At 41.4% G+C, this 72089-nt stretch overlaps 1 protein-coding gene across 1 annotated transcript; it reads left to right on the forward strand.

Moving 5' to 3' along the window:
• Nucleotides 1–17658: 17658 nt before the first annotated feature.
• Nucleotides 17659–28838, forward strand: LOC127096831 (uncharacterized). The gene is made up of 3 exons (XM_051035368.1): nt 17659–18084; nt 20350–20402; nt 25353–28838. Exon 3 carries the CDS (start codon nt 25412–25414, stop codon nt 28757–28759), a length of 3348 nt encoding a protein of 1115 aa, XP_050891325.1. The 5' UTR covers nt 17659–18084; nt 20350–20402; nt 25353–25411; the 3' UTR covers nt 28760–28838.
• The last annotated feature ends 43251 nt before the right edge of the window (nt 28839–72089 follow it).

Here is a 72089-nt window from a genome sequence, read left to right on the forward strand (position 1 = left end):
GGTTCTTTCGAGGATGAATCCTCGGTCAAACTTTTAATTATCCTCGATTTCCATGGCCACTTATCAATCCATCTCTCATATCCGTCACTTTATCTTCTTTTTCTTCTACGAGGTAGTTTATCCTTCTGAACTTGTGATGGTGGTTCTGGCTCTATCCTGAGAGCTAGCTTTTCAGGTTTGGGTTCAATTTTTGCATCCACCACCTCAAAGTCTGGTTTTACCCTTTTAATACTAATGAGTTCCCTAGTTTCATGGTCTTCTAATTTTCTCTTCTTGTTCAGGGTCTCAAATAAAGGTGCATTGGTGTGGATATTTTTCGATAACTCTTCATATATTTCGGATTTGGGGTCTACCTTAACTTCCACAGACCTTCGCGGGAAAGGAACTGGTGATTTATAGGGAGGAGGAACAACACATAGTTCTTCCTTCTCTAGCTCTTTGACAACCTCCCTCTCGGGTGATGTCGGTGGTTCTTTTTCAATCACTACTCTTTTCTCACCTGAACCCTCCTCATTATCATTCTCCTTAGGATTTTTGGTAGATTTTTCACTGGTGATTATTACGACATCCACATGTTTCTCAGGGAATGACCCTAGAGGTGTCTGCACAAGCAGGGAGATTTGAGTCTCCAATGCCTCGTTGTGAGTGACGAGGGACTCGACCACAGTGTTCAGTTGCCTAAGGGTTTCATTGGTATAGAGACTTTGTTTTCTAAATTCTTCATTATGAAGAGTTTGTGTAGCCACAAAGCGTTCCATCATAGATTCTATCCTAGAGTGAGTTTGCGTCGCAATGAAATCCTCCATTAATATTTCCAGGTTGGATTTATAGTAATATTTCCAGGTCGCAATGATAATCGTAGAGAAAATTTGGGTGATACATAGTAATAGATAAAAGAATGCCTTAGTCTATACTGGGCAACACTGGAGTTACGATATCGACTAAATTAGTCCCCGGGAACTGCGCCAAAAACTTGATCGCGACTTAGTAAGTCTATGTGAATCGTGACTGCAAGTGCACAGTCCTATCGCGCAGTTTTAAAGATTATCGAACCCACAAGGACTAATAATCGAACGTATCGTGGTCTAATGTTGCTATGTAAAGCTAAGGCTGATGGTCATTCTAAGATTGGAGGGATGAAGAGAAATAACTATAACATAAGTAGAATATTAATAAAGATACGAGATATAGAGGATATCGGTATGTAACGTATCAAACTTCGGGGATTCGATAGATAGTTGGTGTAATCTTATTGGTTAAAATATTCTTCAGTAGAAATTATTTATAGAAAGGACTTAGTTTCACACTCTCGTTTTTATTGACTCTAACCATACTCCTAAACCAGAATGCTTGGCTCTTGCGGTCTCATTTTGAATTTAAAAGTAATTTTTGAATATAAATAAAGTCTAATTAATCCTAAAGCGCTCTCGTTGTGTTTAGGATTAATGCCTAGTTTCAGCTATCTGGTTACAATCTCAAACTCTCGTTCTTGTTGACCATAACCTTAATTTGTTTTGTACTCTCGTACAAAAAACAGTTTGATTAAATTCAGAAACTAAAACCGGAAAAATAAGTTTTATAAAACCTAACACCAATTATTTATGAATCTCGTCGTTTCGACGGTCTTTACATACCGATACCTAAGGGTTTAGCCGGACATGGATCCGGTAACAGACATGGTATTTGGGAAATCAAACATGCAATAAGGAATAAATAAATAAAACAACAATCAAAATAAAGCCTGGGTTACGAATTGAGAACTGGAACTGAATCTTGATTCTTCGATTAAAATAATGTCGGCAGACTTTGTCAATGAGTAACCGTTACAATTGAATCCCAAAAGCGTAAATAATAAAGTGCAATATTCCCCGATGTGGAGAACTATTACTTTTACAACGTAAGAAAACTGCCTAGAAAACTAAAGGAAAATAATAATTCTGACTAAAAATTAATCGTAGCTTGAAAACTGGAAGAAGAGAGAGTTTCGGCGAGTCTGAGAGAGAGTTCTTATATTATTTCCACATCCCTCATTTGTAGCGAAGGTGGGTGGATTCGTGGCTAGAAACGTGGAGAAAAAGAGGGAAGACTAGGTTGTGGCGGTTGCCACAACCCTAGCCCTTTACTCCGTGGCGAGCGCCACAATTGTAGGGATGGGTGCCACCTTTCTTCATGCTTGGTGGCGGGCGCCACCTCCTTCTTGGGTTCATGTGGAGGGTGCCACACACTCTAGATGATGGGCTCCACAAGCCCATTTGCTTTGGTGGCCCATTATCTCTATTTTTATCCATTTTCTTCTCTTTTTCTTTCCCTTTTCTTTCCTTTTTGCTATTTTCCATTTTGCTTGTTGTAAACCTTTTAATCGATAAATACCTGCAATAAACATAGAATACTGCGTAATAATAAGTGTTAATCAAGTAAAAAGCAATGCATATGGAGCCAAAAATACGATACGTTTTCTCGTTATCAGTGTATTAATCTTCTTACCCAGTAACCGGTAGTAGATAATACATCTTTTTTACTCCTGTGTTGAAGTTTTTCTTCCCTAACTGAGTTTGAGTGCGTATTTCCCTAGTGAAGTCGCTAGTCCCTTTTTGCGTTTGAGTATTTCAGCTTTGCTCTGATTCACGCATTTCCCCAAAATGTGTTTCTTGTTGTATTAGTGTTATCCCAATACATGCAACTTTCCTTTCTCCCCAACCGATTCTTTCCATTGATTTATTTTCATGGAAAATCCCTCGTGTCTCTAGCAGTTTTCAAGTCGTAGCCTGGCCTACGCATAACTTTTAGCCATAAAGTCTCTATTTCTCTAGTGAGTTTTCCTTATGGAATGCATTGTGCTCCTGTGAACTTTCGGTCTCTCCGGGTTCTTTTCCTTTGTGGCAATATATTCCTCACAAATATTATTTTTGCATACATATCATATGCATCATGAGGTCTCTTAGGGACCAAAATATGTTTCTAGATGTTTTTATTTAAGTCCATTATGTTGAGTTGATACAAAGATTTTAACCTTCACATCCTTAGCTAGAATGTCCTTAAATAGGGGCAGCTGTAAGACCCCAATTTTGACCATAAGATCCCTCATGATATCTCATCATTTGTATTGACTTTGAGATCACACCTCGGTATCCTCCTTACCCCTTATTCATTGGGTTTATATTGGGAGAGATCACCAAGCACACTTGATTGTATCATATTTTATCTTCTTTTGTTTACTAACCAAAATACCAAAAATATGTGTATATATGTCTTTGTTTCTTTTGTAGGTAGTGTATCCATCCATTTGTGCCGTATCAAGCTCACAAATAGGGTTTGAGACCCTAAATGCAAAGAGATCAATCCAACAATGATCCACATTGGTGCTAAACATCATATATGGATCCTCATGTCCTTAATTTGTTAATTTGATCAAGAATTCATCAAGAGTTTGAAGTTTGTTGGCCTGGGAAGCCCTAATTCATCTGGGTATCTTGTGTGACTTCCTCAACAAGTTTCTTTAACAATTGGTCATAGATATTTGTAGCGGGAAATTCATGATCATCAAGCTATTAACAAGCTAGAGATCAATTAACAAGAGTCGCCACCGCGCTTTTATTGTTTCCAAGGGAAAAGGGAAAAGTACGAACAAAACCCAATAAGTAAGAAGTTTTCAAATAAAAACTAATAAAAGTCAGAGATCACAAGTAAGGGGGTTGGTTACACAGAGAGAAGGTGTTAGCATCCAAAGTGGCCTAGGTACTCCTAGGGAGTCCTTTTTGTGTGCATATGTATTTTTTACAAAGTGATGTTTACAAACAAATAGAATGGGGGGATGAGAAAAGAATTCATTAATTATATTTTTGTGTTTGACAAGATCTTTGGTCTTGTGCCTACGTACCAACATAAAAATGAGGGATCAAAACCTCGTAGTTCGTGCTTTAAACTTCAAAATGAGTGCATTGATTTTAACAAAATGTAAATTTGAAAGGCACCAAGGCCTAAAATGATTTGAATGGGTTAGTTCTTTTTGGCTTTTTGAAATTTTACGTCAAGTATTGTTAAGGTCATTTACAAGTTTAATTTAAGAAAATAAGTTTGAAAAGGCAATGACAGAAGGCCAAAGTTTCTATCTTTTTTTTAACAGTGGTCAAAGTTTAGAACAAAATTAGTTCACACAAAGAAGGTTTTGAAAATGGAGGCAGAGATTTTGAAATTAAAGAAATGGGGAGAAGATGAAGAGGCTATCCTATGCACAAAATTTAAAAGTTTAAAGCTGAAAAGATCTGACCAAATGGGTAACAATCCAATAGACAAGTATGTCAATAGAAACCCAGAATTCCCTTGGACCTTTAGAATCAAGTAACACACTGTCGCATCCGCGAAAAACAACCGGCGGGCTAAAACAAAAACAACACAGAGCCGCCACCGTGCGTTATTTATCCCAAAGAGGGAAAGGAAACGCTCAGAGTAAACCTGGAAAGAACATGGTCTCGCGACCAAAGAGAAAGGGTACGGGAGTCGGTTACGCAAGGGGAAGGTATTAGCACCCCTCACGTCCGTCGTACTCGACGGGATCCACGCTCTAGAAAATAGAAAAGATTGCTATAAACATCACACACACACTACCGGACACAGGTGGGGTTAAGAAGAAGAGGGCTCGATAGGACATCGCATCCTATGCCTACGTATCTCATCTGGAATGAGAATCAGAGCTACCGTAGTTCGGCTCACGCACGCCAAACAACACAAAACACCTACACACAACAAGGTGGCAAACATGGAGCCCGACTGCCAATCACTGGACTTACATCAGCATCCGAACCAAAACACCCACACTGGAACCCGAACGCCACTCGATGGACTTACATCAGCTTCCAAGCACACAACAAGCACAAACAAGCAACAAGTTACTGAGGAGTCGGGAACTCGAGCTTAGCAACTGTCAAACAACACACACAAAAAAGAAAAAGGGTGCCCAGAGAAGTCTCGCACGACCTCCTGCCTACATACCTCGTCTGGAACAAGGATCAGGGCGATGTAGTTCCCCCTCAAGGGACTGAAATTCTAGCCAGAAACAAAGGGGAGACACACTACCAGGGAGCTATACTCGAGCCTAGTGTTATCATGCATCATTGCCCTATGTTCAGGTTTCTACCTACTTGCACAACAGCAAGCTAATCCAATCCAGGAAAGAAGCAAGCATGCAAGCATCGACAAAACAAAACAAGCATTTCAAACAAATATTCACAAAGCACACACTATATCCAATCAAGTGGGCTCAGACAATGGGTTTGACTGCCGAGGCAAGTCATCTGTACAAGGCAGTGTTTGCTCTTAACCTTGCCATTGAGGGGCTAAGGTGAAGCAGATGAAAGGTGAAGTGAGGATAAGACCTCACAGCTCTTATCCCTGGCCAGGGAGAGCTTCAGACAAAGGAGTGTGGGTCCAGAAAGTGGGAACCCTTCTACACTCATGACTCTGACACAACTGTACACTGTACAAGATCTTGGGTTAGTGTCCCAATGCATCAACACAGTGGTGTGAGCAGGGGGACGACTCAACAAGATTAGCAGGAGGTGGATTGCACACCTCTTGTGTTCTGCCAATTGCCTTAATCAAGGTCTTTTCCTGCTTGGCACAAAAGTAAACAAGCACAAACATTGCCTCTTAAGGAGGACTTCAGACAGGTGCCTGGCCAAATAACAGACCAGGTCTTCCAGACTACATGGAGTCAAGAGATTCTACCTCAATTGGTTTAAAAACCAAGCAACAGCAAGCAAGTTCTCAAGGAACTGTAAGCAACTAAATGTACCTTGGAGATGGCAGTGATGATTCTTGATGTGTTTGCGAGCCAAAACCAAAAACAGATGAAGGAGAAGGTTGAGGAAGTTGATTGGAAGAGCTAGCTCGATCCAAGGTTGCTCCAATTGCAAGAATTCTCAAATCACCATTGTTGAGCTTCCTTTGAACAGTCGCGATTCAGATGTTGTTGGCAATGGATTTGTCCAAACAGTTGGAGATAAAGGTTCAAGGAAGATGAATCAACAAGAATTTTCCAATTTGGTTGAGAATTGATGAAGATTTTGTGAAAAATGCTTGGTGAAGTTCTTGATGAATTTGGAGAAAATGGAGGGAAAAGTAGTTACAAACCTTGAGAATTGTGATTATGATTAGCATTCTGTTACAATTATGATTAAATACCAATGCCTTAATCACTTCTTAATCTCAATTAGCAAAAATGAAATGGATTAGCATAATGTGAAATTTAAGTGCAAGTCCAAAATTGCCCTTGCCAAATATTGAACCATGACAGCTCATGACAGCTCAAACAACTTCTATTTGGCATTTGTGATGTGTTACAAAAACTCCCATTCCAAAATTCCAAGTATTTCTCAAGTTGGACCATTTTGCCCTTGGATTTTAATTAGTGCACTTGAAACTTGACCTTTTGCATTGACCATTTTTGATGAATTTTGATTATGCACCATGAAAGTACATGTGAAATGGAGTTTGCTCATAAAAAGATCACCCATTTTGGACACTCCATGTGGAAGTTATGCCACTTTGATTATGGGTCTTTTTTGAAATTGAATGGACCATAACTTGCCAACCATACATGGGAATTTCAAGTTCTTGGACTTTTTGGAAAGGTGAGAGCAAGATCTACAACTTTCATGTTGAACAAATTTTCATTTGAAGCTTTTTTGGACATGTAATTTTGTGGTCAAAAACTTTCCATTTTTGGAAACTTCCATTACAAGTCACTTTCTATTTTTGGCAATTTCTTGTCTGACTTGATTTTCTTCATTCTTGAGCTTTGAAATGTCAAATAACACTTGTTTCAACATGAATGAAGTGTATCCAACTCACTTCCACCTCCAAATCCACAAAATCAAGCACAGTTGACCACAGTTGACTTTTTCAACTGATAGATGAATTTGGCAATGCATTGATCCAATTGAGCTCCAATTCTCTGATGAAATAGCTCAAGGATGAAACCCTATCCTCAATAAGCTCCATAAAACCATGGAATGATCCTCATATCCATTGTAGACCCCATCTCCTTGCCATGCCCTGATTGGCCCAATGCACCTGATTAGGGTTGACCAGTGGTAAAAACCCTAATCTCAAGGAATATGCTTCAACACTTGATGATGTCAAGACCATGATAATGATGATGTATCATTTCAATCAAGATGAAGACCAACCTCCTTTGAGAATCATGAAACCCTAATTTGGACCTCCACATCCTCAGATGATTGATGACCAGTCCAATGAAACCCTAGCTTGCACCATGACCTCTTCATCTTCTGATCAAGACTTAGGAGGATGACTTGCACAATGTAACCACATGATATGCAATATGCAATGCCTAATGACCTAAAATGATATGCAATAGGTTATGCTAGTCCCAAGAGAGGAGGGCAAATTTTGAGGTGTTACAGCTGCCCCTATTCAATCCACTATGAACCTGTCAATATGAACAGCCTCGGCTTTCAGATGACCAGGATGAAGAGTGATTGAATACCAAGAACAGAAGAACAATTTGCACTCTGATGGGATAATAATTAACAACGCCTGTCAGAATCGGCGAAGAAACAATCTTGAAACCAAAATCTGTCTGGTACGGCGAAAGTCGGCCTGAATACCGAAAAACGTCGACCTGGATACCAAAATAAATGGTATGAATAGGGATAACCCATGGTATGAACACCACATCCGCTCGGGATTATTATTCCTTTCCCTTTTTTATGCTTTTCTTGAACCCCGAAATTTTCTCTGATAATTGCTCTTTTTTTCATTTTCTTGAACCCCGAGATTTTTCTTTGCGCAAACGATCCTCGGATCTCTGCATTTGAACCCCGTCACCTCGTTTGCCAAATAATAAACCCCATTCTCCAGTTTGAACCCCAGTCGCCTGACGATAACTCACGATCGCCATTGTGAACCCCATTCTCTAAAAAATGCCGCAACACTTCCCTTTCTCCATTTGAACCCCATCTCCAGAAAATGTCTCAACATTTCCTTTTCTCCGTTTGAACCCCGTTCTCCAATTTCTCGTGATAATTCCGCTGGCAACGCCGGAAATAACACCAAACCACTCTGAGGGCGACATGTCAGAGGGTATACCTTCACAAAGGAAGGTAACATGTGCATCTCTTCCTCAGAAGACACCTGTAACGACCTCCATTGGCCTCGGCCAGAGTCTAAGGTGACACATGAACAGAAGATAATCCTGAGGACCTCATCCCAGATACATTCTTCAACTCTATATCCATTTGAACCCCAGAAAATGCCTCAGCACTTCTTTTCTCCGATTGAACCCCGCTCTCCAGAAAATGTCTCAACATCTCCTTTTCTCCATTTGAACCCCGTAATCGCGCTGATCGCGTAACGTCCTTTGATTTCATTTCCATCTCCGTCCGAAGGAAACATTTCCTCCAGTATCGCACTACTGGGGAACATTGCTGATCTGACGTCATGATGCTAGACTCCTCAGAGTAACATCTTCAACTTCTGTCTCGCACGACAGAAACCTCCTCCAGTATCGCACTACTGGGGAAATACCTTCGATCAAATCATGAAACTAAACTCCTCGGAGTAACACCTTCACGGTCTGGCAGAAACCACCTCTCAAACGGTAACCACGGTCTGAGACTAGCTTATGCTTGCAATGATGCATGATTGATTTTTCTGCGTAATGCTCCATAATTATGGAAATGCTACGCGATTTATTATGCACTATGCTATGCTTATTTTTCATGATGAATGTATAAAAAAGCATCCCCCTCAAGGGACTCTTATGGGGAATTCGAAACACTCCGCTGAGGAACTCGACATTGCTCCAACTCCACCCTGCTGGGGAATAACACTATTGCTGGGAAAGGTAACCCTTGCCGGGGAAAGACTCCTTTGCACCCAATCCTCTCAAGGAAATGCTAGGGATAGGAACCACCAACACTCTGTGGGGATACCACAAACTCTGACTTGATGGGGATATACATCCACCTCTGCTTCGGGAACTCTCACAGATACCTGTTGACTTCACTGGGGAAATGCTCACAGATAGCTCCGCTGGGAAACAGCAATCTCCAGGACTGGCGACTGGGGAAGCATCGATCGATAACCTGCTGGGAACAACCATCCAGACCCTGCTAGGGAAACGAATGCTACTCCGCTGGGGACAACCCATCCAATCCACATATAGGATACTCAACTGGGGATGCAGATATCAGTCTACTACGGAAACTCATCCAATCCACTGGTAGGATGCACTGCTGGAGATATATTTCATTGAAACCCGCTCCACTCGGGGAATGGCAACCTTCAGACCTAGCTGCTGAGGAAACACCGTTTTAAACCTGCCGGAGATAACCACCCTGACTCGGCTAGGGAAATCCATAGACCTTGGATCTGCTGGGACGTTGGTCCTCCGATTCTGCTTGGGGACTTATCTGGGGAAATGAGAAAAGTTGGTACAGAACACCCGTCGACTCGTCGAACCATGGTATCCACCTCCCAATCTCGTATCAGCTTTCCACTTTTGAGAATTCCCAGACGTGTCTGGACCTTTTCTGCTCCATCATCTTGTATTCCCAATCGCCCCGCGCTCGACGAGAAACGTACTCTTGGGATTTATACAGAAATTTCAATTTTCCGACTTTGAAGAGTCTTCTTGATTAATTTCAAAGGTCGTCGGACGTCCTCCGTCGTCTCTCTACCGTTCCTTCATACATTCGTCCCTGATCGGACTCTGCGGGGAATTTCTACAGACTTTCCAGTCTTCCGACTTTGAAGAGTCTTCTTGATTATCATCAAGGATCGTCGTACGTCGCAATGTCTCTCCGTCATTTCTTCATATATTCGTCCCTGATTGGACTCCCATGGGGATTTCCTTTGTCAACAGCTTCCACATCACCACCTGCAAGTGAGTGAAAATATCCAACAGTACCTGCAAAACAGATCATTGGGTAAAACCGTGCCCCAGGCGTGTCAAGATTTCAACACTTGGGTCACTCAACCTTCCGAATAAGATTTCAAGCTTTCAATCTTATAAACATGCATTGGAAGGGACATGTATGTCTTAAAATGCAAAGATTCTTTATCAAAAATAATTGGATGTTTTTGCAATCAAAGCGGTAATGAAAGACAAAAACAAAATTATTTGACTGAATAAGCATTTTATTGATTGAAAAAGTGTGGCTCAAATGAGCAATACAAAAGGAAGCAATTCCTGAAAAGAGGTAATTGCGCACAAAAGGAAAAATCTATCTTAATGGCAATGTGAAACTCGTGATCTCATCGAGTTCCAACTTGGTTACACCCCATATGTCCTCAGACTCTCCATGCTTTCTGCCTTCTGAACAAGACGATTCTGATCGATCCCTACCGGGCATTATCCATGATGCTTTAACCAAAGCGCAAACGATCATGCCGGACGCAGTTGTTCGTTTCAATCCCTCTTTTGCCTGAACCGCCCTTTCGGGTTTTCAGTCCACCGGGATACCCATTTTTGCCCAAGTCGCCTTTTCAGGTTTTCGACTTGCCGGGTGTACATTTTTTCATTTTTATCCCTAATTTTTGCCCGAACCTTTCTTTCTGTTTTTGGTTCGCCGGGATGCCCATTTTTGCCTGGACTATTTTATTCTTTTCGTCCAGCGGGTCTCTTTACACGAAGTATTTTTTAACTGCGTCCGCATTCACAGGGGATGGAAAATCCTCGCCATCCATGGTCGTTAACAACAAGGCTCCACCAGAGAAAACCTTTTTGACCACGAATGGACCTTCATAATTCGGTGTCCATTTGCCCCTACGATCGTTTTGAGGAGGAAGGATCCTTTTCAGCACCATATCACCCACGTGATATACTCGAGGTCGCACCTTCTTGTCAAAAGCACGCTTCATCCTTTGCTGGTATAACTGCCCATGACAGATGGCTGCCAACCTTTTTTCCTCAATCAGGCTCAACTCTTCATACCGGGTTCTTACCCATTCAGCCTCTTGCAACTTCACGTCCATCAGGACTCTTAAAGAGGGAATCTGAACCTCAACCGGTAATACCGCCTCCATTCCATATACCAATGAAAAAGGAGTTGCCCCAGTAGATGTGCGCACCGACGTTCGATACCCATGTAATGCAAACGACAACATCTCATGCCAGTCTTTGTAGGTTACCACCATTTTCTGCACAATCTTCTTTATATTCTTGTTGGTTGCCTCAACCGCCCCATTCATCTTCGGACGATAGGGAGAAGAATTGTGATGCTCAATCTTGAATTCCCGGCACAACTCTGCCATCATCTTATTGTTCAAATTAGAACCATTATCAGTAATGATTCTCTCGGGAACCCCATACCGGCAAATGATGTCTCTCTTGAGAAATCGGGCCATGACCTGCTTCGTCACGTTCGTATAAGAGGCTGCTTCTACCCACTTGGTGAAGTAATCAATAGCCACTAATATGAACTGATGCCCATTCGAAGCCGTAGGCTCTATCTTTCCGATCATATCGATGCCCCACATAGCAAACGGCCATGGAGACGACATCAAGCTCAATGGATTTGGAGGCACGTGCACCTTGTCAGCATAAATCTGGCATTTATGACACTTCCACACGAAATTAAAACATTGGGCCTCCATTGTCATCCAGTAATATCCTGCTCTTAGCAGCTTCTTTACCATTGCATTCCCACTGGCATGGGTACCGAACGATCCCTCGTGAACCTCTTTCATCAATTGGCTTGCTTCCTTATCATCAACACATCGGAGCAAGACCCAATCAAAATTCCTTTTATATAAAACCCCATCCTTATTCAGGTAGAACACCATGGCCAACCTCCGCAGAGTCTTTCGGTCCTTCTTAGATGCTCCCTCAGGATACTCTTGTAAGAACAAAAATTGTTCTACAACAGATTCCTTGATTTTGATGATAACAAAGGATGAAACCAAAAATGGCACCCTAACGAAAAGTTTCTAAGTGTTCAGGATTCTAAAGAAAGAAGGAAGGAATCTAATGATGTCATCAGATACAAAACAAGATCAGATACAAAATATCAAATGATCAGAAGCATCTGAAGTGGAGACACGTTCAAGAAAGTCTAACTCTGAGCAAAACAGCAATACATTAGAAGCATCTGAACAAGAATACGCTATAGAAGTTCTGACTCTGAACAACGGTTGTCTAACTCCAGAAACTCTCAGCGCTATCTGAACTCACAAGAGATCAACATCAGATACAAAACTCCAAGTTTCTCCAGAAACACAAATACTCTGAGCATGGAATTGCTAATCATGAAAGAGTAACGTTGAAGTCAAGAAAAGATTTGCAAATGGATTTCCTAATTGAGAAAGAGACGTTAATCTCCAATTTCAATAAAAAAGATACTACTTGTGGTAAGTAGTCATTTCAAGGAGAAAAAGTTATCCTGCAGAAGCTGTTTATGTTATGGCGTAAATTCATCTCAATGTCCACCAGTTTCAACTACTACCTCACTGATCTATATAAAGGATTGCAAAATCAACATTCAGTAATACTACACATACAAGAAAAAATATACTGAAACATCAACACAAGAAAACCTTCTTGCTCTCTAAATCTTCACGAAGCTTTTGCTTATAACGTGAATCACTTTGTTCATACTATTGTAATATTTGCTTTCTTAGAAGCACTCTAGATTACATAAATCTTTCATTTATTGTTTGTTGATTTCCTCAAGTGACTCTGTGTAGTCTGTATACTTGAGAGGGCTAAGAGATTTTTATCTTAGACGTTGTTTGTAATCTTTCAAGATTAGTGGATTAAGTCCTTGTTGAAGGCGAAATCACCTTGGCCGGGTGGACTGGAGTAGCTTTGTGTTATAAGCGAACCAGTATAAAATCCTTGTGTGATTTTCATTTTGAAAAGCGCTTATTTTTCCAAACAATTCAAACCCCCCCTTTCTTGTTTTTCTCACCTTCAACTCTTGCGTCTCAAGATAGCGCTTGATATCGTAATACCACGACTTCTCATCATCAGGTGCCGTATCAACAGCAAACACATAAGCCGGTCTATCCAGACGTCCAATCTCCACACTGGGGAACTGATTCCACCTCTGCACCTTAATCAAGGCAGCTAGAGTAGCCAAAGCATCTGCCAAAGGATTCTCCTCTCTAGGCACATGATGCATCTTCACCTTGGTGAAAAACGTCAACAATCTCCTCGTATAATCTCGATACGGAACCAAATGAGATTGATGCGTATACCATTTCCCGTTAACCTGATTCACAACCAGAGCTGAATCTCCATATATCACAAGGTTCTTGATCCTCAAATCAATCGCCTCTTCAATCCCCAAGATACAAGCTTCATATTCAGCTACATTGTTGGTGCACTCAAATGTTAGCCGGGCAGCAAAAGGAATGTGGGATCCTTTCGGCGTAACCAAAACAGCACCAATACCGCTTCCATTCACGTTAACGGCCCCATCAAACATCAGAATCCATTCGGATTCAGGGTCAGGCCCCTCCTCCGGGATTGGTTCCTCGCAATCTTTCGATTTGAGAAACATGATGTCCTCATCAGGGAATTCAAACTTCATCGGTTGATAATCATCAAGGGGTTGCTGGGCGAGGTAATCAGACAATACACTCCCCTTAATTGCTTTCTGAGAAGTGTACTGAATATCATATTCAGTCAAAATCATTTGCCACCTCGCAACCCGTCCGGTCAATGCTGGCTTCTCAAAAATGTACTTGATTGGATCCATCTTGGACATCAATAAAGTGGTATGAACCAGCATATACTGTCTCAGTCGGCGAGCAGCCCAGGCCAAAGCACAACAAGTTTTCTCGAGCAGTGAATATCTTGTTTCACAGTCGGTAAACTTTTTGCTAAGGTAGTATATGGCATGCTCTTTTCGACCAGACTCGTCATGCTGCCCCAATACACACCCCATAGACCCCTCGAGGACTGTCAGGTACAGAATTAACGGTCTTCCCTCCACAGGAGGCATCAGAATCGGAGGCTCCTGCAAACACTCTTTTATTCTTTCAAATGCCGCTTGGCAATCATCATTCCACCTGACCGTTTGATCTTTTCTCAACAATTTGAATATCGGTTCACACGTGGCTGTTAGATGAGATATGAACCGTGAAATGTAGTTCAATCTACCCAAGAAACCACAAACCTCTTTCTCCGTTCTCGGTTCAGGCATTTCTCTTATCGCTTTTATTTTTGCAGGATCAACCTCGATTCCTTTCTCACTTACAATGAACCCCAGCAATTTACCGGACCGCACTCCGAACGTACACTTGTTCGGATTCAACCTCAGTCTGAACTGTCTCAACCGGTCGAACAACTTAGCCAGATCTACCAAATGTCCCTCCTCTGTCTGGGACTTTGCTATCATGTCATCAACATAGCATTCGATTTCATGATGAATCATATCATGAAACAAAGTCACCATGGCTCTCTGATAAGTAACACCGGCGTTCTTGAGACCGAATGGCATCACCTTATAACAAAAAGTGCCCCACGGTGTGATGAACGTTGTTTTCTCCATATCCTCTGGCGACATTTTGATTTGATTATAGCCAGAAAAGCCATCCATGAAGGAAAACACCGAGAATTGAGCTGTATTATCTACCAACACGTCAATGTGAGGTAGCGGAAAATCATCCTTCGGACTAGCTCTGTTCAGATCTCGGTAGTCCACACACATTCTCACCTTCCCATCTTTCTTCGGGACTGGCACAATGTTCGCAACCCATGGCGGATAATTAGTGACAGCAAGGAAACCAGCATCCCACTGCTTCTGCACCTCCTCTTTGATTTTCATCGCCATATCAGGTCTAGTTCTGCGCAACTTCTGCTTCACTGGAGGACAATCTGCTCTCAACGGTAGCTTGTGCACAACGATATCGGTATCCAACCCTGGCATATCTTGATAAGACCAGGCAAAGATGTCGACATACTCTTTCAACAATGCCACCAATCTGCTCTTGACACTTTCCTCCAAAGCAGCCCCTATTTTCACTTCTCTCTTCAACTCGTACGTACCCAGATTCACGACCTCAATCGGCTCTTCGTGCGGCTGAATCACCTTCTCCTCTTGTTTCAACAACCTGGCTAATTCCTCTGGCAGTTCACAATCTTCTTCGTCTTCTTCCTCAGCAAGATAGATCGGATTGTCGAAGTCATACAAGGGTGTAACAGGATTGTTATCAATGAGATCCGGAGAAGAAACGCATCTGCATGAATGTTGATTCATGCATCGCTTTAGAACCGGTGTGACAAATTGAAAAGAAAAATGAAAACATTGCCATTTTTATTTGTTTTTATTTTTAAACTGCAAAAATAAATGAAAAACAGGGAACACCGCTTTTAACTGAAAAAACATCCTTTATTGATGATGCAAAATCTTGCAAATTAAAACATGAGGTGGCCCTTACAATGAACCATTACGTGTCGGGCAACACGTATGGTTTGCATGCATATAAAATCAAAACAGGAAAAATATTACTCTTCCAGCAGAGTGACCCGGATGATCTTTTCAGTCTTCCAGTTCTGGATTCCCATCCCTGGTGCGCACGGCTTTATCCACCGGTCAATGTCGCAGTCGCTATCAGCGTCTTCACTCATCATGCAAATGTGATCCGGATCCAGCATTCCGGCACTAGTGAAAGTGACTGACGTACTGCGTCCTCTGCCTTGTCCTGAGCCTCGGCCCGGCTGATATCCAACTCCAAATTGGTCTTTCTTCGCAGAGACATCCATCATCCTGCCCCAACCAGGAGCCTCTCCTCTCTTCACCACCTCAGCGGCCTGTTTGTATGAAGCAATGGACGGTTTCTCTTCCTCCTTGGCAAACAGAGCATTCTCCACCTTAATGGTTTCGAAAGCCTGACTCGACGTCTCCCATATCTCACCGTCCATTTCCACATATTTAAATGAGGACAAGTGGCTGACAAAGATGTCCTCTTCTCCGCACACAGTGACGACTTGGCCTTCCCAGATGTACTTCAACTTCTGGTGCAAAGTCGATGTTACTGCCCCAGCAGCATGGATCCACGGCCTACCCAACAAGCAACTGTACGCTGGCTGAATATCCATGACATAAAAAGTCGACTTGAACACCTCCGGGCCTATCTTCACTGGCAACTCAACTTCCCCAAACACGGCCCGCTTCGACCCGTCGAAAGCCCTCACTATCAGATCAGTCGGGGTCAGAATCAGCCCATCACAGTTCAGCTTCGCCAGAGCCTTCTTTGGCAACACATTTAAAGAGGAGCCGGTATCAACCAGCACATGCGAAAGCACGGCTCCTTTACACTCCATAGCAATGTGTAGCGCCCTGTTGTGATTCCTCCCGTCCACAGTTAGGTCCATGTCCGTAAAGCCCAGTGTAGCACCTCAAATTTGCACCTATCATTGTACATACCATTTCATATTAGGTCATAGCATATCATGTTCCATTGCATAACATTTGCATTGTCTTCAGTTGCCTCAAGTGCAAGCAATCAGGAATTTGGTCAAACTGATCAGGAGATCAGTCAACCAATCAAGCAAGGGTGTTTCTCAAGGAATCAAAGCCCTAGGGTTTGTCCAACAAGTTCACATGACTTGGAGGTCCATCTGAAGTGTTCAAGTCAAGGGTTGGATGTTCAGAAGCCATCAGTGCATGCACAGCCAGGCAAAAACCCTAGACAGTCAACAATCAGTCAAAGTAGTGGATGGTGGCCATTCTTGTGGAATTTGGGCACCATGGTCAATAATCAAGAGTTCATATGTCTTGGGGCATCATTTGAAGTCAAGGTCTCAAGGAATTAGGGTTTGGAATTCATCAGAAGTGCACAGTCAGTCCAAAACCCTAGAAAAGTCAAAGTTGGTCAACTGTGGTTGATTCTATGGTTTTGATGGATGGAAATGGTTTGAGAGAGCTTATTCATGTCCTAATAGGCCTCATATGTCATGGCAATCAACATCATGGAATAATTTGAAGCCAATCAGAAAATTTCCCAAAATAGAAACTGGACCTGTAATTTCAACTGCCAAAAATGGAAACTTCTTGATCCTCAACTTGCATCATGATACAAGCTTCAAATGAATTTTTGCCCAACATGAAAGTTGAAGATCTTGTTCTCCCATTTTCAAAAAGTTCAAGAACTCTCAAATCCCATGTGTGGTTGTCAAGATATGATCAATTCAATTTCAAAAATTTGTGAACTTCAAAGGGGCATATCTCTCAAACCATAAGGCCAATTTGGTGGGATTTTTTCCTACAAACCACATTTTTCCTCCTCTTTCCAAAAATATAAATTTCATTCATCAAAACCCTACCATTCAAAATGGCATTTTTGGACCTATTTCATTTAAAAATAAAGTTTGACCAAACTTTGACTTTTTGATTCAAGCACTTTTGACACAATTGGCCAATTGGGACTTGTTCTAAATGATGTTTGCAACATGTTCCAAGCTCAAAGTTGTGCTCATGCTACCATTATACTACTTCCATATGTATATTTTGGAAATTGGCAAATGATGCATTTTTGGTCTTTTTAAGTGAAACAAACTTACCATTCATTGAACCAACTTAAAACAGCAAATGTGAGGTCCATTTACAGCATGTTTCAGGGCCCAATTCGTGTACAACACCACACCTCCATATCCACTTATGCAAGATTAGCAAATGTGCAATTGGATTAAAATGAGCAAAACAAGTTTACCATTCCATTAACTGATGTTAAACAGGTGGTATATAAATGTTTTTCTGTCCAAACAAACCCTAGGGGCAGCCTTTGCACATCAGAAAACTCATACTCTCTCATTCTTGCATTTTTGCACTTTGCAATTTTCTGCTCAAAACCCTCAAAAGACCATGAGTTCTCTTGTTTGTTCCATGATCTAGACAGCATTTGGAAGCTTGTTCAAGCATCATTCTTCACCTGTATTGCAGTTCCAAGCTCTGTTTTCTTCAAGGACCTTTAATGGCAAATCGAGTTTTGGAAGTTCTCAAGAGTTGCTAAGCTAACATACCTCAAGGATTCATCATTTCAAAGCATTATCCTCATCTGTTTCGAGCTGTAGCATTCAAACAACCACTGTCCAACAAATTTCTTCAAAATCAAGTAAAGTTTCGAATCTCTCATTTCTCTAAATTATGCTATGTTTATGAAAGATCTTTTGATGCTGATTCTAATGAACTATGCCTTGATTAAAATGGTTGAGAAATGCATGAGAAATCTGAAATTTAAGATTGATGTTCATTTATATTTTTGGCATGATTTGTCCATGATAGTTTGATTTGGGATTAATGGAGGTTGGTTTAGGTTTGAGCTTGCTTAGATGAGCATTTTGATATGTTGGTTGTCGTTTTTGGTGCAAAAATTGTGTTGCTGGAAATTTCGTGATGAACAGTATGAATGCCGTGTGTGCTTGCTGCATATGATTCTGGGTATATTTGTTTTAGGCATGCTGGGTTTCTTTTTCTTCTTCTGCAGCGTTGCCACTTAGATCCGTAGGGTTTTGTTTGGTATGCAATATGTTTGTATTTGGATGGGCAAAGTGGGCCATGGGCGGTTTCTTTCTGCTGTAGCGGTACCGTGAGTATACTGCATGATGAACGGTGCATTAATTGGCTGATGCACAGTGGGCTAGGCACTTGTACAGGTGGCCGCGGGCCCCACCAGATGGGATACTGAAATCCCATATATTTGGAATGATAATAATCCCTGCTAAGCATGTGCTTTCGTTTCTTAAAATTTTTCTTATAATATTTAGTCAAGTGGCTTTTTAGCTATGCATGTTGGTTTAGAAAGGAATATTTTAATTGGTCATGGTGTTGTCCACTGTTGGGTCCGGAACGCTGTGCCACGTAAAATCATTGGCTGTTTCTCTTATTTATTCCCATTTGCTACAGTAGCCAGGTGCTAGCTACATGTACAGTATCGCATGTACCGGTATTTCTTTTTAATGTGTCTGCTTTACTACCACCATACACTGCCTTGCATTACCATTTGCTTCAATTATTATCATTCGTTTTCTTTTTCTTTTTTTTTATACTAATTATTAAATAATTATTTTTCAGTTGCTTCAATTCTTTTCGTTCCAATTTCTTTACAATTTTCAAAAATTCATAAATAATTAAGGAATGATCCAATTGGGATGGGACTTTTGGCATTATTCTCTATTTTTCATCTAGTTTTTAATAAGCATTTTTATTCAAATTATGCACATGTGAAAAATTTATTTGGCTAGGGCTTTGTTCATGTGACCAAATATTGTACATTTTACCAAATCATTTATGAAATGGCCATGCTTTATCCTTTGACGTTGAAACTTTTTGTGTACAAACTAGACACACTCACCTTCATTTTGATATAAAGTTTGTGGATTTCTCATTTGTGGTTTGCTGGATACAAATTTTTGAAGTTATGTGTTGCATTTGGTGCTACATGAATGATATGCATTTTCCCAATTTTTGTTCACATGCTTCCTTACATCCAAATGGTCCAATTTTTTGCATGAGACATCCTTTACATGTCTAGTTTGTGTATGAATTTTATGGGAATTAATGATGCTGTTTTCCATTTATGTGAGAATTTTCTTCCCTGCCTAGTCCATGGTTGACTTTTTGTGCTACACATTGCCATATCATTTGGGAAATTCTCATACCATATTGTATGATCATGAAATTTCATATGTGATAACTAGACATCTCAAGCTTTGCATTGGTGTTAATCTCATTCATTTCTCATCTGTTTTCAATTTGATATGATTTTTTGAAGTTGACCCATGCTTGTTGACTTTCATTGTGCATGCTTGAACTTGGTTTGACTTCATGATTTTAATTGACTGCCTTCCTCTCATCCAAATGCCATGAAATTTACATGTCTACCATGTTAGATGTTAGGATTGAGTGTGATTTATTTGATGATTTTTGAGATTGTTTGGGTTGACTTTTGATGCAAGTCATTATGTTGACTTCTTTGTGCTTTCATTTGCCTTACTTTGACTTCAAATGTTCATGAAATGATCATAATGCATGATTTGAATGTGGGCCCAATTGTGATAGCTTCTCAAATGTTTGACTTTGGTTTTGGTTGACTTTTCCTTGCTGTGTTGACTTTTTCTTTCATCCTTGACCCTAGGCTAGTCCTAGTGGTCTTTTGTGCTTACTATTGAGTTCCTGTTTCAGGTTAAGCACCATTGCCATTGAGATCATACAAATGTGATTGGATTTGTTCACATATGAACTAACTTTTGTTTTGTAGATGGTTTGACTCATGTGTTTGAGTCTTGCTTTGCACAATTGACCTCCTGTGGTTGACTGTTTATTCATTCCTTTTGCTTTGAACTGTTGACTTGTTTACTAATAAGTTTGACTTTTTCAGGTACACTTTAGTTGCTTTAGTTGCTTGCTTTGCTTTTTAGCAATTGCTTTGAGGTATAATTACTCTCTCTTCATGTAGTCTGGAGACCCGGTCTGTTATTTGACCGGGCAAACTGTCTGAAGTCCTCCTTAAGAGGCAATGCCTGTGTTTGTTTAAAATTGTCCCAAGCAGGAAAAGTCCTTCAAGTAAGGCAATTGGTGGAAGGTAGGGATATGCAATCTATCCCCCACTACTCTTGTTGTGTCATCCCTCTGCTCACACTGCTGTGTGTTGATGCATTGGGATACAAACCCAAGATCTTGTACAAAGTGTACAGTGTCAGAGTCTTCGAGTATAGAAGGGTTCCCACTTTCTGGACCCATGCTCATTTGTCTATTAGCTCTCCCTGGCCAGGGATAAGAGCTGCGAGGTCTCATCCTCACTTCATCCTTTCATCCGCTTCACCTTAGCCTCTCAATGGCAAGGTTAAGAGCACACTTACCCTATTCCAGTTGGCCCTAGTGCCTAACCCTTGTGTGAGCCTCTTGTATGCATATAGAGTGTGCTTCTTGTGATTGTGATTGCCTGTTTGCTTTGCCTCTTTAGGTTTAGCTTAGACTTGCCCTTGTGCAAGGTAGGTTGTGCTTGACTTGCTTCCTGTGCAAGTCAAGTCTGTGTGGCTTACTCCCTGTGTGAGCCATGCTTAGAGTTTTTTTCGGCCGAACTACGGCAACTCTGATTCTCATGTCCAGATGAGATACGTAGGCACGAGACGCGATGTCTTGCCGAGTTTGACTAACACTAACTCTTTTCTCTCACCCCTGTGTGATTGAGATCTCTCTTTTCTCTCGCCCTCGTTGCGATTGAGACCTCCCCTTTCTCTTGCCCTAGTTGCAATCGAGACCCTTGCTTCCTGTGCAAGCCGTGTCTAAGATAGGTTGGCCCTTGTGCCATTTAGCTAGAAACCTTAACTTAGGGTTGACTTTGCATGACAACATCTAGGCTCGAGTCGTAGTCTCCCTAGTGTTGTGTCTCCCTCTGTTATCTGGTTAGGCTAGATCCTTTTGTCCCTGCGTAGGGGAACTACATTGCCCTGATCTTCACACCAGATGAAGTATGTAGGCAGGAGATTGAGCTGATCTCTCCGGGCGCCCTTTTTCTTTTTCAACCCTTTGTGTCTTAACCACCCTTGTGTGTGTTCTGGTTGGAGTCCGACATAAGTCCAGCGATTGGCAGTTGGTTTCCTGTGTTTGTTTTGGTTCGGATGCTGATGTAAGTCCAGTGATTGGCATTCAGGCTCCACGTTTGCCTGTGTCTTGTTTGTTTGTGTGCGTGTTAGCCGAGATACGAAGTGTGTTCTGGTTCGGATGCTGATGTGAGTCCAGCGATTGGCATTCAGGCTCCACGTTTGCCTTTGTCTTGTTTTGTTTGTGCGCGTGTCAGCCGAGCTACGAATGCTCTGATTCTTCTCTCGTCCGAGAAGATACGTATGCATAGGATGCGACATCCTAGCGAGCATGTTTCGTTTCCCTAGTCCGAACTACTTCGACTCTGATGTCTATGCCCGATAGACTAAGTAGGCCCAGGATGCGATATCCTGCCGAGTCAGTTTCAGTCAGTTTCTCTTGTCTCTTTTCAGCCAGTGTGTGTGTGTTTGAGCAGTGTTTTAGCAACCATATTCCTTCCTTTTGTGCGTGGATCCCGTAGAGTACTACGGATGCGTAGGGTGCCTAACACCTTCCCTTCGCATAACCGACTCCCGAACCCATCCTCTTTGGTCGCGAGACCATGTTCTTTCCTAGGTTTACTTCGAGCGTTTCCTTTCCCTCTTTTGGGATAAATAACGCACGGTGGCGGCTCTGTTGTTTCTTTCTTTTCCCGCCGGTTTTTTTCGCGTGATGCGACAGCTGGCGACTCTGCTGGGGATCATAGAGAAGTTGACCTATGCTGGTCCATCTTCCCTGAGCGAGTCTCTCCTAGCGCTCTCTAGGGTTAGGGTTTTGGTTGCTTTTTGCTGTGTTTATTTATTGCATTCATTATTTACTGTTTGCATTCATTGTCTATTGTTTGCATTTATGTTTGTAATTATGTTTGCATTCATTCATATTCATCTGCTGGTTGCCTGTTTGTTGGGATGGGATATTTTGTGAGAAATAAGCCCACTACCCAGGCTTGAGTGCACACATAGGTGTTAGAGTGGATAGTCATGAGGCTTGCGTGGCATGTTGCTACGTTAAGTCGTTCATGAGACCCACATTCCAGACGAGGTTTCTGTTGGATATATTTTGTCCTATGGATGTTCCATAACGACAAATATTCCTTTAGAAATCGTCGACTCTGGTGACCATTTCCCGAGAACCCAGTCGAGGCCTCTCCTCCGAGATGTGATTATGTTAGCTCTGGTGGGCGCATTCTCGCTGCTCAATCCGAGGACCCCGAGACTGGGAACTTGCTATAGGATATCCTGTTGAGGGGAGTCAGCAGAGGTCTTTCATCCCGTAATAATACCAAACCTTCAGTGGTAAACGTATTATTCTCGACTGAAGGGCTGAAACTGACAAACTTCTGTTCTTAGAACCTACAAGTGAGGGGCGGGCTAAATTCAGGAAACCTTAACTTCCAACCAACCCGGTTTTCTGGAGCATAGTTGTGGTCTTGTATTTTATTCCTCAGTGGGTTTTTCTTCAGACAGTGCAACCCGGCAGATGTTTAAGCAGATCCAGCGGTCCTGGTTTCCATATCATTGCATTGCATCACATCATTTTGCATCCATATCATCTAACACATGTTTATCCATTTCTAGGGGTTTACATCTTCTTCTTGATTCCGGTCGGGGTTTTCTGGTTCTCCTGAGATGGATGTTGGCAGAAAGAGACATGTCGCTTACAAGTTTCCAGTGGTTTGTTTGGAGCCTATTCAACAGCTGATGAAGTCAATGGATCACGATTCTTTAGAAGGATTCCGGAAGGATTATGGTTTGATTCTAAGCTTCGTCACAGTCCTCTCCAAAGATCAACACGATGCTCTCTTTACACTGCTGCAGTTCTATGATCCTCCATTGAGGTGTTTCACATTCCCGGGTTATATTTTGGTCCCTACTTTGGAGGAGATTTCCAGTTTCCTCAGAGTTCCTATCAAGTCACAATTGTTGTTCTACAGTTCTGAGCTTCTGCCCGATCTCAGCTTGGTTGCTTCGGCCACATATTTGGGGAAGTCGGTCTTGAAGGCAAATATATGTCAGAAGGGAGGAGTCAATGGTTTTCATTTGAGTTTCTTGCTGGGAGAGGCAAGGAAGAAACTTGAAGATGGTGATCAGAGGGGTTTCAATGCTGTGTTGGCTCTTTGCGTGTATGGGACTGTCCTATTCCCTAATGTTGCTAAATTTGTGGACACGGACGCAGTACGCCTTTTTGTGTTGGGAAATCCGGTGCCAACCTTACTAGGAGATTTCTTTCATTCGGTGCATCATAGGAATGAGAATAGAAAAGGAGGATTGGTGAATTGTTGTGCGCCTTTGTTCTACAAGTGGTTCAGTTCACACCTACCCAAATCAGGAGCGTTCATTGATGTCGAGGACTCGTTGAGTTGGTCGAAGAGATTGATGGGGTTGAGAGCTGAAGATATTTCTTGGTGGTCTGACCGGAGCTTGCTTCGGGCGGATATTATTCACAGTTGTGGGAGCTTCCCAAATGTACCATTGGTAGGAAGAAGAGGAGGAATCAACTATAACCCTTCTCTAGCAGTCAGACAGTTTGGGTACGCTTTAAGAACTCCGCCTTTCGAAAGGGACGTGGAAGAATCTTTGTTTTTCCATTCTTCGCCTGATCTGACTGTATCCCGTAAGGCAGCTGAGGCCTGGCTCAAGGTGATCAAGCAAGGAGGAGTTGTACTTGGAAAAGGAGATTGTAGGACTTATCCTCTGTATGAAGAGTGGCTTCAAGGAAGAGTTGAAGAGTTTGGTCTACCGTTTCCCATAGAAGAATCTTTGTATCCACCGACCCCTGCACAGTCAACAGTAGTGAGCCGAGAGGAGTATGACAAATTGAAGAAAGCCATGGAGAAGCTTCAAATCGAAAACTCGGAGTTAAACGTGAAATTGCAAGACTATATGCATCAATTTCATGAGGCAGAATATCAGAAGGCGGAAGCTGTCAGACTGCGAGAGGAAGCGGAAGGAAAATTAGCTGTGGAAGTGGACTTCTTCAGGAAGACAGACAAGGCCTTGGGATCATCCAGCTCCGAGTTGAGGCGAGTCAAACAACAATTAATGGATGCTCAGGGTAAATTAGCCGGGTGGCAAGAGCGATGGGATGCATTTTCAACTTCTCGGAAGGCAAAGGAGGAGGAGATGGTGACCGAACTGACTGGTCAGATGGAGAAATTGAGGACTTCGTTGAAAGAGAAGGACCATGAGCTTCTGCGCACCCGTTCTACCAATGGGTACATCACCGATCAACTCAATGAGGCTCGGGGACAGATTGAAGAACTTAAAGAATTGGCAGGTTTGAAGAAATCCAGACTTGTAGAGGTATTCGGAGAGGATGATGAGAGTTACTACAGAGAGCACATCAACAAGATGGATGAGGTTATTCACCAGAGAAATCTGCTTATCCGGCGTTTGACAGAATCTCCAGGACATCCCGACACGATAGCATTACTGGAAGAAGTGAGGAGCAGTCCTCATGGTTTGTACACGGGAGGCTGAGTCCTGTTTGTTGCTTTTTACTTAATTGCTTTGTTGTTATGCAGTGACGATCCACAGGCTTGTTGTGGAGGTCATCTTTTGATGTACTATTGGCTAAGACCTTTCTTTTTAAATTTATCTGTATGAAGACCTTTTCTCTATTGTATCTTAATCTCCGAATTTTATCTATGACTCGATTTTCTCGTGAGACTGGAATCAAGGATGTAGAATACTCTTTTGAAGTGATAAACATGTCATTGCATTGACATTTCATTTTTTGCATATTCTCGCATTACAGGTGTTCTGGTGCCCGACTTCTCACTCTGGTTCCTGTGTTCAGGCAGGATAGCTGATCAAAGACAACACCGCTACTCAACGAGGCTCAACCATCAACGCAACATGGATCAAGTACAAGCCGAGTTGGCCGAGATGAGGGCAAGCATGGCCCAGTTCATTCATATGATGCAAGGGGTCGCGCAAGGTCAAGAAGAACTCCGAGCATTGGTCCAGAGGCAAGAAGCTGTATTGCCACCGCCCAACCAGCCTCTGCAAGAAGGAAACCCAGTTCCTGAAGTCCCTGCTGCCGCTATTCCCGTCAACAATTATGCTGTGGGTGAAGAGTTGAGGGGTATCCGAGTTGACGGTCAACCGATTGCTCCAGATGCTGTTAGTGCCAGAGTCATCCATGCTCCGGCCCGTAATAGAATTCCTATTGTTGACAGACAAGAGGATTTGTTCACCATGCTCAGCGAAGACGACGACATCTTGGGTAGGAATGATGCGAGAGATCGCAAAGTTGAAGCCCTTGCTGAGAAGATCAGAGCAATGGAATGTCAAAACTCCCTCGGTTTTGATGTTACCAACATGGGATTGGTTGAAGGACTCAGAATCCCGCACAAATTCAAGGCGCCGTCATTTGACAAATACAACGGTACCTCCTGCCCTCGCACCCATGTGCAGGCATATTACCGAAAGATATCTGCATACACAGATGATGAGAAGATGTGGATGTATTTCTTCCAGGATAGTCTATCTGGGGCATCCTTGGACTGGTATATGGAATTGAAGCGGGATTCAATTCGGTGCTGGAGAGACCTGGGTGAGGCGTTCCTCAGGCAGTATAAGCACAATATGGACATGGCTCCGACAAGGACTCAGCTGCAGAGTCTTTGTCAGAAGAACAACGAGAGCTTCAAAGAGTACGCCCAGAGATGGCGCGAACTAGCTGCAAGAGTTCAACCCCCTATGCTGGAAAGGGAGTTGACTGACATGTTCATCGGTACTCTTCAAGGAGTTTACATGGACCGGATGGGAAGCTGCCCATTCGGAAGTTTTTCTGACGTCGTTATCTGCGGCGAAAGAACTGAGAGTCTAATCAAGGCTGGGAGGATCCATGATGCTGGTTCCTCATCTTCTTCAAAGAAACCCTTCTCTGGGGCACCTCGCCGTAGAGAAGGAGAAACCAATGCTGTACAGCACAGAGGGAGTGCGTACAGAGCTAATACAAACAGGGACCAGTATCGTCCGGTAGCTGCAGTGACCATTCCTGCACCACAACCTCATCCACAACAACAAAGAGTTCAACAACAACCGCAACGACCTCAACAACAGCAACAACAACAACAACGTCCTTTCCAGCCTCAGCAGAGACAGAGGTTGAATCCTGATAGAAGATTTGATCCTTTGCCTATGTCTTACGCAGAGCTACTACCCGAACTACTCCGGTTAGGGTTTGTAGAGTTGCGTACGATGGCCACTCCGACGGTGCTGCCTCCTGGCTATGACGCCAATGTTAGATGTGACTTTCATTCTGGGGCACCAGGCCACCATACTGAAAGATGTCGGGCTTTTCAGCACAAGGTTCAGGATCTGATTGATGCTAAGGCGATCAACTTCTCTCCAGTTCCGAATGTGGTGAACAATCCTATGCCTCAGCATGGCGGGCATAGGGTTAACAATGTCGAGGATGGGGAAGCTGAAGACCTGATTGTAAATGTTGAAGATGTTCAGACGTCTCTGTTGGTCGTCAAGGGCCGATTATTGAAGGGGGGTGTTGACCCAGGTTGCGAAGAGGGCTGTTTGGGCTGTTCAGAGGCTGTCGACGGTTGTGACCAGTTGAAGACTGGTATTCAGAGGTTAATGGACGAAGGTTGTTTGCAGTTCAGCCGGGCTACTAGAGATAATGGGGCAGTGTCTACTGTCACTATTTTTTATAAGCCGTCCGAAGGAAGAGGGCGTGGGGCTGTCAGTGTACCCACCACCAGCAATACTCCGGTTACCATCCCAACACCGGTAACCATCCGTGCACCTACTACTATTGTGGCGTCCGGCAGAGGACAAGTTGAAAATAGTAGAGCTGTGCCTTGGAGATACGACAACGCCTATCGCCGTGATAGGAGGGCTGGTAACCAGACGAGACCAGCTGTGCAAGCACCAGTCACTATCAGTGCTCCTGTGAGGATTCCTACTGTTGCAAGTCCTGTGGTGGACAATGTTAGAGGACAAGGGGGTTTCACTAGGAGTGGACGACTGTTTGCTCCTCAGCCTTTGAGGGATGCTAATGCTGAAGCATCTGCAAGGGCTAAAGGCAAACAAGCAGTGGTTGACGAAGAACCGGCTCAGAAGGAGGCCGAGGGTTCTTTTCAGAGAGATGTTGAGGAGTTCATGAAAATTATAAAGAAGAGTGACTACAAGATTGTGGATCAACTCAACCAAACTCCGTCAAAGATCTCGATACTCTCTTTGCTGATGTGTTCTGAGGCACATCGGGACGCTTTGCTGAAGATGCTGAATATGGCATACGTCCCGCAAGAGATATCCGTCAACCAGCTGGAGGGTGTACTAGCCAACGTGAGTACCAGGCACGGTGTAGGTTTCACTGACCTAGACCTAACGCCTGAGGGTCGTAATCACAACAAAGCCTTGCACATCACTATGGAGTGCAAAGGTGCAGTATTATCTCACGTGCTAGTGGACACCGGGTCGTCCCTGAATGTCCTGCCGAAGCAAATCTTAAAGAAGATCGATGTCGAGGGAGTTGTGCTCACTCCCAGTGACCTTATTGTGCGTGCTTTCGACGGATCCAAACGGTCTGTGTTTGGTGAAGTCACCTTGCCGGTGAAGATAGGTCCGGAGACCTTCGACATCGTGTTCTACGTGATGGACATTCAGCCTGCTTATAGCTGTCTGTTGGGGCGTCCGTGGATTCATGCAGCTGGAGCGGTCTCGTCGACTCTCCATCAGAAGCTCAAGTATGTCTGGAACGGTCAGATCGTGACCGTCTGTGGTGAAGAGGAGATTCTGGTGAGTCATCTTTCCTCATTCAAGTATGTGGAGGTGGATGGCGAGATCCACGAGACCCTGTGCCAGGCATTCGAGACTGTGGCGTTGGAAGGGGTTGCTTGTGCTGAGCAGAGGAAGCCGGGTGCTTCGATTTCGTCATACAAGCAAGCCAAAGAGGTCGTAGACTCTGGCAAAGCTGAAGGCTGGGGCAAGATGGTTGACTTGCCAATCAAAGAAGACAAATTCGGCATTGGGTACGAGCCTCTCCCAGCAGAGCAGCATGTACAAGCAGGTCCGAGCACCTTCACCAGCGCTGGGCTGATGAACCACGGAGATGTCTTTGCTACTGGTGGTGAAGACAGTGATCATGATTTGGATGTCTGGGTCCGCCCTTGTGCACCAGGCGAGGTTATCAACAATTGGACGGCTGAAGAAGTGGTCCAAGTTACTCTACTGACAGAGTAATTTTCCTTTGTTTTTTCATTTTGCATGAAAACCCTACGTTCTGCCCAAGGCGTAGTGGTTCATTGTAGGGCCACATCATGTTCACAATGTTTATAAATAAAGGACGTTTTTTCAATCAAATTTTGAGATCTTTGTCTTTCTATTTTCGGTTTTCCACTTTTTCAAAAAAATAAAAATGGCAATGTTTTTGTTTTTTGTGACTTTATTGAAATCTTTTTCTAAAAAACAAAACATTAAACATGCAGAAATGATCTTTTGGCATCCACTGTGAACGACTCTGTTATGGCTCAGTATGATTTCAACAATCCCATCTACCAGGCTGAAGAGGAGAGTGAGGAAGACTGTGAACTCCCTGCAGAATTGGTCAGACTACTGAAGCAAGAGGAAAGGGTCATCCAACCTCATCAGGAAGAGTTGGAGATTGTTAATCTGGGTACTGAGGACGCCAGAAGAGAGATCAAGATTGGGGCTGCTTTAGAAGACTCTGTCAAGAGGAGGTTAATCGAGATGCTGAAAGAATATGTGGAAATATTCGCCTGGTCATACCAAGATATGCCCGGGTTGGATACAGACATTGTAGTGCATCGGTTACCTCTCAGAGAAGAGTGCCCGTCAGTCAAGCAGAAGCTTCGCAGAACAAGTCCTGATATGGCTGTCAAGATCAAAGAAGAGGTTCAAAAGCAGTGGGACGCAGGTTTCCTAGCTGTCACAAGTTACCCACCGTGGGTTGCCAACATTGTTCCCGTGCCGAAGAAGGATGGCAAAGTCAGGATGTGTGTCGACTACCGAGATCTGAATAGGGCGAGTCCGAAAGATGATTTCCCATTACCTCACATTGATGTATTGGTGGATAATACGGCTCAATCCTCGGTATTCTCTTTCATGGACGGTTTCTCAGGCTATAACCAGATCAAGATGGCGCCAGAGGACATGGAAAAGACGACATTCATTACACCTTGGGGCACGTTCTGCTACAAAGTGATGCCATTTGGGCTAAAGAATGCCGGTGCTACCTATCAAAGGGCAATGACGACTCTCTTTCATGACATGATGCACAACGAAATCGAAGTGTATGTGGATGATATGATTGCGAAGTCACAGACAGAAGAGGAGCACTTGTTTAATCTGCAGAAGTTGTTTGACAGACTGGTCAAGTTCAAGCTGAGGCTGAATCCCAACAAATGTACGTTTGGAGTGAGATCCGGGAAGCTCTTAGGCTTCATTGTCAGTGAGAAAGGGATTGAGGTAGATCCAGCTAAGGTCAAAGCTATTCAAGAGATGCCTGAACCAAAGACGGAAAAGCAAGTCCGTGGGTTTTTAGGGAGGTTGAACTACATTGCAAGGTTCATATCTCATCTAACTGCTACATGTGAACCCATTTTCAAACTACTCAGAAAGAATCAGGCTATCAAATGGAATGATGACTGTCAGAAAGCTTTTGACAAAATCAAGGAGTACTTACAGAAACCTCCAATCCTGATCCCTCCAGTTCCAGGGAGACCACTGATCATGTACCTTTCAGTCACCGAGACTTCGATGGGGTGTGTATTGGGGCAGCATGACGAGTCTGGTCGAAAAGAGCATGCCATATACTACCTAAGCAAAAAGTTTACCGACTGTGAAACAAGATATTCACTGCTCGAGAAAACTTGCTGTGCTTTGGCCTGGGCTGCTCACCGACTAAGGCAGTATATGTTGAACCATACTACTCTGTTGATTTCTAGGATGGATCCAATCAAGTACATCTTTGAGAAGCCAGCTCTCACCGGACGTGTTGCCCGATGGCAGATGATCTTAACCGAGTATGACATTCAGTACACGTCACAGAAGGCCATCAAAGGTAGTATTTTGTCCGACTATCTTGCCGAGCAACCGATTGACGACTATCAGCCTATGATGTTTGAATTCCCCGATGAAGATATCATGTATTTGAAGATGAAAGACTGTGAAGAGCCGCTTGTCGAGGAAGGACCGGATCCTGATGACAAGTGGACACTGATGTTTGATGGGGCTGTGAATATGAACGGTAATGGTGTTGGGGCAGTACTGATCAATCCCAAAGGTGCTCATATACCTTTCTCTGCCAGATTGACGTTCGACGTCACCAACAATGAAGCTGAGTATGAGGCTTGTATCATGGGGATAGAAGAAGCCATTGATTTGAGGATCAAAACACTTGACATATTTGGAGATTCAGCTCTAGTGATCAATCAGGTCAATGGAGATTGGAATACAAACCAGGCACATCTGATTCCGTATAGGGATTACACCAGAAGAATACTGACGCTCTTCAAGAAAGTGAAGTTGTATCACGTCCCCCGAGACGAAAATCAGATGGCTGATGCCTTGGCTACTTTATCTTCTATGATAAAAGTTCATTGGTGGAATCATGTGCCACAAGTTGCTGTGAATCGACTCGAGAGGCCTGCGTATGTGTTTGCAGCCGAGTCTGTTAATGCTATTGATGACAAGCCATGGTACTATGACATCAAGAACTTCCTCAAGACTCAAGAGTATCCTGAGGGTGCGTCGAAGAACGATAAGAAGACCCTGAGAAGGCTGGCTGGAAGCTTTTACTTGAATCAGGATGATGTGTTGTACAAGCGGAACTTTGACATGGTCTTGCTCAGATGCGTGGATAGACACGAAGCAGACATGTTAATGCAAGAAGTGCACGAGGGTTCGTTTGGTACCCACGCTGGTGGTCATGCAATGTCGAAGAAATTGCTGAGAGCCGGTTATTATTGGATGACTATGGAATCCGATTGCTTCAAATATGCTCGGAAATGCCATAAGTGTCAAATCTATGCTGATAAGGTGCATGTACCACCAAGCCCGTTGAATGTCATGAACTCACCTTGGCCGTTCGCCATGTGGGGCATCGACATGATTGGAAGGATTGAACCAACTGCTTCGAATGGACATCGCTTCATCTTAGTTGCGATTGATTACTTCACCAAATGGGTGGAAGCAGCTTCCTATGCCAACGTCACCAAACAAGTGGTTGCCCGGTTCATCAAGAAAGAAATCATCTGTCGTTATGGAGTTCCCGAGAGAATCATCACGGACAATGGTTCGAATCTCAACAACAGAATGATGAAGGACTTATGCAGAGATTTCAAGATTGAACATCACAATTCTTCTCCTTACAGACCGAAGATGAATGGTGCTGTAGAGGCAGCTAACAAGAACATCAAGAAGATTGTGCAGAAGATGGTCGTTACGTACAAAGATTGGCATGAGATGTTGCCTTTTGCTTTGCATGGATACCGTACCTCAGTACGTACGTCGACCGGGGCAACCCCGTACTCCCTTGTGTATGGTATGGAAGCAGTCCTACCTGTTGAAGTGGAGATCCCTTCTCTGAGGGTATTATTAGACGTCAAGCTGGACGAAGCCGAGTGGATTCGTACAAGGTTTAATGAGTTAAGCCTTATCGAAGAGAGACGGTTAGCAGCTGTGTGCCATGGGCAGTTATATCAGAGAAGGATGAAGCGAGCCTTTGATCAGAAAGTGCGTCCTCGAACATTTCAAACTGGCGATCTAGTTTTGAAGAGGATCCTTCCTCCCGGTACAGATAACAGGGGCAAGTGGACTCCTAATTACGAAGGTCCATATGTTGTGAAGAAGGTTTTCTCCGGTGGAGCCTTGATGCTTACAACTATGGACGGTGAAGATTTTCCTTCCCCTGTCAACTCAGATGTAGTCAAAAAATACTTCGCGTAAATTGACCCGCTGGACAAAAAGAACAAAAGAGTCCAGGCAAAAATGGGCATCCCGGCGAACCAAAAACAGAAAGAAAAGGTTCGGGCAAAAATTAGGGATAAAAATGAAAAAATTGTACACCCGGTAAGTCGAAAACCCGCAAGGGCGGCTTAGGCAAAAATGGGTATCCCGGTGGATTGAAAACCCGAAAGGGCGATCCAGCCAAAAGAGGGATTAAAGCGAAGACTACAGTCTGAGTCGTCTGTATTTCATCATGCTTCGTCAGCTACCATCTCGACAGATGTGATCGGTCCAGTCATTCTTCTCAGAAAGCAAGGAATTGGGAGGAAACTGATGATCTATGAGTTATGACAGAGTTGGGAAACAGTGGATGCCGTGTTCACATTGCCATTAGGATAGTTTATTTTCCTTTTGTGCGCAATTACCTCTTTCTAGGAATTGCTTCCCAATGTATTTGCCTCTTCGGGCACACTTTCAATCAATAAAAGTCGTTATTCAGATAAATTGCTCTTGTTTTTATTTTTACTGTTTTGTTTGCAAAAACGTCCGAATTTTTGATAAACATTGCATATAAAAACATGAAGGCTAAACAATGACGTGCAGAAAGAGTAAAACATTTGAAAATCATTTTGAATGTTGAGGACACTTGAGCGTATCTTGTCCATGTCCCCCCCTGGGGCATTCATTGTTCCGATTTGCAGGTCATCACCTGTGAGTATTTTCCCCAGTAAGGTCGTCGCCTGTGAGCACTCCCCAGCAGTGCTGTCCCCGGACAGAATCATTATCCTAACTATGGTTTGTTTAAGCCTTCCCCAGCGAAGCAGTCATCTCTCCAACAGAGTTTATCCTACCAGAGGATTGGATGAGTTATCGTGGCAGATCGATATCCGCATCCCCAGCTGAGTTTGTTTCTACTTGTGAATATCGTGGGTCTTATCCCCAGAGAGTTGCCTGGTTTAACTTCCCCAGCGGAGTTTTTATTTCCCCGAGCGGATTTTTTATGGGTTGATTGGGTTATCCCCGGCAGGTTTCCCTCTGTTTTCCCCTAGCAGAATTGAGTCATTTCTCCCCAACGGAATTGCTTCATGGCTCCCCAGCGAGTTGCTTTGCCTTCCCCCTAGCGGATCTGTATTGACGGCTCCCCAGCAGTTGCCTTCTTTTCCCCCAGTGGATTTATCTTGAAGATTCCCTCAGCACAGTCGTCCTGTGTATCTCTCCCCGCAGAGTTCTCATCATACTGCATTGCATATAGTAATCATTGCATCCTCAAAACTGCGTAGCATTTCCATCCCATATGGAGCATTACGCCATAGAAAAATTCAAACATATGCATTCATGTGTTCGAAACCACATCAGACTGTATCCCCGGCAGAAGCGGATCATCTTTATTCAACATCAGCACCAAGTCTGCTACAGTTGCTTCGACAGCATTCAGATTTGATTATCCCCACAGAGGTTTATTTCCTCACCCGATGGTGACAGAGGTTTATTTCCTCACCCGATGGTGACAGAGGTTTATTTCCTCACCCGATGGTGACAGATAGTCTGTTTCTCCCCAGTGAGACCCCCAGCAAGTGATCAGTCTTGCCTTGATGTATCCCAGATATTGTTCTTTGTGATACCAGTAAGTGTCATGCCAAGCACCCGCGTGTGTCTTTTCTTTTTGATGTCGGTAAACATCATCTTTCGATGTCGGTAAACATCGTGTCCCACCCAGTCATCGGTAAATGTCTGGTCATTCTTTTTGGTGTCGGTAAACACCATACTTTCGGTGTCGGTAAACATCGAGTTCCACCCAGTCATCGGTAAATGTCTGGTCTTTTTTTGGTGTCGGTAAACGCCATTGTTGCGGTGTCGGTAAACATCGAGTCTTTCTTTCAGTCATCAGTAAATGTCTGATAGATCCCCAGCTAGAAATCCCCAGTAGAGTCATCTGTAAATGTCCTACCCGGTTTTTAGTTGCAAATATTTGTTTGTCTCTCACCAATAAATTTCTCATCCCAGTCATCGGTAAATGTCTGGTCATTCTTTTTGATGTCGGTAAACATCATCTTTCGATGTCGGTAAACATCGTGTCCCACCCCAGTCATCGGTAAATGTCTGGTCATTCTTTGTTCTCTCGTTAATAAAACCAAAATCCCCAGAAGTCGTCGGTAAACGTCTTGTCTGGTATCACCACAAAGATTTTGTTCTTCCCCAAGCGGAGATGCCATCGGTAAATGGCCCAGCTTTCTTCGATATCGGTAAATATCGAGTTCCCAGTTGCAGCAGCCATCGGTAAATGGTCTTGCTAAGTTTGACATCGGTAAATGTCAAGTTTCTTTGAAGCCACCATCGGTAAATGGTTTTGCTTCCTTTTCAACATCAAATTTGTTTCCCAGCAGCCATCGGTAAATGGTCTTGCTGAAGTTGATATCGGTAAATATCAAGTTTTAACCATCGCTAAATGGTTTGTTTTTCATCAATTTGTTTCCCAGCAGCCATCGGTAAATGGTCGTGCTGAAGTTGATATCGGTAGATATCAAGGTCCCAGTTCTAACCATCAGTAAATGGTTTTGTTTTTCAAAGGTTTGTTTTCCCCAGCCGCCATCGGTAAATGGTCGTGCTGAAGTTGATATCGGTAAATATCAAGGTTCCAGTTCTTTAACCATCGGTAAATGGTTTTGCTTTTCTGAAGCTGTCATGCAGTTTGTCATCGGTAAATGACGTGGTTTTTGTATCATATCCAGTCGGTGCAAATTTCTACGGTTCTTTGGTATTCAATCCCTGTTTACCCTGAAAGTCTGACAGCCATTGCTATCATCCGTTCGGGTTCCCAGTTGATTGAATAGGGGCAGCTGTAGCACCTCAAATTTGCACCTATCATTGTACATACCATTTCATATTAGGTCATAGCATATCATGTTCCATTGCATAACATTTGCATTGTCTTCAGTTGCCTCAAGTGCAAGCAATCAGGAATTTGGTCAAACTGATCAGGAGATCAGTCAACCAATCAAGCAAGGGTGTTTCTCAAGGAATCAAAGCCCTAGGGTTTGTCCAACAAGTTCACATGACTTGGAGGTCCATCTGAAGTGTTCAAGTCAAGGGTTGGATGTTCAGAAGCCATCAGTGCATGCACAGCCAGGCAAAAACCCTAGACAGTCAACAATCAGTCAAAGTAGTGGATGGTGGCCATTCTTGTGGAATTTGGGCACCATGGTCAATAATCAAGAGTTCATATGTCTTGGGGCATCATTTGAAGTCAAGGTCTCAAGGAATTAGGGTTTGGAATTCATCAGAAGTGCACAGTCAGTCCAAAACCCTAGAAAAGTCAAAGTTGGTCAACTGTGGTTGATTCTATGGTTTTGATGGATGGAAATGGTTTGAGAGAGCTTATTCATGTCCTAATAGGCCTCATATGTCATGGCAATCAACATCATGGAATAATTTGAAGCCAATCAGAAAATTTCCCAAAATAGAAACTGGACCTGTAATTTCAACTGCCAAAAATGGAAACTTCTTGATCCTCAACTTGCATCATGATACAAGCTTCAAATGAATTTTTGCCCAACATGAAAGTTGAAGATCTTGTTCTCCCATTTTCAAAAAGTTCAAGAACTCTCAAATCCCATGTGTGGTTGTCAAGATATGATCAATTCAATTTCAAAAATTTGTGAACTTCAAAGGGGCATATCTCTCAAACCATAAGGCCAAATTTGGTGGGATTTTTTCCTACAAACCACATTTTTCCTCCTCTTTCCAAAAATATAAATTTCATTCATCAAAACCCTACCATTCAAAATGGCATTTTTGGACCTATTTCATTTAAAAATAAAGTTTGACCAAACTTTGACTTTTTGATTCAAGCACTTTTGACACAATTGGCCAATTGGGACTTGTTCTAAATGATGTTTGCAACATGTTCCAAGCTCAAAGTTGTGCTCATGCTACCATTATACTACTTCCATATGTATATTTTGGAAATTGGCAAATGATGCATTTTTGGTCTTTTTAAGTGAAACAAACTTACCATTCATTGAACCAACTTAAAACAGCAAATGTGAGGTCCATTTACAGCATGTTTCAGGGCCCAATTCGTGTACAACACCACACCTCCATATCCACTTATGCAAGATTAGCAAATGTGCAATTGGATTAAAATGAGCAAAACAAGTTTACCATTCCATTAACTGATGTTAAACAGGTGGTATATAAATGTTTTTCTGTCCAAACAAACCCTAGGGGCAGCCTTTGCACATCAGAAAACTCATACTCTCTCATTCTTGCATTTTTGCACTTTGCAATTTTCTGCTCAAAACCCTCAAAAGACCATGAGTTCTCTTGTTTGTTCCATGATCTAGACAGCATTTGGAAGCTTGTTCAAGCATCATTCTTCACCTGTATTGCAGTTCCAAGCTCTGTTTTCTTCAAGGACCTTTAATGGCAAATCGAGTTTTGGAAGTTCTCAAGAGTTGCTAAGCTAACATACCTCAAGGATTCATCATTTCAAAGCATTATCCTCATCTGTTTCGAGCTGTAGCATTCAAACAACCACTGTCCAACAAATTTCTTCAAAATCAAGTAAAGTTTCGAATCTCTCATTTCTCTAAATTATGCTATGTTTATGAAAGATCTTTTGATGCTGATTCTAATGAACTATGCCTTGATTAAAATGGTTGAGAAATGCATGAGAAATCTGAAATTTAAGATTGATGTTCATTTATATTTTTGGCATGATTTGTCCATGATAGTTTGATTTGGGATTAATGGAGGTTGGTTTAGGTTTGAGCTTGCTTAGATGAGCATTTTGATATGTTGGTTGTCGTTTTTGGTGCAAAAATTGTGTTGCTGGAAATTTCGTGATGAACAGTATGAATGCCGTGTGTGCTTGCTGCATATGATTCTGGGTATATTTGTTTTAGGCATGCTGGGTTTCTTTTTCTTCTTCTGCAGCGTTGCCACTTAGATCCGTAGGGTTTTGTTTGGTATGCAATATGTTTGTATTTGGATGGGCAAAGTGGGCCATGGGCGGTTTCTTTCTGCTGTAGCGGTACCGTGAGTATACTGCATGATGAACGGTGCATTAATTGGCTGATGCACAGTGGGCTAGGCACTTGTACAGGTGGCCGCGGGCCCCACCAGATGGGATACTGAAATCCCATATATTTGGAATGATAATAATCCCTGCTAAGCATGTGCTTTCGTTTCTTAAAATTTTTCTTATAATATTTAGTCAAGTGGCTTTTTAGCTATGCATGTTGGTTTAGAAAGGAATATTTTAATTGGTCATGGTGTTGTCCACTGTTGGGTCCGGAACGCTGTGCCACGTAAAATCATTGGCTGTTTCTCTTATTTATTCCCATTTGCTACAGTAGCCAGGTGCTAGCTACATGTACAGTATCGCATGTACCGGTATTTCTTTTTAATGTGTCTGCTTTACTACCACCATACACTGCCTTGCATTACCATTTGCTTCAATTATTATCATTCGTTTTCTTTTTCTTTTTTTTTTATACTAATTATTAAATAATTATTTTTCAGTTGCTTCAATTCTTTTCGTTCCAATTTCTTTACAATTTTCAAAAATTCATAAATAATTAAGGAATGATCCAATTGGGATGGGACTTTTGGCATTATTCTCTATTTTTCATCTAGTTTTTAATAAGCATTTTTATTCAAATTATGCACATGTGAAAAATTTATTTGGCTAGGGCTTTGTTCATGTGACCAAATATTGTACATTTTACCAAATCATTTATGAAATGGCCATGCTTTATCCTTTGACGTTGAAACTTTTTGTGTACAAACTAGACACACTCACCTTCATTTTGATATAAAGTTTGTGGATTTCTCATTTGTGGTTTGCTGGATACAAATTTTTGAAGTTATGTGTTGCATTTGGTGCTACATGAATGATATGCATTTTCCCAATTTTTGTTCACATGCTTCCTTACATCCAAATGGTCCAATTTTTTGCATGAGACATCCTTTACATGTCTAGTTTGTGTATGAATTTTATGGGAATTAATGATGCTGTTTTCCATTTATGTGAGAATTTTCTTCCCTGCCTAGTCCATGGTTGACTTTTTGTGCTACACATTGCCATATCATTTGGGAAATTCTCATACCATATTGTATGATCATGAAATTTCATATGTGATAACTAGACATCTCAAGCTTTGCATTGGTGTTAATCTCATTCATTTCTCATCTGTTTTCAATTTGATATGATTTTTTGAAGTTGACCCATGCTTGTTGACTTTCATTGTGCATGCTTGAACTTGGTTTGACTTCATGATTTTAATTGACTGCCTTCCTCTCATCCAAATGCCATGAAATTTTACATGTCTACCATGTTAGATGTTAGGATTGAGTGTGATTTATTTGATGATTTTTGAGATTGTTTGGGTTGACTTTTGATGCAAGTCATTATGTTGACTTCTTTGTGCTTTCATTTGCCTTACTTTGACTTCAAATGTTCATGAAATGATCATAATGCATGATTTGAATGTGGGCCCAATTGTGATAGCTTCTCAAATGTTTGACTTTGGTTTTGGTTGACTTTTCCTTGCTGTGTTGACTTTTTCTTTCATCCTTGACCCTAGGCTAGTCCTAGTGGTCTTTTGTGCTTACTATTGAGTTCCTGTTTCAGGTTAAGCACCATTGCCATTGAGATCATACAAATGTGATTGGATTTGTTCACATATGAACTAACTTTTGTTTTGTAGATGGTTTGACTCATGTGTTTGAGTCTTGCTTTGCACAATTGACCTCCTGTGGTTGACTGTTTATTCATTCCTTTTGCTTTGAACTGTTGACTTGTTTACTAATAAGTTTGACTTTTTCAGGTACACTTTAGTTGCTTTAGTTGCTTGCTTTGCTTTTTAGCAATTGCTTTGAGGTATAATTACTCTCTCTTCATGTAGTCTGGAGACCCGGTCTGTTATTTGACCGGGCAAACTGTCTGAAGTCCTCCTTAAGAGGCAATGCCTGTGTTTGTTTAAAATTGTCCCAAGCAGGAAAAGTCCTTCAAGTAAGGCAATTGGTGGAAGGTAGGGATATGCAATCTATCCCCCACTACTCTTGTTGTGTCATCCCTCTGCTCACACTGCTGTGTGTTGATGCATTGGGATACAAACCCAAGATCTTGTACAAAGTGTACAGTGTCAGAGTCTTCGAGTATAGAAGGGTTCCCACTTTCTGGACCCATGCTCATTTGTCTATTAGCTCTCCCTGGCCAGGGATAAGAGCTGCGAGGTCTCATCCTCACTTCATCCTTTCATCCGCTTCACCTTAGCCTCTCAATGGCAAAGGTTAAGAGCACACTTACCCTATTCCAGTTGGCCCTAGTGCCTAACCCTTGTGTGAGCCTCTTGTATGCATATAGAGTGTGCTTCTTGTGATTGTGATTGCCTGTTTGCTTTGCCTCTTTAGGTTTAGCTTAGACTTGCCCTTGTGCAAGGTAGGTTGTGCTTGACTTGCTTCCTGTGCAAGTCAAGTCTGTGTGGCTTACTCCCTGTGTGAGCCATGCTTAGAGTTTTTTTCGGCCGAACTACGGCAACTCTGATTCTCATGTCCAGATGAGATACGTAGGCACGAGACGCGATGTCTTGCCGAGTTTGACTAACACTAACTCTTTTCTCTCACCCCTGTGTGATTGAGATCTCTCTTTTCTCTCGCCCTCGTTGCGATTGAGACCTCCCCTTTCTCTTGCCCTAGTTGCAATCGAGACCCTTGCTTCCTGTGCAAGCCGTGTCTAAGATAGGTTGGCCCTTGTGCCATTTAGCTAGAAACCTTAACTTAGGGTTGACTTTGCATGACAACATCTAGGCTCGAGTCGTAGTCTCCCTAGTGTTGTGTCTCCCTCTGTTATCTGGTTAGGCTAGATCCTTTTGTCCCTGCGTAGGGGAACTACATTGCCCTGATCTTCACACCAGATGAAGTATGTAGGCAGGAGATTGAGCTGATCTCTCCGGGCGCCCTTTTTCTTTTTCAACCCTTTGTGTCTTAACCACCCTTGTGTGTGTTCTGGTTGGAGTCCGACATAAGTCCAGCGATTGGCAGTTGGTTTCCTGTGTTTGTTTTGGTTCGGATGCTGATGTAAGTCCAGTGATTGGCATTCAGGCTCCACGTTTGCCTGTGTCTTGTTTGTTTGTGTGCGTGTTAGCCGAGCTACGAAGTGTGTTCTGGTTCGGATGCTGATGTGAGTCCAGCGATTGGCATTCAGGCTCCACGTTTGCCTTTGTCTTGTTTTGTTTGTGCGCGTGTCAGCCGAGCTACGAATGCTCTGATTCTTCTCTCGTCCGAGAAGATACGTATGCATAGGATGCGACATCCTAGCGAGCATGTTTCGTTTCCCTAGTCCGAACTACTTCGACTCTGATGTCTATGCCCGATAGACTAAGTAGGCCCAGGATGCGATATCCTGCCGAGTCAGTTTCAGTCAGTTTCTCTTGTCTCTTTTCAGCCAGTGTGTGTGTGTTTGAGCAGTGTTTTAGCAACCATATTCCTTCCTTTTGTGCGTGGATCCCGTAGAGTACTACGGATGCGTAGGGTGCCTAACACCTTCCCTTCGCATAACCGACTCCCGAACCCATCCTCTTTGGTCGCGAGACCATGTTCTTTCCTAGGTTTACTTCGAGCGTTTCCTTTCCCTCTTTTGGGATAAATAACGCACGGTGGCGGCTCTGTTGTTTCTTTCTTTTCCCGCCGGTTTTTTTCGCGTGATGCGACACCCAGCCCGTGGCTAGCATGCACATTAGACACGACCGTCTCTAATTGATTTATAGTGATCTCTTGAGGAACATAGGCTTTCTTCAAGATTTTCAACAAAGCCTCCCTATGCCCCTCAGAGCTCAACAGCAATGATAGAATCGAGATTTTGGACGGAGTTTGCTGCAGATGGTCCACCAGCTTGTACTCAGATTTCTTGATGATTCTCAAAAATTCTTCTGCATCATCATCAAGTTTATCATCCGACCCCGCAGGCGCCGGTGTCACCACAGGAGTACTATTACCAACCACAGCCTTTCCTTTCGCCCTGGCTAAAGCCTCGGCCTTTTCTTTTTTCTCTTTTTCCCCCTCTCCTCCCCTTAGGGCATCTGGAGCAAATAACCTTCCGCTGCGAGTGAAACCGCTGGGACCGGCATTATCCACCTTTAACACGGTGGTTTCACTTGCAGATTTCTCTTCCACTACCTCCTCACCATTACAGTACACCTCCCCACCATAATGCCACGACACAGCATCATCTTTGTCGTACGGAATTGGTCCAGGTACCGTGATGGTAACTGGAGCCGCTTCAACGAGGTTAGACAAATCCACCGGATCAAAATAGATCGTTATGGTGGAGACTTCTTCTTTCCCCGAATCAACCTTTTTCTCAATCACAATATCACCATTGTCCATCAAACCCTGGACAGTCTTCCTCAGAAGTATGCATCCCTAGGGAGCAACAGTGCACTCGGCACAACCAGAACCACAGCCCGGATAGACCCCATTCAACAACAACTGCCTCTTGACCTCAGCCAGAGGAGTCTTCAACTGATCCACAAACAACAACCCAACCCGGTTCTCCTCGGAGATCGCATTCACCCCCCTCTGACCATGCGCGGGCATGGGATTAGCGTTGACATTGGGAGATGGTGCGAAGTTGATTGCCTTCGAATCCACTAAATCTTGAAATGTGTGCTTAAAAGCTTTACAGTTCTCAATATTGTGCCTAGACGCACCCGAGTGGAATTTGCATTTTGCATTCTCGTCATAGCTGGCTGGCCTTTGATCAGGTCTCAAAGATGCCAGAGTCCTTGTCTGTACAAGCCCCAAATCCTGCAACTTCTTGAACAGAAAAGCATAGGTCACCGGAGGCCTATCAAATTGCCTGTCCATAGCTTTCCCTCTGACCTGATACCCGACCCTCTGAGGCCTCTGCTGGAACGGTTGTCTTTGCTGTTGCTGTTGCTGCTGTTGCGGTGTAGGCTGAGACTCAGCAGGAATGGTTACCGCAGCAGTGTGCTGGAAGTAACGGTCCCTACTGGGTCCTCGTTGAGCATACACGGCGCTGGTGTCACCCTCTTTCTTCCTCTGACCACCATTACCGAACGGCTTTTTCGACCCCGAAGAAGAAGCAGAAGCAGTGCCCTGAATTTTGCCGAGCTTCAACCAGCTCTCAATTCGCTCTCCGGCCACTACGATGTCAGAAAAGTTGGTCACCGGACAACCAACCATTCTTTCAGCAAACGCCCCCTGCAGGGTCCCCATGAAGAGATCTGACATCTCTCGATCAACCAAAGGAGGTTGCACTCTTGCAGCCAATTCTCTCCACCGTTGGGCATATTCCTTAAACCCTTCGCTATTCTTCTGAGACATACCCTGCAGCTGGGTACGACTCGGGGCCATGTCAGCATTGAACTGATATTTCTTGAAGAATGCGTCCCCAAGATCTTGCCAGTTCTTTATATCCGAGGACTTCAACTTGGTATACCACTCCAGTGAGCCTCCGGACAGGCTGTCCTGGAAAAAGTACATCCATAGCTTCTGATCCATGGTATACGCAGAAATTTTGCGGACGAAGGCCTGTAGGTGAGTCTCAGGACAGGAACTCCCATTATACCGGTCAAATGTGGGCGCTTTAAACTTCTGCGGGATCACAATCCCCTCAACAAGCCCCATATTTGACATGTTGACCACCCCGGGAGTGGCATAGCTCTCCAGCACTTTAATCTTTTCAGCCAGCAGCTGAATCTCTTTGCTTTGAGGCTGAGCATTGTACTGACCCAAGGGCTCATTATGCATTGAGAACTGATCAGCCTCCCTGTCTTCTTCTCGGTCCTCATCAAACCCATAGAATGGAGGCAACAGACCGTCCTTCAGATTCTGCCCCTGACCGGGCCCGGGTTGACCACCAGCACCACCAAAACCTCCGGCAGGGTTATTCACCATACCGACAGTGGCTCTCTTTCCACCATCTCTAGAACACCCAATACCCTGGTTGGAGACACCATCCAGGTTTACGCCACTGTTTGCTGCTGAAGCCCGCTCGAGCTTCTCGACCTTATCAGCCAGAGCTTTCTGACCAACTGCAAAGCCTTGCATAATGTTGATCAGTTCACTCATCTTGTCCTTTAGCTCGAGGATATCTGCGTTAGGAAGATCCATGAGTCTGGGAGTATTACGTCTGGTGAAGTATCTGTGAGGGCGTGTTGAATGCAAAGGTATGACTCTGCGAGCACGAGCAATGATTCCTGCAACAATCAAGCACGTTAGCAACAGATACCTGCAAAATAAAACACAGTTATTATGATTATGCATGGATGCAGTGTCTATCCATATGAGGAACACTTTATCTCCTGACCCTGGCATCATCGAGACAAATAATAATCCGGCAGCAATACTTTGATATTCAGCATTTGATTTCATCGTGCAGATCAGAGATATATGATTTAGCATGATACCCCCAACCATGTGTGTGCTTGTGTAAGTGCATACGGTAAAGCAAATACAGCTTGAAGATTAATCACTGAATGAAAATCACCATCACATAACAAAAAGTGCACAAACAGTGCCATAGTCCTACATCAAATCAGATAAAATCAAGTACAATCTTCCAGAATAGGGAAAGAGATACAAGCAAATGAATTCCGTCAACAAGCCTGACGGTAATCCATACAAATGAAAGATCTAGCCGGATGAGGGTCCCACAGATGGCCCTATCTCGTCTTCCATCCTCGCGAACTCAGCGGCGAACCTGAGCTCGGTGTTCTCCTGCTGCAATCTCCCCACCTCTTTCTGGTGAATCTTCATCTGCCTGAAATAATGATCTCTCTCAGCAATGTAGTGATCTCTCTCAGCAATGCAACGATCTCTCTCAGCGATGATCTTCAGATTCTCTGATTCCTTGACCTGCAGCTTTGCCTCCCACTCAGCAATGAGAACTCGGACTCGGTCATCCCTCTGATCTCTCACCAAGATTTGCCTTCTCTTCTCATCTTCAATGACCTTTGAAGCTCTAGCCAATCTCTCTTTGGTGATGTCGTGCTCCCTGTTGGACGATGCTAAGGCTTGACTAATCTTCCCATAGTAGGCAGTGTCCATCTCAAAGCGCTTGGCTTCCAAGGCATGTCGCTTGTCTTGATCTTCCATCTTTACCTTGATCTCCTGATTAGCCGTCTGAATTCGAGCAACAGTCATCTCCAATTCCGCTTTCTCTGCAAGCAACTGATCTCTGGCCCTCTTCATCTCAAGGAATTCTGCCGTACCAACAGAAGAACTTGGACCCTCAATCCTAGGACACCCAAGATCACCTCCAGGAAATGGTAGATGTGTGATCTCGATCCTCTTTCGCAACCAATCATCGAATAGAGGAAAATGCCGACAGTTGACCTTACCATAAGGAACCTTACCCTTTCTCTGGATATCACGCCACTCATCCAATACCTGCCTCAGCTTGGCCTGGTTACCATCAACCGGGAAGTAAAAGGACTCCTGAATCTCTCGCCCGAGAGGAGGACCCTCTACAGCAAACCCCATCTGTCTCCTGAGAAGCACCGGGTTATAATTAATGCAACCCTGAACTCCCACCAAAGGCACATTAGGTAGACTCCCGCAACTGTATATAAAATCCCGTCCCGCCAAACCATTATGAGTCCAAGCAATATCATCAGCCCGTAAACCCATCAACCTGAATGACCACTTGACGGTGGGATCAATATGAGAAAAGGCACCTCGGGAAGGCAAATACCCCATAAACCACCTGAAGAGCAACTGAGCACAACACCTGATCAAACCCCCACGTCTCTTCTCGTTCCTGTTATGAACCGAGTAGTAAACATCTCCGATCAGAGTAGGAATAGGGTTTCCCTGCATGAACAGTCTGATAGCATTATGGTCCACAAAGTTCTTCTGATTAGGAAACATAATAACCCCATAAATGCCCACAGCAATCAGAGCACAAACCGTCTTCCAATTACCCATAGCCGCATGTTCCTTGGCATTAGCTTCCAAGAAACTCAAATGAAATCCAGGTAACTTCCCATTTTCCTTCAAACCCTCCTTGATCATTTCCGGACTCAAATAAAGAGCACGGGAAATCCCAAGGACATCAGGCTCCACCCTAGTAGCATGGAAAGGAATCTGATCACGGACCTGCATACCCAGGATGCTAGCATAATCCTCCATCAGAGGCCCCAACAAATAATCTGAAAACACGAAGCATCTCAAACCCGGGTCATAGAACTGGAGAAGAGTATGAATGGCGCTCCTATCACTATCAGTGAGTCTAAAAACCATCTTCAGGATACTACCGTATGACTCTCTGAACATCCCCACATGGTCGGGTGTAATCAATGCTATCATCTCTTTCAGCACACCAATCTCAGGGTCAAAGAAACTGTAGGCCACATCATGCTTCAAACCAATCCTCATATCTGAGCAGAAAGTCTCTCAACCAGGATCTCGATCAAAAGTGTCCCTGCATATGGGTAAACATGTGTTAGATGCAGGTAAATGCAAGATGCAATGATGATAATGAATGAATGCAATGCACTGCCATCCTCCAAGTCATCTGATCATCTGCTGCACTGAAGTCTGGTCTCTGAACTGGTCACAACCATCTGAGGAATATCTAACCACCAATCTGACCCACGGGTTCCGAAATAAACGGAACCGAAAGATACATCATCATCATCACCGGTCTCTGAGCAGACTACCACACAATTCCTGAATCGGCCCGGGGAATCCTGAAATAAACGGATCCCCACTGATAAATAACTCGGCCCGGGGAATCCTGAAATAAACGGATCCCCACTGATAAATACCACGGACAGTACTCCGGCGTCTCGAAAATAAATGACCATAAATCTGACTTATAAATATGACTCTGATCCACGGAACAAAAAGTCACCATCAAAGTCACCATCTGACAGAATCACCCTCCCCTCACAGGTAAATTCTAAACAGGTCATCCTAAGGCGGATAATGGTCTCGACGATCGGGCAAAGATACTCAATGGGTTTGCCCTTTCGGGTGTTCCATTGTAGCTCTCCTGAGATCGTCTAAACCAAAGATCCGGGAAATGATCGGTCACCAGAGTCAACAGCTCAGATGAAGTAACTAAGCCAAAGTGGAGTACCCCACAGAGGAAAGCACTATCAAATGAACCTCGTCCGGCTTGTGGTACATCACGCCGCCAGGCACATATTGACCTAACATGAAGGAGGCTACATGAGACCACACTAATCCTAGGTGTACACTCGGGCCTGGGTTTTAGCCCCACTCAGAACACCCACCCCAAACAGAGGAACCACCTGCACAGAGGACGGCAACATGATAGTATGATGCATGCAAATATTTATGCAAATATATACACAATCAGAATAATAAATGCAATAAATAACAACACAAGCAACCTAAACTATCCTAGAACGCTAGGAGAGACTCGCTTAGGGAAGATGAACCAGCATAGGTCAACATCGTGTGTCCCCAGCAGAGTCGCCAGCTGTTGCATCCGCGAAAAACAACCGGCGGGCTAAAACAAAAACAACACAGAGCCGCCACCGTGCGTTATTTATCCCAAAGAGGGAAAGGAAACGCTCAGAGTAAACCTGGAAAGAACATGGTCTCGCGACCAAAGAGAAAGGGTACGGGAGTCGGTTACGCAAGGGGAAGGTATTAGCACCCCTCACGTCCGTCGTACTCGACGGGATCCACGCTCTAGAAAATAGAAAAGATTGCTATAAACATCACACACACACTACCGGACACAGGTGGGGTTAAGAAGAAGAGGGCTCGATAGGACATCGCATCCTATGCCTACGTATCTCATTTGGAATGAGAATCAGAGCTACCGTAGTTCGGCTCACGCACGCCAAACAACACAAAACACCTACACACAACAAGGTGGCAAACATGGAGCCCGACTTCCAATCACTGGACTTACATCAGCATCCGAACCAAAACACCCACACTGGAACCCGAACGCCACTCGATGGACTTACATCAGCTTCCAAGCACACAACAAGCACAAACAAGCAACAAGTTACTGAGGAGTCGGGAACTCGAGCTTAGCAACTGTCAAACAACACACACAAAAAATAAAAAGGGTGCCCGGAGAAGTCTCGCACGACCTCCTGCCTACATACCTCGTCTGGAACAAGGATCAGGGCGATGTAGTTCCCCCTCAAGGGACTGAAATTCTAGCCAGAAACAAAGGGGAGACACACTACCAGGGAGCTATACTCGAGCCTAGTGTTATCATGCATCATTGCCCTATGTTCAGGTTTCTACCTACTTGCACAACAGCAAGCTAATCCTATCCAGGAAAGAAGCAAGCATGCAAGCATCGACAAAACAAAACAAGCATTTCAAACAAATATTCACAAAGCACACACTATATCCAATCAAGTGGGCTCAGACAATGGGTTTGACTGCCGAGGCAAGTCATCTGTACAAGGCAGTGTTTGCTCTTAACCTTGCCATTGAGGGGCTAAGGTGAAGCAGATGAAAGGTGAAGTGAGGATAAGACCTCACAGCTCTTATCCCTGGCCAGGGAGAGCTTCAGACAAAGGAGTGTGGGTCCAGAAAGTGGGAACCCTTCTACACTCATGACTCTGACACAACTGTACACTGTACAAGATCTTGGGTTAGTGTCCCAATGCATCAACACAGTGGTGTGAGCAGGGGGACGACTCAACAAGATTAGCAGGAGGTGGATTGCACACCTCTTGTGTTCTGCCAATTTCCTTAATCAAGGTCTTTTCCTGCTTGGCACAAAAGTAAACAAGCACAAACATTGCCTCTTAAGGAGGACTTCAGACAGGTGCCTGGCCAAATAACAGACCAGGTCTTCCAGACTACATGGAGTCAAGAGATTCTACCTCAATTGGTTTAAAAACCAAGCAACAGCAAGCAAGTTCTCAAGGAACTGTAAGCAACTAAATGTACCTTGGAGATGGCAGTGATGATTCTTGATGTGTTTGCGAGCCAAAACCAAAAACAGATGAAGGAGAAGGTTGAGGAAGTTGATTGGAAGAGCTAGCTCGATCCAAGGTTGCTCCAATTGCAAGAATTCTCAAATCACCATTGTTGAGCTTCCTTTGAACAGTCGCGATTCAGATGTTGTTGGCAATGGATTTGTCCAAACAGTTGGAGATAAAGGTTCAAGGAAGATGAATCAACAAGAATTTTCCAATTTGGTTGAGAATTGATGAAGATTTTGTGAAAAATGCTTGGTGAAGTTCTTGATGAATTTGGAGAAAATGGAGGGAAAAGTAGTTACAAACCTTGAGAATTGTGATTATGATTAGCATTCTGTTACAATTATGATTAAATACCAATGCCTTAATCACTTCTTAATCTCAATTAGCAAAAATGAAATGGATTAGCATAATGTGAAATTTAAGTGCAAGTCCAAAATTGCCCTTGCCAAATATTGAACCATGACAGCTCATGACAGCTCAAACAACTTCTATTTGGCATTTGTGATGTGTTGCAAAAACTCCCATTCCAAAATTCCAAGTATTTCTCAAGTTGGACCATTTTGCCCTTGGATTTTAATTAGTGCACTTGAAACTTGACCTTTTGCATTGACCATTTTTGATGAATTTTGATTATGCACCATGAAAGTACATGTGAAATGGAGTTTGCTCATAAAAAGATCACCCATTTGGACACTCCATGTGGAAGTTATGCCACTTTGATTATGGGTCTTTTTTGAAATTGAATGGACCATAACTTGCCAACCATACATGGGAATTTCAAGTTCTTGGACTTTTTGGAAAGGTGAGAGCAAGATCTACAACTTTCATGTTGAACAAATTTTCATTTGAAGCTTTTTTGGACATGTAATTTTGTGGTCAAAAACTTTCCATTTTTGGAAACTTCCATTACAAGTCACTTTCTATTTTTGGCAATTTCTTGTCTGACTTGATTTTCTTCATTCTTGAGCTTTGAAATGTCAAATAACACTTGTTTCAACATGAATGAAGTGTATCCAACTCACTTCCACCTCCAAATCCACAAAATCAAGCACAGTTGACCACAGTTGACTTTTTCAACTGATAGATGAATTTGGCAATGCATTGATCCAATTGAGCTCCAATTCTCTGATGAAATAGCTCAAGGATGAAACCCTATCCTCAATAAGCTCCATAAAACCATGGAATGATCCTCATATCCATTGTAGACCCCATCTCCTTGCCATGCCCTGATTGGCCCAATGCACCTGATTAGGGTTGACCAGTGGTCAAAACCCTAATCTCAAGGAATATGCTTCAACACTTGATGATGTCAAGACCATGATGATGATGATGTATCATTTCAATCAAGATGAAGACCAACCTCCTTTGAGAATCATGAAACCCTAATTTGGACCTCCACATCCTCAGATGATTGATGACCAGTCCAATGAAACCCTAGCTTGCACCATGACCTCTTCATCTTCTGATCAAGACTTAGGAGGATGACTTGCACAATGTAACCACATGATATGAAATATGCAATGCCTAATGACCTAAAATGATATGCAGTAGGTTATGCTAGTCCCAAGAGAGGAGGGCAAATTTTGAGGTGTTACACACACAAATGCACAATTAATATCTTGAAGAGCAAGGCATCAAATAAAGATGGCCTTATCCAAGCTTATCTACTTCATGATCTTATTCAAGATGGCCCATGTAGCAGATGAATTCCACAAGTCACGGGTTCAACATAACAACTTAACAATGATCAATGTTGCATATGAACTGGAGAGATCTTGAATGATGTATCAGATGAATCTCAAATTGCAAGCATTTGGTTCTTCAATAGGTTGGCATTGGCCAAGTCCATTAGCTTAGGAAGGTTGCCTAGATTCAAAGTCCATTGCTTAAGATCAAACCAACAGTCCACTCAAATTATTTTTAGGGTTCTTATTTTCGTTATGTACATTAAATGGTCAAAGACCACACAAACAAACAAGGTATACACAAACAAAATAATATCACACAATATGGTCCAAATGGACAAAGTGAAAATTACATTAACATAAACAATTAGAATGATATGTATAATGGCAAATGATATAAAGTGCTAAAAGTAAATTGCATTAAAGTAAAGACTTTAAGTTAAAAGTTAATAGTTAGTAAGTTAGTAGTTAGTTTTGTTTTGCTTTTGATTTCAAGATATTCTTTGGAGAACACTCAACCCACTTGCCACACGCATGGATCCTTGAACCAAAACATCTTCCAAAGGAAGGAAAGAAGGCCAAGTTTCCACATAATAACATGGAAGATGGGAGACTTACAATCTCACTAACTAGAATGCTTATGCCTTTTGTGTCATAAATTTAGCGCTATGTTAAGCAATTGTAATTGGACTTATGTAGAAGTCACAACTATTTGAGGTCGGGCAATAGACTTTTGGTGTTAATGCATGTTGGAGACATAGTATTATGAACTATGCTCATGGAACATACCACACAAAAAAAATATGCAAAAGGTGTGGCCTAATCTCATCCATACTCATGTTAATCTTCCAATCAACTAGCATTAGGACTTTGAGATGTCATAGACCAAATGGAAATGAATGGATGAAGAAGGGGAATTAGATGAAGGGGGGAGGGGATGAATGAGATTACAAATTGGTCAAAGGAGGACTTTTACCAAATTAATATCATTCATTCATTTTGGTAGATGGAATATACATTCCATCAATCCCCTAAATCCAATGATATTAACTTGACAAAGTCAAATCAACCTTGACCAAGGCCCAACAACAAACAAGCAAACCCAATTAAGTCAATACAAATGGTCAACACAATTTAAATGACATTTATTCAATTAAAAATGATAAAATAATGCATTAAAATCAAATATGTTTTGTCCAATTCCTAAAATCTCATCAAAACACCAAAGAAATGACCATGAGATTTATCATAGGTCAAACAAGGTAAAAGGACCTTGGAGAAAAAAATTCATAATTTTTTGGACATTTAAAAATATTTTTAAACAATTAAAAATAAATGCAAAAGCAATTAATTCATGAAAAATATTAATAATGATCCAAAAAATAATTTTAATTCAGAATATGAAAGAGAAAAATATTTGAATTTTTTTGGTGAAAGTCCCATATTTTTTGGATCAATATTGAACTTAATATGAATTATTGAAGAAAATGCAATTAAAATAAAATTTCAGAAATTGTAAATTACGTGGACCATTACATCTTCCTAATTAATTGAGGTGGCAGATCTGATGATCCAAAACGTGCGTTCCATGTGTTCCTGAGTCAACCGCGTGGCACAAATGGTATTTAAAACAAACGCTCCAGATTAGAATGTGGAAGGAAGATCATATGGTTCAGAAGTGAGACACCTCATCGCCGGAGCCAGAGCTCCGGTCATCTTCTCCGGTGAGCTTCACTGGACTGGTCATCATGAACCATCACCAAAAAAAGAAACAGGGACATGATCTTAAAGAGAAAATGGCGTTGAGCTCGAATCTAACCTCCAATTCCTCCAATTCCAAATATATTAAGAGATACGTGGAATTGAAACATGAGGTACATGATCTGAGTTGCTTCGATATGGCCTCAAAGCAACTCAATCTTCTTGCCTACATTGGTAGGACTTCAGACAACCAAAGAATCAATGGAATTGGGCAATAAATTGAGAGAATCGAAGAGTTTAAAATTTCTGCAAATTACCTTCAATGCAGGTCTGAACTTGATGGATCTTGAGCTTGCTTGCACTTAGACTCACTCTAATTGCTTGCAGGAGAGGAATGGAAAGGTTTAGAAGCAATGGATTCATGGAGAATTGAATTCCAAAATAGTGGAGATTCAAGCTCAAATTCAAATGAATTTATCAGGTTTATCCTATGAGAGTGAAGGGTTTTCAATGGGGGATCAAAGCTAGCGCAATGTGTGTGTTAATTCTGAGCATAAGGGCCTCAATTTATAGATGAATCCATGTGATATTTGCACACTCTCTCCACTTTCCAAAATTGGCAAAATGATGATGGAATGGTGCATGGGCACGCATAGGCCCATGAAATGATAGTTGAACGTCCAAAATGAATTATCAGATGTGTTGGAGTTAACTTAGATTGCAAGGCACATGTGCATTGTTGCTTGAAGTTGGATCCATGCCAAATGATATCAGCCTGTTTAAGCCATGTGCAACCTATGTATTTCAAGTCCAAAATGAAAGAATCTTAGCTCTTTGGAAAGGTGAGATCAAGAGGAACAAGTTTGATGTTGAACCTTTTTTCATTTGGAGCTTGGAACTTAGAGAAATTTGAGGTGGAAGTTTGGAAAAAATTGACATATCAAAAATTTTCTAAGTGTCAAGCCATATGTCTCAATATTCCACCTTGCTTAACATTTGATAGGAGCTTCAAATGAGAAAAGTGTCTTCATAAAAGTTGTAGCTCTCTCAAATACCTTCAAAATGGTCACAAATTTCATGTCATTTGGATTTGAAATGATAGAGTTATGCATTTTTGAAGTTTGGAAAAATCACTTGATCAATGGTATAGGTCAAAAGTGACCTATAATGTAGCCTCATATCACATGCTCAAAAAAGTTTAATTATCTCCCACTCCAAAAATAAAAGTTGAAGTAGACACATTTAATTTGATTGTTAAACTTGGAAATCTTTCATCTCATAAAAGTTGAGCAAGTTATGGCCTTGGGAAGTTGACTTTCAAATTAGGGTTTAGACAAAATGACCTATAATGTTTCAACATAGAAAATGATTTTCCAAGAAAAACTAGCTCTAGGTATCAACATGAAAGTTGTTTGGAATGTAATTTAGAGTAAGTTTTATCTTGGAATCATTTTCATATGGTGCAAATTGTAGGAAATAGGGTCTAGGGAGACCCGGTTTTGATCAGATGAATTCATCTGGCCAACCACCATCAACCAACTTGCTAAATTCTAATTATCTTGACTTTCTTGGCTCATGGTAGATCATATATGCATAAGATGATGAACTTTGAAGTTTCCCTTGAGAAAATTGATCAATTGGTGAGATAGCTTGTTGGGGAAGTTACTCAAGATACCCAGTCAAACTAGGGTTTCCAAGGCAAATCACCCTCAAACTCTTGAAGAAAACTTGATCAATATAACATGTAGAGATCATTGGGACTCATATATGATGTTTATAACCATTCTTGAATCAATTCTTGGTTGTGCTCTTTGTTCATGAGGGTCTCAAATCCTAGATGTGATTAATGAATCAATGAGATCATGCCCTACCTACAAAAGAGTTAGGCAAATACAAAGACATATTTTTGGTATTTTGGTTAGTGAAATAATATAATACAAGTATGATATAATCACAAAGTGCTTGGTGATCTCTCCCAAAATAAACTCAATGAAGGAGGGTGTGATACGGTGAACTGACTTTGTGTTTTTGCTTTGAAAAGCTATGTTGCGGATAGCAAGAGTCGCCACCGACTTTTCTTTTATCCAATAAGGAAAGGCATAAAAGAACAGGAAAGACCTTGATTAGATTTTGAGTTCGGGAGGTACATTATACAAAGGGAAGGTGTTAGCACCCTTTGTATCCATGGTTATCCATGGGCTCTTAATTGCTTAACTCACTTATGTTTTCCTTGTTTGAGAAAGTGTTTGAGAAATGTGGTGTGTTTAGAAAATATTTTGAAAGGAGAGTTTAACTTTGTAATGATTCTTATACGAATATATACAAAGTGTTTATCTCGTTTGATTTTGAAAGATGTTTAGAAAAATATAACTCGGCGATGATCCTGGTGCGAATGTATACCAAGTGGTGATTTTCTAAAAGATGTTTTGAAAAGTCTGAGGTGTGAAAAGTATTTTAAGCTGTGAGCAAGCATTTAAGAGTTATACCTAACCAAGGTCTTTATAGGTATTTCCTATCCTTAGGAGGGTAAAACTATCCTTACTATTGAGAACTAAGTAGTCTTATCCTTTGGATGTAAAGGGACATCGTGGGGTCGTCGATTGGTCATTGAAGGCAACATTTGTAAGGATACCTTAGCATTCGAAGAGACGATCATCATTTAATCGTAGGCTATAACGAAGGGTCATCGAGGGACAAAGTCATATATTCGAAGGCAACGTTCGAGGGACAAGGTCATATATTCGAAGGCAACGTTCAAGGGACTATGATTTATCTTGTAGAGACATTTACCTTTTGATCGAAGGGACTATGACTTATCTATTTAGGGATGATGATGATTTAATCGAAAGGGTCTTTGCTAAGGGTATCCCTACATTCGCGGGACATGACCGTAATATCGTAAGGCAACAAAGAGAGGGTTACCCTAGAGGTGCAAGTGTGGAAATGATTGGATTCAGATATATTATCTTGAATTAATTTATCTAAGTTCGATTATTTATCTTTTCATGCAATCCTATTAGCATACATGTAGACAGTGATATTCACAGTATGGAAAAATTAAAGTGCGAAAAATAAGACTACGCTATTACATGGCTTCGGGATGGGGGGTACATAATTTAAAAGGGGATATAAAATATCTAAATGTTAATTAACGAGTACAAAATTAAAAGGGCATACAAAATAATAAAACCTAATTAAACTGAAGAGAAAGAAATAAAAAAATTTAAGAATAAATTAAGAATACTTTTAGTCTATAATAATAGAAACTTTTTTTTAATGAATTTATGGGAAAACTTAGACTACATTCGCGGGTATCCCTACATTCGCGGGACATGACCGTAATATCGTAAGGCAACAAAGAGAGGGTTACCCTAGAGGTGCAAGTGTGGAAATGATTGGATTCAGATATATTATCTTGAATTAATTTATCTAAGTTCGATTATTTATCTTTTCATGCAATCCTATTAGCATACATGTAGACAGTGATATTCACAGTATGGAAAAATTAAAGTGCGAAAAATAAGACTACGCTATTACATGGCTTCGGGATGGGGGGTACATAATTTAAAAGGGGATATAAAATATCTAAATGTTAATTAACGAGTACAAAATTAAAAGGGCATACAAAATAATAAAACCTAATTAAACTGAAGAGAAAGAAATAAAAAAATTTAAGAATAAATTAAGAATACTTTTAGTCTATAATAATAGAAATTTTTTTTTTATGAATTTATGGGAAAACTTAGACTACATTCGCGGGTATCCCTACATTCGCGGGACATGACCGTAATATCGTAAGGCAACAAAGAGAGGGTTACCCTAGAGGTGCAAGTGTGGAAATGATTGGATTCAGATATATTATCTTGAATTAATTTATCTAAGTTCGATTATTTATCTTTTCATGCAATCCTATTAGCATACATGTAGACAGTGATATTCACAGTATGGAAAAATTAAAGTGCGAAAAATAAGACTACGCTATTACATGGCTTCGGGATGGGGGTACATAATTTAAAAGGGGATATAAAATATCTAAATGTTAATTAACGAGTACAAAATTAAAAGGGCATACAAAATAATAAAACCTAATTAAACTGAAGAGAAAGAAATAAAAAAATTTAAGAATAAATTAAGAATACTTTTAGTCTATAATAATAGAAACTTTTTTTTAATGAATTTATGGGAAAACTTAGACTAAATTGATAGAAATTTTAAAAGAAAAGAGAAAAAAATAGAATTAAATTTATTATTCAGAATAGCCCATTTTAATTAATTAAGTGATATATGAAAATTTAATTAATAAACTAGATTAAATTATATCCTAGTTTAAATAACTAATATAATATATTAATTAGAAAATTAATTAATGGGTTTTATTTTAATAATAGAAAAATAATGGTGAATTAATTATAGTGGAAAGGGAGTAAACATAGTAAAAACACTGAAAAGCTAAAAAATAAGTCCTAGGGGACCGAACTCAGGACCTCTACATTGCAGTGAGGGGGGAGCTACCAACAAGCCATGTTGATCCATTCATTATTCATTCGCCTTCATTAAAATATATATTAATTCTACATAGATTTTTCTATTTTGACACAACACCACCATGCATGTTACAGCTTTCTCTCTTACGGCAAGCTACTTTATTTTTTCTCATGCTGTTTCTTTCATGTGAATACAACAAACCTGTAACTTCATCTTATATCAAACCACACACATAAAATAAGATCATATGTAATCATCATGCAATAATAAAAATAGTCATGCACAAATCAAGAAGCTTATATTATTTTACTCATGTATTAGTTCTCTTTACTGCAAGTGATAATGATAAAACAAACCTTACACATACATGTTAAAGACAACCAAGGATTTATATTATCATCATCATTATTATTATGTAATAACAACATGTGAAATAAACATAATCATGCTAGAAACAACACTCATATAATAATAATTAAATGACAAATATAATTCTTTAATCATGCAAACAGAATTTCTCCAACATGCCATGACATATCAAGAACAGATGCATACTTGAATAAAGCAATATCAACATCCACCAAACCATGAATACATCATCTCAATATATATATTAAACCAATATTATTCATGCATGAATTAAGGAGTATTGCGAGGTAATCATGCTGGATGCAAATTCCATAATGAACACTTACTGGGGATTTGATTCTTCTAGCTTGCTCACTGTATGTGTGTTGTTCTTATTCAGGCTATGGGTGCTTTATGGTTGCTTCTCTTTTCCCTGTCCGTGAATCTTCTTGCTTCTGTCTTGCCTTGTGTATCTTCTTCTGTTGTATCTCTCTTCTTTTTCGTCTTTCTCCTCTCGCTGCAGCCATATAAAGTATTTATAATGGTGTGGATTAGGGTTTAACCTTACTAAATATTTGGATCCCTTCCTATACTTTAGGGTTTAACCTTGATAAATATTTGGATCCCTTCCTATACTTTAGGAGAGTTAGGGTTTAACCTTGCTAAATATTTAGATCCCTTCCTATACTTTAGGAGAGTTAAGGTTTAACCTTGCTAAATATTTGGACCCCTTCCTATACTTTAGGAGAGTTAGGGTTTAACCTTGCTAAATATTTATTAAATACAAATATTACTATAAATAATGAATAATTTAAATGACTTTTAACAAATAAAAATTAATTTAAATTTTAGTTACATAATTGAATTAAAATTTAAACCTATTTCTATTTTTACTTTCATCATTTAAAAAAAATCAAAATTATTCTTACTTATATCAACCAAAATTATTTTATAATTTATGGGCTTTTAAAAAATGTTAATCTTATAAGTAAATTTTATTAAGTAAAAAACGTGAATTACTAAATAAATACTATTTGTAAATAATGAATAAATGGAACATGAGTCACTAAATTATAAAAAATAGTTATTATAATTTAATGAGCTTTAACAAATAAAATTAATTTAAAATTTTAATTATACAATTAAAGTTCAAATCTATTTTTATTTATCATTAAATTAAAACTATTTTATTTATATATATATAATTTATTTATATCATACAGATAACCAAAATTATTATTATTTTTTATATCTGTATCACATAATAAATAAATTAAAATTTATAATTTATATGAGAATGTATGCTAATGAATGCAAATGTGAAATGAATGCCATGCATGAATCAATTTATCATAAAAATTAATAGGCAAATTTTGGGGTATGACAGCTGCCCCTGTTCAATATTCTTAAACCGAGAGAATTAGAATGGTATGTACGCCATTCGTGATCTGGAGGTGGAAGATTATTGAACATTTAGAATGCCCCAAAAATTTGCACTTGTTAATTAAAAGATAGTCTTGATGGAGATGAGCTTAAAGATGCCATCTAGAAAGTTTGATGATGAGAGCTTTAGAGTGCGTCGTACATTAGACCATATCTGAAGACATGGGTGTCACACTGGGTCGTACGCTAGACCGTATAATGAGTCATCCATTAGGTGATATTATGGTGAGCTGAACCTGATGAGATAAGGATCAAAATGGGTCATACGTTAGGTTGTATCTGGAGAAATAAAGATCAGAATGGATCGTACGCTAGATCGTATCTGATAGTAGAATGAGTCGTCCGTTAGGCTGTATATGGCGATAAAAAGTAGTCGTACGCTAGACTATATTTCAGAATGTACCGTACGCTAGGTAGTATCTGATGAGAAGAGCCAGACTGGGTCGTACACTAGACCGTATCTGAGTTGCAGAATGAGCCGTCCATTAGGCTGTATTTGAGGATAAAAGATCAGAATGGATCATACGCTAGATCATATCTGAGTAGCAGAATGAGCCTTCCATTAGGTTGTATCTGATGATAAAAGGGGTAGTCATACGCTAGACTATATTTCAGAATGTACCGTACGCTAGGTAGTATCTGAGGGGATGAATATCCAAATGGGTCGTACGCTAGACCGTATTGGAACAGTTGAAGGAACCATACGTTAGGCTGAATCAGAATGAGCCGTACGTTAGGCTATATCTGATAATATTTGTATATGTTGTATTTGCAATAAATGTCTGGGATGGGCTTAAAGATGCCATCATTAGGAAGATATCAGAATGCTTGTTAGAATGAATATTCATATGGATTATATCTGAAAGATGTATCTGAACCTTGAATGTAATCGATAAAGATATCTGTCTGAATGAATCTTTATTTTGACTGTATCAGGAGGATAATTATCCTGGAAAAAAAAGAGTTAGCCTCATGCCATGTCATGATGCATGAGATGTTTTATGCTCTTGAAAATAAATGTGAACATTGCATGCATGTATATGCTGTGAAATGATGCATGAATGAATTATGCGTCTGAAATTTGTTGCCATGGGAAAATAAACCCCGATATTCTGGTTGGAGATATTTGTATTGATGACCCTTTCTTAGCTGGGGATATTTGATTTCTGTCTGATGGTAGAAATATTCAACAGAACCTAACTGGGGATAAAAGAGATGACCAGTCCGTCTAGTAGTGCCAATTTCTTCTGGGAATAACTGGTTTTGCTGGGGAATAGGATTTGCAACCGGATTTGTTAGAACGCATGGTTAAACCTTATCCTTGATCCTAAAGTCTTTTAGTAATTTCTATTTCTATTTTATGCATGTATTTTCGGTAAACATCAATCATATTCAAATGCATATATTAATTCGAATTAAATCAATGGACGTTTATGCAAACAAAACGGAGAAAGTAAAACAAAAGTATCTTTTTGGAAATAAAATTGTATTGACTTTGAAAGAGGGCCTATAAACAAGCAATTTTAATACAAGGAGACAGAAATCCTAGTAAGAGGAAATTGTCAAGAAAGCAAAGAAAAAACAGCTATGAAAAAAAAAGTCCTATTAATTTTAATTCTACTATTGCTATTATGTCTTCAAGTATCTCATCTCTTGCTGTCAGATAGAAGTGATTGGCTTGTTCAGTCTCTTTGACTTTGGTGAAGCTGACCGAGAACGGGACATAGTCATACGCTTTAATCCTTAATTTTTGCCTGGACCGCCTTTTCAGGTTTTCAGTCCACCAGGATACCCTTTTTTGCCCAAGCCGCCTTTTCAGGTTTTCGACTTGCCGGGTGTACATTTTTATATGTTTATCCCTAATTTTTGCCCGAACCCTTTTGGTTCGCCGGGATGCCCTTACTTTTGCCTAGATATGTCGACCTAGCGGGTCTCTTTTATGCGTAGTATTTTTTAACTATGTTCGCGTTCACGGGATGCGGGAAATCTTCGCCATCCATTGTAGCGAGCATCATGGCTCCACCAGAGAATACCTTCTTAACTACAAATGGCCCTTCGTATGTGGGAGTCCATTTGCCTCTAGGATCACCTTGTGGTAGAATGATACGCTTTATCACCAAGTCGCCAATTTGATACACCTGTCTCTTGACTTTTTTATTAAAGGTCTGGGTCATGCGCTTCTGATATATCTGCCCATGACAAACAGCCGCAAGTCTCTTTTCATCAATCAAATTTATCTGATCGAGTTGAGTCTGAATCCATTCATCTTCATCTAAGCCTGCATCTTTCATAATTCTTAGAGAGGGAATCTGAACTTCCATTGGTAAAACGGCTCATTCCGTAGACTAAAGAGAAAGGAATTGCCCCTGTCGAAGTGCGTACTGAAGTGCAATAACCATGAAGAGAAAATGGTAACATCTCATGCCAGTCTTTGTAAGTTACTGTCATCTTTTGTATAATCTTCTTAATATTCTTATTAGCAGCTTCTACGGCGCCATTCATCTTTGGCCGGTACGGAGAAGAGTTATGGTGTTTTATTTTGAACTGCGTGCAGAGTTCAGTAATCATCTTGTTGTTCAAATTAGTACCATTATCAGTGATAACTCTTTCAGGGATGCCATATCGACAAATAAGACTATTCTTGATGAACCGTGCCACCACATTCTTGGTGACAGAAGCAAATGAGGCTGCCTCTACCCACTTCGTAAAGTAATCAATAGCAACAAGAATGAAACGATGTCCATTAGAAGCAGTAGGTTTAATCTCTCCAATCATATCAATGCCCCACATTGCAAAGGGCTTAAAGGGTTGTCAACACGTTCAATGGAGCAGGAGGTACATGTACTTTGTCCGCATAGATCTGGCACTTGTGACAAGTTCTGGAGTGATGGTGGCAATCAGCTTCCATGGTAGACCAATAATACTCTGATCTCAGAATCTTCTTGGCCATCGTATGTCCACTAGAATGAGTCCCAAAAATACCGTCATGCATGTCTTCCATAATCTTTTCTACTTCCTTTTTATCCATACACCGAAGCAAAGTCGAATCATGATTACGTTTGTATAATACTCCATTACTCAAAAAGAATTTATCGGAGAACTTCCTCAGAAATTTTCTGTCATTGATGGATGCCCCTTCAGGGTATTCCTGAGTTTCTAAATATCTTTTTACTTCATGGAACCAAGGTTTCTCTTCTACTTCATCAGCATTAAGTTCATAACAATATGCTGGTTCATCTAATCGTTCAATGGTGATCATGGGAGCTTCATTGTCCCATCTGACTCTGAACATAGATGACATGGTAGCCAATGCATCTGCCAACTGATTCTCTTCTCGTGGAATATGTTCAAATGTAATCTCTTCAAAGTATTGGATTAATGTCAACACCCGCTCTCGATAAGGGATGAGATTTAGATGTTTAGTGTCCCATTCTCCTTTGATCTGACTGATTACTAAGGCTGAGTCTCCGTACACACTCAAAAACTTGATTCTCAGGTCTATAGCAGCTTTGAGTCCCAAAATACATGCTTCATACTCAGCCATATTATTGGTACAATCAAAACATAGTCTAGCAGTGAAAGGCGTATGGCAACCCTTGGGAGAAATAATTACAACACCAACACCATTGCCCAATGCATTAGAAGATCCATCAAAAACCATAGTCCATCGGGATCCCAGTTCGGGTCCTTCATCCGGTCCAGGTTCTTCATAATCAGTAACAAGCATAACATCCTCATCAGGGAACTCAAAATTTATAGATTGGTAATCATCAACTTCTTGATGAGCCAAATGATCAGCTAACATGCTTCCTTTGATTGCTTTCTAGGTAGTATACTGGATATCATACTCTGTTAAAATCATCTGCCATCTTGCTATTCTTCCGGAGAGAGCAGGTTTCTCAAATATATATTTGATAGGATCCATCTTAGAAATCAATAAAATGTATGATTCAACATATACTGTCTTAGTCGGCGAGCAGCCCAAGCCAAAACACAACAATTTTTCTCAAGCAGTGAGTATCTTGTTTCACAGTCGGTAAACTTTTTGCTAAGGTAGTATATTGCATGCTCTTTTCGACCAGACTCGTCATGTTGTCCCAGCACACACCCTATTGAATTTTCTAACACGGTCAAATACATGATTAGAGGTCTTCCTTCAACTGGTGGCATCAGAATTGGAGGTTCTTGGTGATACTTCTTGATTTTTTCAAAAGCTTCTTGACATTCATCATTCCATATTATCTCTTGATTTTTCCTCAGTAATTTGAAGATGGGTTTTCAAGTAGCAGTCAAATGGGAGATAAATCGGGCAATGTAATTCAAGCGTCCCAAGAAACCTCTGACTTCTTTATCTGTACGGGGAACTGGCATTTCTCGAATAGCTCTCACCTTAGCCGGGTCAACCTCAATTCCTTTACCACTGACAATAAAGCCCAAGAGTTTACCGGATCTTACTCCAAAGGTGCATTTGTTCGGGTTCAATCTCAACTTGTATTTCTTCAACCTCTCAAACAGTTTGTATAAATGATCGAGATGTTCTTCTTCAGTATGAGATCTGGCTATCATGTCATCCACATATACCTCTATTTCATGATGGATCATATCATGGAACAAAACCACCATAGCACGCTGGTACGTTGCCCCTGCATTCTTTAAACCGAATGGCATTACTTTGTAACAGAAAGTGCCCCATTGCGTCACAAACGTAGTTTTCTCCATGTCTTCAGGTGCCATCTTAATCTGGTTATAACCTGAGAATCCATCCATGAATGAGAATACCTTGTGTTGAGCGGTGTTATCTACCAGAACATCAATGTGCGGAAGTGGAAAGTCATCTTTGGGACTTGCTTTATTCAAATCTATGTAATCTACACACATTCGCACCTTACCATCCTTCTTTGGCACTGGTACCACATTAGCAACCCATTAAGGATAAGAAGTAACAACTAGAAAACCTGCATTAAATTGTTTCATAACCTCGGCTTTGATTTTCTCATACATTTCAGGACGCATGCGACGAACCTTTTGCTTAACAGGATGATAATCTTTCTTCATCGACAAACGATGTACTACTATATCAGTATCCAGTCCTGGCATGTCTTCATAAGACCAAGCAAAAATCTCTACATAGTCATGTAACATCTGGGTCAATCTTTCTTTGACACTGTTTTCCAAGCCTGCTCCTATTTTGACTTCTTTCTTGTCTACTTCAGTACCCAGATTTACAATTTCAATTGATTCCTCATGCGGCTGTATAATCTTTTCTTCTTGCAGTAACAGTCTGGCAAGCTCTCCAGGCACTTCGCAATCTTCCTCACTTCCATCCTCGGCTTGGTAGATTGGATTTTTAAAGCCATAATTAACAGTAGCAGAATTATTATCAACAGGATCCAGAATGGATATGGATCTGCAATTTGTTACGTGAGTGTGTGTAAGAAAACATAGCTTATTTGAAAGATGACAGGAAAGATAAAGAGCGCAATATTTGAATGCAAAAAGTCCGTTGATTTATTGAATGTAAATATGCTTATGAAAATGACAAAACCCTTAACAAATTAGCTATTGTGCCCCGGGCATAGACACAATGCTTTAAGAAGTTCAATTGTTCATAATAAAAATTACAAAATTTGAAACACTAAAATAAACAATAACAATTACTCCTGACTAAAGGAAATCGGGATAGTGTCTTCAGCCTTCCAATTATTGAGTACGTCACCAATTGTTGGGAAAATCCAGCTATCCAAGTCGCAATCGCTATCAACATCTTCTACAACATTAATCTGATCTTTGACTATCTTTTCAGAGCTAAAACCCAGGCCAAATTTATCAGACTTGTAAGGTACATCGATCAGTTGACCCCAGCCAGTACGACCACCATCTTCAACCACGGCTTGAGCATCTTTTAGAGAAATCATAGCAGGAGGAGCACAAATAACCTTGGGCACACGGGAAGTTGGCTTAAGGACAGGACTGGTCGAAGGAACTACTTCAAATGACTGAGAAGGAGTCTCAAAGAATTCACCATCCATCTCGACGTATCTGAAGGTATGCACACTACTGACAATATACTCTTCTTCTCCACACACAGTGACAATCTTGCCCTCTATTGGATACCTTCGCTTTTGATGGAGAGACGAAGCTACAACACTTTCCCCATGGATCCAAGGGCGTCCCAGCAAGCAGGAATAGGCAGGACGAATGTTCATTACGTAACAGGTAGTGTTGAAGACTTGAGGTCCTATCTTGATAGGGAGAACCACTTCACCATGGACAACACTCTTCGCACCATCGTAAGCACGCACCACAACGTCACTAGGTTTCAGTTCAATGCTTTTACAGTCAAGCTTATCGAGCACAGCTTTCGGTAGCACATTCAAAGAAGAGCCATTATCGATCAACACATAAGACAAGGTGATCCCCTTACACTCAATGGAGATATGCAGAGCTTTATTGTGATTCTTTCCTTCTGGTGTCAGGTCAGCATCAGAAAAGCCTATGCCATTATCAACAGCCAAGTTAGCAACATAATTTTCTAACTGATCGACAGATGTCTCCTGAGGCACATGAGCGGTCTTCAAGAATTTTATCAACGCATTGGCATGAGATTCAGAAGATAACAACAAGGATAACATCGAAATTTTAGACGGAGTATGCCCCAACTGTTCTACCACATCAAAATCACTCTTACGGATGATTTTCAGCATTTCTCCTGCTTGGCAACATCTTCGGTAGTAACATCGACTGGTGTCTTTGACTGAGAAGGATTGATTACTGGTCCCTTTCCTCGAGTTTCAGGGGCGGGAGGTGAGATTTCTGGAGAGAAGATCCTTCCACTTCGAGTAATTTTACTAGTCCCAACAATGTCAACGTCATTAGGATTAGCAGAATTATCATCTTGCTTTATGCCGTGGATGTAAACATTACCTCCATAATTCCACGGAATGACTTTGCTTGAGGAATACGGTACTGGGCCAGGTGCAGTAATAATTAGGGGAGCTACCTTGGGCTCTACAGTAATCGTCACAGGCACTCTAGTAGCGGTAATCTTCACTGGAACTTTGGACCTAGCAATCACAGATATTTCTTCAATAGGATTTTCCATCCTAGGAATCTTTTCAAAGAGAATTGTACGATCATCCATCAGCCGTTGATTACCATTCCTCAACTTCAAGCAATCATTGGGTCGGAGTATACAGAGATCGCAATTTTCAATACAACTTGGAAATAAACCAGCTTGCAATAAATTCTTCTTGATGATCAGGAGAGGAGATGCTAAGTCAGCTACATTAGTAATGTGAGAATTATCATCCACAACATTAACAGTCTTGTCATGATTAGGCATAGGAGGAGTGATGACATTAGGAGTCTCCGGAGGATCAAATTCAATTTCTCTAGCGTCGATCATATCCTAAATCTTATTCTTCAACAACCAACAATCGTTTGCATCATGCCCGGGGCTATCAGAGTGATATGCACACCTGGCATTGGGATTATAACGAGGAGAAGTAGTGTTGGGATTTGCAGGAGGATCTCTGAGGGTAATTAAATTTGCTTTTAGCATACTCTGCAGTGCTTGTGCTAAAGTCATATTGATCTTGGTAAACTGGCTTCTTGACCTGTCTTGTCTGTGTTGGAAGTTTTGAGATGGCGGTGCTGCAATCGTAACTGCTCCAACAGTATGGTCACGATTTTTCTTGTTATGACCCTGTAGCGGTGTATTCGTCGCTATATGATTTATCGATTAAACCATAAGCAAGAGATACAATGAAATTTCGAGTCGCCACCGCACTTTTATTTATCCAAAGGACTGGCTAAAAAGCGAACAAAAGCCTAAGAAGTTTTACACGTAGAAAACTAATAAAAAGATCAGAGAGTCTGGGTAAGGGGTAAATTACGCAATGGGAAGGTGTTAGGCACCCATTACGTCCTAGGTACTCCTAGGGAGCCCTTTTCACACTTGTTGTAAAAGATTATTATTTGTTATGACATGAAGATTGTGCAAACATGATTGGGATGATGAGAAAAGAATATACATTTTTTATTGGGTTTGAACGGATAAACCCGCTGCCTACGTACCTTCCATCAAAGGTAAGGATCAAAACGCCGTAGTTCGGCTAAAAGATTTCCAAAAGTTGGTGGATTCAGTTTTAAACACAAGCACTGAGGCTTTTCATTATCAATGGGAGAACACTCGACCAAGAACAACATCCACCATGTGAGGATAGCTTCGACGCACTAGAGGGGTTAACCCTGTTTTCAGTACGGAAGTCTTATAGTCGACTCACTAAGGATAGGCAAGATTTACATCAACCACAATGATAATTGAAACCTAATGGCTAATGCATGAAAAGATTAATGGACAAAGCCAAAACAAGTGAATGAGTGAAGTTAATTGATTGTGATTATGAAAATGGAGTCAAAGTATAATTAAGATCAATTCAAATGAGTATTATGAAATGAAGTTTGAAAAAAAAGGTCAAGGACTTGAGTCCAGGTTTTTAGTTAGAAAACATGAAGATGTTTGCACAACACTTATGTCAAGTTTGAAAGTCAAGAGTGTGAAAAGTCTAGGACATAATGAATGATGAATGGATGAGGGTGGATAGTAAAACTTCTTAGAAGGTTCACTTCTTGAAATCATATAGCAGATGATTCAAGTGTGTCCTTTGGAATAGCAATGAATAATAACAAACAAACAAAGCAAAAGGAAAGCGGATATCGGATGCCAATCACTGGTCTTATACCAATCTCCTAAAACAGAATGGGATATCAGATGCCACTCAATGGTCTTACACTAATCTCCACAAGCAAAGAAATAAAAGGCGGATACCGGATACCAATAGATGGATTTACACCAGTCTCCTAAAACAGAAAAGGATATCAGAAGCCACTCAATGGTCTTACACTAATCTCCACAATAGGAACAACAAAGATGAGAAATGGAAGTTAACTGCCAATCTGTCTGGACTTAGGTTAACTTCACAGTATGCTCATAGGAAAACCAATGCCACATTGCAGGGACTTACAATGGATCCTCACATACAAGAACAAAAGCAACAACATGATCACAGGTATGCAAATGCCAACTTACAGGGACTTATAATTGCAACCTCTCATACAAACAGATAAAACAAACTATGATCACAGGAAAGCAGATGCCAACTTACAGGGACTTATAACTGCAACCTCACATACAACATCAAACAGATCATATTATGATCATAGGACAACAGATGCCAACTTACAGGGACTTATAACTGTATCCTCACATACAAACAGATAATCAGAAGATATGAGTGACCAATGAGGTCTTACACTCTATCCTTCAATATCATAGGAGCAAATGCCAAAGCAATGGACTTACAATTGTCCTCAATGGGCAAACAACAATGATAACATCACAAAACAAATGAGATGATCATGCACTAATGGCAATTGATGATGATGATAAATGCATAACATACAGGCAAACAAGTGCATATGAAGCAATCAATCAATCAATGAATATCAGACAGCACACTCTATAGCCAAACAAAGGGAGGCTCACACAAGAGGGTTTGACTTTGAAAGTCCACTGTAATGGGTAAAGGTCGCTCTTAACCTTGCCATTGAGAGGCTAAGGTGAAGCAGATGAAAAGGAGATGAGGGGTGTGCCTCATTGCTTCTATCTCAGATCAGAGAGAGCATCAAATAATAGAAAGTGGGGGAGTTCAGAAAGATGGAACTCTTTCCCCAAGTATGACTCGATTAGATCTTGGGTTTTTATCTCAGTGCTTCAACCATGTAATGGGAGCAAAGAGAGGACACACTGAATAGTGGGGGATAGGTTACTTATCCCTACCTTCCACCAATTGCCTTACTTGAAGGACTTTTCCTGCTTGGGACAATTTTAAACACACACAGGCATTGCCTCTTAAGGAGGACTTCAGACAGTTTGCCCGGTCAAATAACAGACTGGGTCTCCAGACTACATGAAGAAGAAGGGTTTATACCTCAAAGCAAATGCTAAATAGCAAAAGCAAGCAAGTTCAAAGAACTTAAGCAACTAAAGTACCTGAAAAGGTCAAACAGATTAGTGAACAAGTCAACAGTTCAAACCAAAAGAAATGAATAAACAACAGTCAACCATAAACTGAGGTGCCAAGGCACAAAGCCAAACTCATATGAGTCACACCTACAAAACAAGGGTTAGCACAATATATAATCAAACTCAATCCAATTTGAATGATCTTTGAGGCATTGGTGCTTAACCTGAAACAACAGCTCAATTGTAAGCTTAAAAGACCACTAGGACTAGCCTAGGGTCAAAGATGAAAGAAAAAAAAAAAGTCAAACAGCAAAGGAAAGTCAACCCAATTCATGTTCAAACATTTAAGAAGTAATCTCAATTGGATTCAAACTCAAATCATGCATCAATGTCATTTCATATGCAAAAAAATGCAAAGCAACAAATAACATGGCATTGATGCGGTTCATGCAAAACAACAACAAACCAAAGGCATATGAGTTCTGGGAAAACAAAAACTGGAAACAAGCTGGGGTTTCAACAACAGCAGCATTCATCATCAACAATGTTCATCATTAATCAAAACTCGAATGGAATCAATCACACAGCATGGCAGTAATAATGTTCTTCATGCAAACACATCTTAAACCAACAAACCAAAACAAACTATGAGAAATTTTCTGGGCAGCTTAAGGTTTCAAAAATAACAGCAAGCATTCACCATTTTCATGAACTCGAAAATCTCAACATGCCCAGAACCATAAATTAATCATAGCAAAAGCATCAACAAACATCAAATAACAAGAATCCAACCATGGTTGTCACTGAATCAACAACAAATGAGCGAACTCCTTCTTCCCTGATTCATCTTGTTGACCGAGTACACAACCCATCGAGTCTTCAAGAACTGTTAAGTACATAATCAGAGGTCTTCCTTCCACAGGCGGAGACAAAATCGGAGGTTCAGACAGATAATCCTTGATACTGTCGAAAGCTTTCTGGCAATCCTCGGTCCAATCATGAGACTGATCTTTCCGGAGGAGCTTGAATATCGGCGCACATGTGGCAGTCATGTGGGATATAAATCTGGAAATGTAATTCAAGCGGCCAAGAAAACCTCGGACTTGCTTCTCAGTTTTGGGTGCGGGCATCTCTTGTATTGCTTTGACCTTTGCAGGATCAACCTCAATACCTCTTTCACTTACCACAAAACCCAACAACTTGCCGGAACGGACTCCAAAAGTACACTTGTTCGGATTCAGACGAAGTTTGAACTTCCTCAAACGCTGAAAAAGCTTCAACAAATGCTCAATATGCTCAACTTCCGTTCGGGACTTAGCAATCATATCATCAACATAGACTTCTATCTCCTTGTGCATCATATCATGAAACAAGGTAGTCATAGCTCGTTGATACGTGGCTCCGGCGTTCTTCAAACCGAAGGGCATCACTCGATAACAGAATGTTCCCCAAGGTGTGATGAATGTTGTCTTCTCCATATCCTCTGGTGCCATCTTGATTTGATTATATCCGGAAAATCCGTCCATAAAGGAAAAGACTTTGAATTTAGCTGTATTGTCTACCAACATGTCAATGTGTGGTAGAGGAAAATCATCTTTTGGGCTAGCTTTATTCAAATCTCTATAATCAACGCACATACGGACTTTTCCGTCCTTCTTAGGAACAGGCACAATATTGGCCACCCATAGAGGATATGTCGAAGTCACCAGAAACCCCGCATCAATTTGCTTCTGAACTTCCTCTTTGATCTTCACTGCCATATCTGGATGAGTTCTTCTGAGCTTCTGCTTCACAGGCACGCACTCAGGCTTCAAAGGCAGGAAGTGTTGCACAATATCTGTATCTAAACCCGGCATGTCTTCATAGGACCAAGCAAAGATATCTGAATATTCTCGTAGCAAGCTGATCAAATCTTCTTTAACAGACTCTTCAAGAAGTGCCCCAATCTTCACCAGGCGCTCACAATCTTCAGATCCCAAGTTGACTGTTTCCAAGTCTTCAAGATGCGGCTGAATGATCTTCTCTTCGTGCTCAAGGAGACGGGTGATCTCATCAGGAATCTCTTCAACGTCATCTTCCTCTGCCTCAAATACAGGGAAATCAAAATTGGGAGATGGCGTTGGATCATTATGTTCAATGGGTTTTAGGATCAACCTGCATAATGATTTTGGTTAAGAAAAAAATTTCAGGATTTAAACAAGCAAATCATTATGCAGATGAAAAAAATGTTTGCTTTTATTGCTTTTGTTTTTGTTTTTATGGTTTTTTGTGATCACTGATTTCATAAAGAAAAGCAAAAAGTGAAAACAAAGGAAAAACAAATGTTTTGACAATGCAAAAATTGAATGAAAATATCATTGTATATATGCTTTGCCAACAATGTCATCACTTCTCCTTTTGGCATGGGAGAAGGGTTTTAAACAAAATGAACAATTACTCTGATCTATGGATAACTGTAGGAACATCCACAGCGACCCAATTGTGGCAGACACCACCAGGAATAACAAAATTGTTCAAATCTTCTGCATCTTCTTCTTCAATGATAGCAGCAGCTTCCTCTTCTGCAGGTTGATCGGCATGGATGAATCCTCCACTTGTGAACAGACCTTGCTCGTTGCATGCCCCAGAACCATAGCCAATGCCAGCCCGGGATCGGTTATCTTCAAGTTCAAGCACTTTCCCTAATCCAGCGACTGCACCATATTCAATGGCCAGCTTCGCATCACGGTAGGAAGTGAATGAAGGAGACTTCTTCTCGATTGGTTTATCAATAGATAAAGCTTGAAACTGAGTTCCAACTTCATCCTCTGCGTCAATGTACGAGAAAGAAGACAGATTACTGACCAGGAGAGCCTTTTCTCCCCCTACTACAACCAACTTCTTATTTTTCACAAACTTCAGCTTCTGGTGTAGGGTGGATGTCACGGCGCCAGCCTCGTGAATCCATGGTCTGCCTAAGAGACAGCTGTATGATGGGTGGATATCCATTACTTGGAAAGTAATTTGGAAATCACTTGGTCCTATCTTGATTGGGAGATCAACTTCCCCAATCACGGTCTTGCGCGACCCATCAAAAGCTTTTACAACAACCCCACTCTGCCTCATAGGAGGACCTTGATATGACAGACGAGAGAGTGTGGATTTTGGCAATACATTAAGGGACGATCCAGTGTCCACCAACACATTGGACATTGCATCAGATTTGCAGTTCATAGAGATATGTAAGGCCATGTTGTGGTCTCTTCCCTCCTCAGGGAGATCAGCGTCACAAAAGCTCAAAGTGTTGCAAGCGGTGATGTTTGCAACAATACTATCAAATTGTTCCAAGGTGACGTCGTGATCAACGTACGCCAGATCCAAAACTTTCTGCAGAGATTCCCGATGGGGCTCTGAATTCAGCAACAAAGAAAGAATGGAAATTTTGGAGGGCGTGTGTAGAAGCTGGTCTACAATATTGTACTCGCTCTTTCTGATGAGCCTCAGCATCTCATCAGATTCTTCATCAATAATGCCACTCGGGCCAACAACTGAAGAAATGGGAGTCTTTGGTACGGAGGAGGAAGGTTTGGCAACATCAAGTGCCGGATTCTGAACATTCACAGCATTCCCTACAGGGTGCACAACAGTGTCAGAAGCGGTAGCCTTTGCCGGCGCAGAAAATACACGACCGCTTCGGGTCAACCCACTGACATCAGCAATAGTGGTTACAGATGTGGAAGGCAAAGGTACTTCGACCCCATCCTGGACAGCAACAGGATTGTATCTGAAAGGTACATCTTGATCAGATGTGTAAGGCACAGGGCCAGCTGGTTTGATAATCAGAGAAGGGGAAGCCTTGGGCTTGTTGCTATTATAACGAATAACAACGGGCTCTGGCAACTTGAACACTGGTGATATGACGCTCACTTCGGGCTCAACTGTATCCACATTGCGATTCTGGAGGATCTCAATGGTACCTT

Source organism: Lathyrus oleraceus, chromosome 6 (assembly GCF_024323335.1).
Source record: "Lathyrus oleraceus cultivar Zhongwan6 chromosome 6, CAAS_Psat_ZW6_1.0, whole genome shotgun sequence".
NCBI classification, from domain to species: domain Eukaryota; kingdom Viridiplantae; phylum Streptophyta; class Magnoliopsida; order Fabales; family Fabaceae; genus Lathyrus; species Lathyrus oleraceus.

What these genes read in the sequence shown, in the direction of transcription:
- LOC127096831 (XM_051035368.1), top strand. Translation starts at nt 25,412, where the DNA reads ATGGATCAAGTACAAGCCGAGTTGGCCGAGATGAGGGCAAGCATGGCC.